The 72,089-nt window shown below is 40.8% G+C and overlaps 1 protein-coding gene across 1 annotated transcript; it reads left to right on the top strand.

The window, feature by feature from the left end:
* Window positions 1-28,320: 28,320 nt before the first annotated feature.
* Window positions 28,321-55,257, top strand: ubap1lb (ubiquitin associated protein 1-like b). Its single transcript, XM_060852862.1, has 6 exons — window positions 28,321-28,460; window positions 30,720-30,885; window positions 32,857-33,612; window positions 44,264-44,473; window positions 53,092-53,193; window positions 54,883-55,257. Exons 1-6 carry the CDS (start codon window positions 28,321-28,323, stop codon window positions 55,015-55,017), a joined length of 1,509 nt encoding a protein of 502 aa, XP_060708845.1. The 3' UTR covers window positions 55,018-55,257.
* Window positions 55,258-72,089: the final 16,832 nt, after the last annotated feature.

Raw genomic sequence — 72,089 nt, 5'->3', positions numbered from 1 at the left:
CAGGTGCTGGAAAATGGGACCAGATTGGGTTGAGATGTCTGGTCAGCATGGACGAGTTGGACCAAGAGTCTGTTTCCATGCTGTACATCTATGACTCTATGAGATGGTGAGGAAATTGCTGATTTGAGAGGCAGGATTAGACAAAAGTTAGAAAGACAGGAAAAGGAGGGAGAGAAATTTTGAAATGACAAATTTGACTTGAAATCTTTGGTGCCAAAGAGATTACAAATTCAGGTACAGCTGTCCAGGTGACAGGAAGATACTGATGCAGGAGCATAATATCGTATTCTGTTTTAGGTCTTGAAAGCTGCAACAAATCCTGTTAACCTCCAGGTGGCAGTAATTCCAAGGGAGTAACTTAAGAAATGTAGATATTTTCCAAAAATGGAGCAAAAGGTTTTGTTACATTTTACCCTCAAAGTGGAGGCAAATACTTGTAAAATTCTTTGTTTTAATTTTTGTAACCAGTGACGATTTATTTTAACATAGCATATGATGCAACGATACTAAGGACGACGCAGACATGGTGCAGCAGGTTAAGATGTTACTGCATTTAGCTACATAAGATTACAGTAGCATTGAACAATTTCATGTTAAAGTTGGCTAAGCTACACCATATTTCAGATTGAAGCAATCAGAATTTTAATGTAATTAAAAGTAACAGCAGAAAAATTTGGTGCAAAAGGAGACTATTAACCCGATTGTGTTTGTACTGGCTGAAAAAGTGCCTATTCTTGGTCCAAAGCCCTGTGGGTTACACTTCTCTAAGCACTTTTAAAATGTAATGGTTTCTGCCTTCACCACCCTTCAAAGCAGTGAGTTCCACCAACATCTGGGTGAGATGTATCCCCCTCAAATGCACTCTCACCTTTCACTAATCATTTTAAATTATTCCCCTTCCCCCACCACACTTCAAACCCCTGTTTTATTGACCTTTACACTAATGAAAATAGATTCTTAATATCTATTCTATCCTGGCCCCTTTTTATAACTGAATTAAATCACTTCTCAGTCATCTCTGTTCCAAACATACAACTACCTGATTTGTGAGGTCTGGTATCAGGAAAATACAACACTTCGATACATTGATTCAACTTTATAAATGAAAAGTCTGCATTTACCCCATATATAAATAATGTTTTGAAGGAATTTTTTTGAAACAATATTACAACCTAATAGAAAAAGAGAACTTAAGATTAATAATATACTTTGTTTTAAGGATTGTTTTTTCCCTTTTTAGGCTTTTTACTTTTCTCTTTTCTCTTGTGGTATTGTTAGTTTGCTCTTTATGCAACTTTGATTTAGAAGGAGATTCCTCCCAGTTTCTGAATTTTGTCCTGTCTTTCAGTCAAACCTCCTTCATTTTTCCATACTTGCTCCATTGTTATATCCAAAAGTGCTAGGTCCATTTCTCTAGCTGGATCTCTGATTTCTTCCAACTGCCAGCCCCGTCAGCTTAAATCTCTTGGAACTACTATTAAGTTATGCCTCAAGTTCCAATTCAGTGATTATGTACTTTTTCTAGACTGACTCTAGCATAATACTGAAGTATAGCTTTGGAGTAAATGTGAAACCTTGCCTGCCTGGGATTTAATTGAACTCACGACACTATTTAAAGATAACCAGTGAAGAATTCTGGCTACCATTTCTCCAAACACCACAACAAGCATTGTTCCTTCTGTGCTGCATGCAGCCACTCCAACATTTCATGCACAGTGACCAGTTGCCAATATGGATTACAGCATTGACTTTGGGTTCCAGAAGTGACTGCCAAGCAAGGATGTCGGACATCAGCACAGAAAGGGAAAAAATTAGGAGCAATGCTAAACATAATCAGATTATTTGACCAGTGATTTGTTCCTTGTGTAAAAAATGGTAGCTGTGCTTGCCACTTGTCACTGGACTTCAAGGTCATTCACTAGTTTTCGATTAGATTAGATTACTTACGGTGTGGAAACAGGCCCTTCGGCCCAACAAGTCCACACCGACCCTCCAAAGAGCAACCCACCCAGACCCATTCCCCTACACTTACCCCTTCACCTAACACTACAGGCAATTTAGCATGGCCACTTTACGTAACCTGCACATCTTTGGACTGTGGGAGGAAACCAGAGCACCCAGAGGAAACCCACACAGAAACGGGGAGAACGTGCAAACTCCACACAGACAGTTGCCTGAGGTGGGAATTGAACCCAGGTCTGTAGTACTGTGAGGCAGCAGTGCTAACCACTGTGCCACCATTTTTTTTTCAAATTAATTTCTACGAGTCACTGGCTAGAAAAGCATTTATTACCCTTTTCTAATTGCTCTATAGAAGGTGTTGCTGAGTCACCTTCTGAGTTGCAGCAGTCCTTGTGGTAAAAACAATGACTGCAGATGCTGGAAACCAGATTCTGAATTAGTGGTGCTGGAAGAGCACAGCAGTTGAGGCAGCATCCAAAGTGCAGCAAAATCGACGTTTCAGGCAAAAGTCCTTCATCAGGAATAAAGGCAGTGAGCCTGAAGCGTGGAGAGATAAGCCAGAGGAAGGTGGGGGTGGGGAGAAAGTAGCATAGAGTACAATGGGTGTGTGGGGGAGGGGATGAAGGTGATAGGTCAGGGAGGAGAGGGTAGAGTACACCTCTTCCAACCCTACCTCTTGCAAAAATGCCATCCCAGGAGGACCAGTTCCACCATAGAACACATCCTATGGCCTCCTTCTTTAGAGACCTCAATTTCCTTTCCCACGTGGTTAAAGATGCCCTCCAACGCATCTCATCCACATCCCGCACCTCCGCCCTCAGATCCCACCCCTCCAACCGTAACAAGGACAGAATGCACCTGGTGCTCACCTTCCTCCCTACAAACCTTTGCATAAACCAAATCATCCGCCGACATTTCCGCCACCTCCAAAAAGACCCCACTACCAGGGATATATTTCCCTCCCCACCCCTTTCCACCTTCCGCAAAGACCGTTCCCTACTACCTGGTCAGGTCAATGCCCCCCTACAACCCACCCTCCCATCCTGGCACTTTCCCCTGCCACCGCAGGAACTGTAAAACCTGTGCCCTCACCTCTATCCAAAGCCCTAAAGGAGCCTTCCACATCCATCAAAGTTTTACCTGCACATCCACTAATATCATTTATTGTATCCATTGCTCCCGATGCGGTCTCCTATCGGGAGACTGGGCGGCTCCTAGCAGAGCGCTTTAGGGAACATCTCCGGGACACCCGCACCAATCACACCAACCCGTGGCCCAACATTTCAACTCCCCCTCCCATTCTGCCGAGGACATGGAGGTCCTGGGACTCCTTCACCACCGCTCCCTCACCACCAGACGCCTGGAGGAAGAACGCCTCATCTTCCGCCTCAGAACACTTCAACCCCAGGGTATCAATGTGGACTTCAACAGTTTCCTCATTTCCCCTTCACCCACCTACCCCTAGTTCCAAACTTCTAGCTCAGCACTGTCCCCATGACTTGCCCGGACTTGCCCTATCTGCTTGTCTCCTTTTCCACCTATCCACTCCACCCTCTCCTCCCTGACCTATCACCTTCATCCCCTCCCCGACTCACCCATTGTACTCTATGCTACTTTCTCCCCACCCCCATCCTCCTCTAGCTTATCTCTCCACGCTTCAGGCTCACTGCCTTTATTCCTGATGAAGGGCTTTTGCCTGAAACGTCGATTTCGCTGCACTTTGGATACTGCCTCAACTGCTGTGCTCTTCCAGCACCACTAATCCAGCACTCCTTGTGGTGTTGACACCCAGACTGCTGGGAGGATGAGGGTTCCAAACTTCCCAACATCAAGCACCCGCAATTCCTAAACTCCAAAGTTTCCTCCTAAACCTCTCCAACTCTCCAACTCTCACTTTACATGAAAGACCCTGATTAAAACCTACATCTTTGATCAACCTTCTAATTAGTCTTAATAGCTCCTTTTCAGTTTCGGTTTTTTTTCTCATGCTCCTGTGAAGTAACTTGGGATGTTTCGCTACCATTTAAGGCATCTTATAAATGCTTGCTACATGAGAGGCTTACACTGCTGGTGTTATTATTGTCCAGCTGGCTTCAGAAATATTCTGTCCATAGTTCGAAGGAGTTGTAATCAGTAATTACTGATGCTGTCAGACAGCTATTCAGGTGACTAGTGACATTTCTCTCTAATAGATTGCACAGAACAATTTCTGCAGCAACAGCTTGCCACAGAGATAATTTGAAGAAAGCATTTTTCTTCCCAAACCTGATTTCTAACAGTAAGCAATATTAAGTAATAATTTTGGCAATAAAAGCACACTATAACATTGGTCACTTATGGGCTTAACAATATTTTCTATACAGTAAATTTTCCAGCAGGAAACTTTTTCCTTGAAACATCAAAATTAAGAATGATATGCCTGTCTTTGATATCTCATGCTTTGAACTTAGTAACCTTAGCATCAGGACAGAAGCTGTAAGATTTATATGATTCAAAAACAGGAATTGCTGAAAATTCTCAGCTGGTCTGGCAGCATCTGTGGAGAGAAATTAGAGTTAACGTTTCGGGTCCAGTGACCCTTCCTCAGCACTCTTCAGAAAACTCCTGCTCCGTTCTGAAGAAGGGTCACTGGACCTGAAACATTAAAGCTATTTCCCTCCACAGATGTTGCCAGACCTGCTGAGATTTTCCAGCAGTTTTTGTTTCTGATTTCCAGCATCCACAGTTTTGATTTTCTTGACGTATATGATTGTTTGAGCCTAAGGCATAAAACACTGCTGTATCAGTTCCAATGTATTTTGTGAACCTACATATTCTGTTTGGGTTTTTGATATGATCATTGGAGTTGGATAGTTTCCAGAGGACAAGTATAACTCTTGTATATCTGAATTTTTCTGTTCTGATTGCCCTGTTATTATGATGTTTTTCTTTCACTTAAAACTAACAACTAAGTATTTTTAAACGTCTGACAGAAGAATTTGGAAAAACGCCAAACTATTTTGCCCTAAGTATTTTATCGGAGGAATGTTTAGCTAATGCCCTGTCAGGCAACAGTTTTGAATATTAAGTGTCACCTGTTTTAGTCACATCAACACAGAGAAGAAAATTATTTTTAATTCTCAAATTGATATTTTTAAGGAACCCTGTAGTTATAAAAGATGCTCAATTTTAAATAAAAAGCTTGTATTGATTATCTGTGAGCATATGTCATAGCATTGTTCTGTAAGCACTTTTCCTTTACTCTTTCATGGGATATGCGTGTTGACAGGACCAACATTTGTTGCCCACCTCTAATTGCCCTTGAAATGAGTGGCTCCTTGGGTCATTTCAGAGGGCAGCAAAGAATCAGCCATACTCTGGGATCAAATGTAGACCAGATTGGGTAAAATGGCAGGTTTCCTTCTCTGAAAGGAACCAGCTGAGTTTTTAACTACAATTGATGAAAAACTGTAGTCACCATTACTGTGACAAGCTTTACAATTCCATATTTTTTATTTGAATTAGAATTTCAGCAGCTGCAGTGGTGGGACTCGAAACCATCACCCCAGACCATCGGGCTGATAATCTCTCTACTCTTGCATTCAATTGCTCTTGCAATATTCTATAAGCTTTCCTGATCATTTGCTATTCCTGCATCCTTCTGTGATTCCTGCAGGAGGACACACAGATTTCTTCACATCTCTGAAGCTCTGCAATCTCTCATCATCTAGTTAACTTTTATTCTTTTTGCCAAAATTGTCAATTTCATATTTTCCCACATTGTTCTCCATTTGCCAGATTTTTACCCACTTACATGGCCTATTAATATCCTTTTGGAGGCTCCATATGTCCTCTACATGACTCAGTTCCCTACCTAATGGGCAACTTTTAAAGACAAAGGGTGAGTGCGTGTATGGAATGAGTTTGGTACAATTACAACATTTAAAAGCCATCTGGATGGGTATATGAATAGGAAGAGTTTCAAGGGATATGGGCCAAGTGCTGGCAAATGGGACTAGATTAATTTAAGATATGGACCAGTTGGAACGAGGGTCAGTCTCTGTGAGTCTATGATATTATCACTGTGCTACCAGCTCTCCTCTGCTTGTCTCTTACCCTACTATCTCTCCTCCCCAACTAACAGTAATAAATACTATTAAGAAGTCATAAAATATTATTAAGAAATCATAAAGTACAAATTCTTAAAAATAATGGCAATCTCCCTCAAGCCTATCTAGACTGGAGTGAGTTTTTCTCATCCACTCAGCCATTTCCTTACTGTCTGCATCACTCATCCTTATTGAAGTTGGACATGTTTCTAATACCTAATTTGCCAGGCAGATACTTTGGTATTTTTGAAGGTGATTCCACTTCAACATAATCCATAATTACTGATCAGTAAGGCAAATATTGATAAACACCCTATAGACACAATCAACATATTGGCATTAAGACAACATTTGGTGAGGGGAAATACTTTCACGTTGCATTGGAAATATTGCAAAATGGGACCTTTCTTGTAGACTTTTTAAAAAATATATAATAATTGGGGCAACAGTTGCTCATTTACCTGAAATCTGTATCCCTGGCATAAACATTTACCTGTACGAATGAGTTGTTTGTGTGCATCAAGGTGAGTTTTGTTTTAGGAGGTTGGGAGTGGAGAGGAGAGACTTAATGCATTGAGTGGGACTTGTCACAAACACTAGATCTAAGCTTCAATATGGTAATTTCTTGTTGTCTCTTGTACATCTGTAGTAACATGGTCACGCCAGGCAAATCTGTTTACTGAGCATCTACGCACGTTGAAGTGACAAGTTCAATTGGGATAATCTTTCTGGAGATTAACCTGCGTTTAACCTGCACTCCCAGCAGTTTAATTACAATCATAAGCTCCATCAAGGAGGATGGTATTATTGGAAGCACCCATGTGTGTATCCGGCTGAAGTATAATCTGAAGTAAACCTGAAATACAATTAACAGACTGACGAAAGAAACTATGCACACATGCACTTTCTATTTTTAACATATTCCAGCCCATTTGCCAGAGGCAGAGTGCAGCACCACCAGGGTTACATCTGTACAGCCCATTGTTTTCTTCGTTATCAGACTGTTTGAATTGTAACAATGGGCAGCCCGGAGAATGAGATTTACAGCAGTTTGGGTAAGTGGATGGTAAGGAAATGTGAGCTGTCCTAGCGATGAAAATGTATCGGTCATTCTTCCTTGCTGTAATATTTGCGGTTGGACTTGCTCAGCGCCAATCTCTTATTTTTAAATGAAATAGTTACCATCTGGACCTCGGAGCCACAAGGTCTATCAGTCTCACACAGTATATCTCTAATGGATACCCCAACCACTGTGGGAGAATGTAAACACAGGAGTCTCCCACTGTGATGAGGAGTAATTCCCTCAGAAGATAGTCCTTGGAATTCTCTTCTTGGAGAGCAGGAGGCAGAGATAGTGATTATAGTCAAAGCTGAGTTGGACTGATTCTTTGATGGTTTAGGATGATAGGGGGCAATAAAAATCAGAAATGGCACTCAGTAGTCCAGCTATTACCTCAGCAAAGTTTTGTACAGGCCCAACATGCTCCCACTAATGGGAGGATATCTTGGGACAATATGCAACTTCCTTCACCACCTCTCCCAAACTGGACCCAACCAACCATGCTTCACCAGTCAATAAAAATCAGAAATGAAGTGCCATTTTGAACATTGTTGAAAGGATGTGTGATTGCATTGGAGAAAGTGTACAGGAGATTCACCAGGATGCTGCCTGGGATTTAGCCACGACAAGCTCAGGTTGTTTTCTTTGGAGCAGAGATTGCTAAGAGGTGACTTGGTTTCGAGACATTGACAGGATGGATAGAAAACAGTTGTTTCCCATAGTTGAAGAGTCAATAACAATTAAAGTGAAAGATATGATTGAGAGGGGATTTGAGGAAATGATTTTCACCCAGAGGGATGTGGACATATGGAATACACAGCCTTGGAGGGTAATTGAGGCAAGAAACCTCACACTTTAAAAAGCACTTGGATGGACACTTGAAATTTCATAACATTCAAGGCTATGGGCAAAGTGTGGGAAAGTTGGATTAGAGTTGAATGCTCACTGTAGACTCAATGACTCCTTCAGACAATTGAACCTGGTCTAGGACAGTACCCCTCAAACTAGGGTCTGGAGTATTTTGCTGTTTAGACAGTGATAATTAAACAGCAGCTGGAGTTTTGTGCTCTCCAAACTCATGGGTAGAAGAGTAATGTTGCCACCACACGTGCCATTCCTGATTAAAAACAACTCCCCAGATATTCATAAATATTAAAGGAAAATCACAGTCAACCAACTGAGGTAAGGCTCCCGGTTTGTGAAAGGGGGAGGTTTTTTTTAAACTTGGTATTCATCAAGTGTCCATTAAATATTCATTTAAATAAGGATTAATGATGCCAACTCTCCTTTCTGTACTCTCCACTAGCCCATCGCTATTCTTTTCTGTGTTTATAGGTATTGAACCATTATGTAAAACAAATTGTAAGATGGTGTGTGTTTTTGCAAAGCTTAGGATAATAAGTTACATTATAAAACTCACCAATGCTGAGTCAGTGAGGTTCGACTAGTAAGACTTTTCTTGGAGCACTACATTCAGTTTTGAGCACCAAATAGAGTCATAGAGATGTACAGCATAGAAACAGACCCTTCGATCCAACCTGTCGATGCCAACCAGATATCCTAAATTAATCTAGTCCCATTTGCCAGCATCTGGCCCATATCCCTCCAAACCCTTCCTATTCTAATACCTATCCAGATGCCTTTTAAATGTTGTATTTGTACCAGCCTCCACCACTTCCTCTGGCAGCTCATTCCATACACGCACCACCCTCTGCATGAAAGCGTTGCCCTTTAGTTCCTTTCAAATCTTTGCCCTCTCACCCTAAACCTCTTGGAGGAAATACTGTGTAGATTGGTCCGAATGACAACGCAGTTCCAAGGCTTAAATAATAAGGTCAGGTGTCTTGACTAGTAGGTACCTCAATGCTACCAGTTATTGGCATTTGAGGGAAATGTCAAATCTTCCTGATTTGGGAATAAACTGTTTGCTGCACCTGACTGCATCTGAAACATCTAAAGATATTACTTATGCGTTCAGGCTGTAAGTTCAGCATTGGTCGAGAATGTTTCCAGGTTGATGTTAACATTTTTTTAATTGTAGGTATTTTTATAATCGGAGATGTTATGGCACATGTCTGAAGCAGTTAGGACTTGAAACTAGACCTTTTAGCTTAGATGTACGGATATTATCACTGCCCCACAAGAATCTTTCCGATAAGATCGCAGCAGTACTTGATCCTGCAATCTTCTGATAGCTCCCCAATCTGCATGCAAGTCAGTTGTCTTATCGATTAGGTCATGTGATCACAGTCATTATTTTAATCAACATGATCATGTTGACCCACCAGGACAAGTGGGACTTGAACTCGGAGCTTGCAGTGAAGTGCCGAATTAACTTCAGAGTGGCATTGTGGAGCTGTATGGCTATGACAACTAGAGTGGGGATTTTCAAAGCACATTGGGAGTGGACAGAGAAACCACCAGGGGAGAAGCACCTACCTGCAGAGGTGGGTCACAGTTGAAGGTGTCTTTCCTGCACAGGCGTCCCCAGCAGTGGCTGAACACTGGCTGAAGGAAGAGTGCCTTGCTGCTTTGCAAACTGGTACTGCAGTGGCTCAGGCCACCCTCTGATGGGGTTCCTGACCCACAATGATGGTCTGATATTTGTAGTCATTTGTAATTTCAATAGCTTTAAAAGTGTGATTAAGGGCCATTCTCTCTTGCTTAACTGCTTTAACAGCTACAGCTTCCTCTGAGTTGGAGGGCCTCACATTAGTTTTCAGTATTAGGAACCCACCAACTATCTGTAATGGTAATGCAAATTATGCCTTTGAATGAATGACCAAATCTGCAGAAATGACGATTCCTAATATGTTCCAAACATTCCCAAACTGTCTGTGGCACTTGACTGCACCTGCAACACTTGAAAAGATTACTTGAGAAATCAAGGTGTAAGTTCAGAATTATTTAAAGCCGAGCTGCATTATCAGAATCACATCAATGCAATAGCTATTGGCTAAATTTGATTTGATTTGATTTATTGTCATGTGTACCTAATTACTGTGAAAAGCTTTGTTTGTGAGCAGTACAGGCAGATCATAGTAAGCAAGGACATGCAGATCATAAGGTGAAAACAAATACTTGGACAGAGTAAAGCATATAGGTTAACACACATGACATGAACGAAGCAAGATCAACATTAACAAGATCAGCATTATTTAAAGTTAGAGAGTCCATTCATCAGTCTAATAATGGCAAGGAAGGAGCTGTTCCTGAACCTGCTGGTGTGTGTATTCAAGTTTCTATATCTTCTACCTGATGAAAGGGGTTGTAGGAGAGCATTACCATGGTGGGATGAATAATTGATAATGTTAGCAGCCTTTCCACAGCAACGAGACATGAAAATGGAGTCCATGGATGGGAGGATGGCTTCCATGATGATCTGGGCTGTGCATACCACCTTTTGTAGTTTCTTACAGTCCTGGGCAGAGCATTTGCCATACCAGGCGGTTGTGCACCCAGACAGTATGCTTTCTATGGTGCATTTGTTAAAGTTGGTGAGAGCGCTTATGGACATACCAAATCTCCTGAGCCAGCTGAGGAAGAAGATGCATTATTGTGCCTTCTTGACAGTTGTATCTGTGTGGGAAGTCCAGGACAGATTGTCAGTTATCAACACTCCTAGGAACGTGACACTCTCAACTCTCTCAACCTCCACTCTGTTGATGTAGATGGGGCATATTTGCCTCCTTTCCTTCTGAAGTCAATGATCAGTTCTTTAGTTTTGCCAGCATTGAGAAAGAGGTTATAATCATTGAACCACATCTCTAAGCCCTCTGTCTCCTTTCTGTATCCTGACTCATCAGTGTTTGATGCTTAAGTGCATCTTCAGGTGTGATTTGGTGTTATAGAACATAGAACATAGAAAGATACAGCGCAGTACAGGCCCTTCGGCCCTCGATGTTGCGCCGACCGAATCCTACCTAACCTACACTAGCCCAATAACTTCCAAATGCCTATCCAATGCCCGCTTAAATGACCATAAAGAAGGAGAGTTCACCACTGCTACTGGCAGGGCATTCCATGAACTCACAACCCGCTGTGTAAAGAATCTACCCCTAACATCTGTCCTATACCTACCACCCCTTAATTTAAAGCTGTGTCCCCTAGTAACACCTGACTCCATTAGCGGTAAAAGGTTCTCAGTGTTGACCCTATCTAAACCCCTAATCATCTTATACATCTCTATCAAATCTCCCCTAAACCTTCTCTTCTCCAATGAGAACAGCCCCAAGTGCCTCAGCCTTTCCTCATAAGATTTTCCTACCATTCCAGGCAACATCCTGGTAAACCTCCTCTGCACTCGTTCCAATGCCTCCACATCCTTCCTATAGTATGGCGACCAAAACTGCACACAATACTCCAGATGAGGCCGCACCAGAGTCTTATACAGTTGCAACATGACCTCAGGACTCCGGAACTCAATTCCTCTACCAATAAAGCCCAGTACACCATATGCCTTCCTCACAGCACTATTTACCTGGGTGGCAACTTTCAGAGATCTGTGTACATGGACACCAAGATCCCTCTGCTCATCCACACTACCAAGTAGCCTACCATTAGCCCAGTAATCCATCTTCTTGTTACTCCTACCAAAGTGAATGACTTCACATTTAGCTACATTGAATTCCATTTGCCACATTTCTGCCCAGCTCTGCAACTTATCTATATCCCGCTGTAACCTACCACTTCCTTCCTCACTATCCACAACTCCACCGACTTTTGTGTCATCCGCAAACTTGCTTACCCAGCTTTCAAGCCCTTCCTCTAGATCATTTATAAAGATAACAAAAAGCAATGGTCCCAAAACAGATCCTTGTAGTACACCGCTAGTAACTGCACTCCAAGATGAACATAGTCCATCAACTACTACCCTCTGTCTCCTTCCAGCCAGCCAATTCCTAATCCAAACCTCTAATGTATCCTCAATGCCATACCTCCGTAGTTTTAGCATTAGCCTACCATGGGGAACCTTATCGAACGCCTTACTAAAATCCATATACACAACATCTACTGCTTTACCCTCGTCCACTTCCTTAGTCACCTTCTCAAAGAACTCAATAAGGTTTGTGAGGCACGACCTGCCCTTCACAAAACCATGCTGGCTATCCTTGATCACGTTATTCCTATCCAGATGTTCATAAATCTTATCCCTTACCATTCTCTCTAAGACTTTGCCCACCACTGAAGTCAGACTCACTGGCCTATAGTTACTAGGGCTATCCCTACTCCCTTTCTTGAACAAGGGGACCATATTCGCTATCCTCCAGTCCTCTGGTACTATTCCCGTTGACAATGACGACATAAAAATCCAGGCCAATGGCTCTGCTATCTCCTCCCTAGCTTCCCATAGGATCCTAGGGTAAATGCCATCAGGCCCAGGAGACTTATTTATTTTCATCCTTTCCAATATTCCCAGAACCTCTTCCCTGCATATTTCCAGGCCATCCATTCTAATCATTTGTGACTCCATATTCACATCAGCAACAGTGTCCTGTTCCTGAGTGAATACTGATGAAAAGTATTGATTTAGTGTCTCTCCAATCTCCTCCGCCTCCACACACAACTTCCCACTACTATCCTTGACTGGACCGATACCTACCCTAGTCATCCTTTTATTCCTGACATACCTATAGAAAGCCTTTGGGTTTTCCCTAATCCTACCAGCTAAAGACTTTTCATGTCCCCTTCTCGCTTCTCTTAGCTCTTATAGAAATACCAATTATTTATTTTTACATTATTTTCACATTTGGATCTCAACATTTCACCAGCTAACTCAAAAACAACCATTTCTTGAATCATTATCAGGAATATTTAGCAAGAAACAAAGGATAGTAATTAAAACCCAGTAAATTGTGTTACTCTGGAACACTGGAAATGTGCACTGAGAACAGTCCAAACTAGCTATACAAATATTATGTTTAAATATTTAAAGTCAAACTTTATCCAAAAATTGAAAATGGTGGTCCTGATTGAATAATTATTTAGATCAATGCTACCACAACTTCATTATTTAAATGGCAGACAATTGCTGTGCCAAAACTAATGTTTCAAAATGCAATGGGGCAAATTCATGCCAACATCACCCATTTGGTTCACTTTAGGAGAGGAAGTCTGCTAGTCTTTATCTATACTGGCCTACACATGACTCCAGCCACACAACAATGGAGTTGATGCATGGTTACTCTTTGGGCAATGATGGATGGGCAATAAGTGCTGACCTTGCCAGTCATGCCGACATCCCACAAACAAATCTGTTTTCAAAACTTCAACACATGGCATCCATTTAGATAAATAGCCAGCTGCAGAGTCTGAAATAAATGGAAACAAAATTGGAACAATTTGCTTCCCATTGAAAGTGAACAAAGGGCACTAAGAAAATTAGACTAATAATACAACATAATGTCATAGGTTTTATGTTGTTGCAGATGAATAAATGTTTTTATCAATTATTATCAAAACCCAGTTTCCCTGGCAATCACCACTGAAACATTAATCTGGCTCAAATCAACAACCCAGTTTAAAGTGGAGGACCGGAAGATTGCAGCATAGTGCGGATTTGAAACAAAAGTTTGTTACCTTAAAATAACAAATCTCAAGTACATAACTTGTTTATACATATATTAGGAGCAAGATGGCAGCTAATTAAAGAGTAGGCCCACTCCATGATAAAGGAGAAGGTTATCTGTGGAACCAGAGGAAGTGGGCGAGATCCTTAATGACTACTTTACATTGCGAGGGAGGTGAGGGATGGTTGAAGTAGAGAGGGTCGAGAGTTTAAGTTCTTAGGAGTGACAATAACCAACAATCTGCCCTGGACCTCCCATGTAGATGTAAAGGTCAAGAAGGCTTCTTCCTCAGGAGGCTTAGGACATTCAGCATGTCCATAAGGACCCTCACCGACTTTTACGGATGCACCATAAAAAGTATTCTATCTGGGTGCATAACAGCTTGGCATGGCAAGTGCTCTGACAAGGACCATAAGAAACTACAGAAAGTTGTGTGCACAGCCCAGACCATCATAGATGCCAAGCTCCCATCCATGGACTCCATTTACAGTTCTCGTTGCCACAGAAAGACTGTCAACATCGTCAAAGACCCCTCCCACCCTAGCAATACTCTCTTCCAACATCTTCCATCACGTAGAAGATACAGATGCTTGAACACAAATACCAACAAATTCAAGAACAGCTGTTATTAGACCGCTGAATGGATCCCACTAATTTCAAATCTAATATTGATCTTGCTTTGTGCACTCGCTGGGCAGCTGTAACCTTGTATACCTCACTCTTTCTAAACAGCCTATGATCTGTAAGTCCTTGTATGTTATGATCTGCCTGTAGTGCATGCAAAACACAACCTTTCACTGTACTTAGATCCATGTGACAACAATAAATCAAATCAAATCAAATCAAAATGCTGAGGAAAGGGTAAGGCTTGTGAATACTCTCTGGTAGGTCAACATAAAGAAGAAGGATGTGTTTGGTGTCTTGAAACATATTAAGGTAGACAGATCCACTGGGCAAGACAGCATCTATCCCAGGATGTTGTAGGAGGCAAGATAGAAAATAAATTGGGCTTTGACAGAAATCTTTGCATCCTCTGGCTCAGGTGAGGTTCCAGAGGATTGGAGAATGGTCAATGTTGTTCCTTTGTTTAAGAATGGAAATAGAGATAATCCAAGTAATTACAGGGTGGTGACCCTGATGTCAGTGGTAGGAAAGTTGTGGAGAAGCTCATGAGAGACATGATTTATTCGATTTAGAAGCGAATGGACTTGTTAGTTACAGACAGCATGGGGTTTATACAGGGATAGTCATGTCTGTCAAAACTTGAATGAGTGTTTTGAGGAAGTGACAAGAATGATTGATGAAAGAAGAGCAGTAGATGTTGTCTCCATGGATTCTGGACTGGAATTCAATAACTGACCTCATGGCAGGATGGTATAGAAGGTAGAGTTTCATGGGATCCACGGTTAGCTGACTTGATGGATACAAAACTGGCTTGCCCATCGAAGATAGAGAGTAGCAGTGGAAGGATACTTTTCGGAATGGAGATCAGTAACTAATGGTGTTACATAGAGATCAGTGCTAGGACCTTTGTTGTTTGTAACATATATAAATGATCTGGAAGGAAATGTAGGTGGTCTGATTAGTAAGTGTGGATGACACCAATATTAGTAGAGTTGCACATAGGAGGATTGTCAAAGGATGCAGCAGGATATAGATAGATTGCAGATTTGGTCAGAGAAATGGCAGCTGGAGTTTAATCGGACAAATGCAAGATGATGCATTTTGGAAGATCAAGTTCAGTTGTAGATTATACAATAAATGGCAGAACCTTTAGGGGCATTAACATACTGAAGATCTGGGCGTACAGGTCCACAGAACCCTGTAGGTGGCAACACAGGCAGATAAGCTGGTCAAGAAGGCATACTGCGAGTTTGCCTTCATTGGCTGTGGCATTGAATATAAAAGTTGGCAAGTTACATTACAGCTGTATAAAATGTTCATTAGGCCACGTTTGGAATATTGCATGCAGTTCTGATTGTCACACTACCAGAAGGATGCGGATGCTTTGGAGAAGGTGCAGAGAAATTTTACCAGGATGTTTCCTGATCTGGAGTGTTTAGTTATGAGGAGAGGTTGGATAAACTCTGATTGTTTTCACTGGAAAGATGGGGGCTGAGGGGCAACCTGATCAAGATCTACAAAATTAAGCAAGGCACCGATAGATAGAAGCTTTTTCCCAGGGTGGGTGAACTACAAGAGGTCCCAGGTTCAGTGTGAGAGGGGGAAAGTTTAGGGTAGAAGTGCAGGGAAGGTATGTCAGACAAAGTGGTGCATGCTGGGAATGCACTGCCAATGGAAGTGGTGTAAACAGACACATTCGCAACGTTTAACATTTATCTAGATAGACACATGAATGGGGGCGTAAAGAAGGATAGAAACAGTGTATCAGCAATAAGCAGCAGGTTTTAATAAGGATTAGGAATCAGCATGGGCTTATTGAGCCTTTGGGCCTGTTCCTTTGCTGCACTGTATTGTATTAATTGTTTAACCTGAGAGCAGAGCAACTTGTTAAATGACTGTGGTTACATTGTGTATAGTATAACAAATTTTGGATTCTTTCGTTCATTGAGAGGAGAGGGGACAGATTTATTGACAAAGGTGAAATATTGAATGCAGATGAACTTAGTCAGTTATGAGATCTCCTGCATAATGACTGGCTGCATTGTCCTCTATTTAGTGTTCTCAACTTCAGAAAGCAGGAATTACACATTATTAGCTGGCCTTGAGCACTGCTTATCATCTTGAAAATAGCCAATGGGCTTCCATTCAAGAAAACAGCCAGAGAATTTTAATGCCAAAGTGGAACAAGCTGTGCTGATCCAAGGCTATTTGATGGAACGATCCAAAACGAATTTCAAACAAAATGTCAACTACTGCAGAAAGAAAGAAATGTACTTAACAGGGAGATATCATGTTAACTGCTTGATGGTCTTTCTTGGCAAAGTGGTTAAAAAGAGAAAGACATTTCTCACCACCTGGCTTGACTGACACTTCATACGTTTTATTATGAAAATACATTTTAAGAGTTAAAATTCTTTTGGCTGCTGGCACCATTGAAAATTCCTACCAGATTCATGGAACTTGGAGACAAATGGGGGGAGTGATTACCCTAAAAGGACAGAATGACTTCATTCTGCACTGTAAATATCTGTGGGCCTGTAACCTGTTTTAGCAAATAGCTAATGTCTGCTACCACATTTTAGTAATCTTTGTACAGCTCGCATTTCTTTTTCATTTCTATTTTAAGGAATATAATCACTCATTTCTGGACTCTTTAAGAAAGGTAAATTTTGCATTTATAGGGTGGCTTTCATCCTGAGGTCATTCAAAACTGCTTTATGACCAATGAATGCCTTTTTAAATGTTGTTTATAAGTATGTGTAACAGTCAATCTACAGACAACAAGGTCCCACAAGTAGTATGCAAGATTAGCAAGCACCTCGTCACTTTGGTGTTGTCAGAAGGAAAAGTATTGACAGCTCTCCAAAAGAAAAACTCTCCTGATCATCTTCAAATAATACTTTTGGATTTTTTCCATCTGCCTGAATTGGCCGGTCAGGGTCCAAATTTCACAATAGACTTGGGTCTGGATTGCAATGTGCAGTTAGCTTGTGCACTCAGGTACTGGAAGTAGCACTCCAGATCAAGTCTTAGAGCAGAGCTTGAATTCTAAAGTTTTTGAGTGAGGTGAGAATGTCAGCCGTGACTCGAGCTAGCATTATACTTAACATCAGTATTTTTCCTTGGCTATATTTGGGAGCTGACTCACTTGTTAAATATGGCAAGTTGTTTGAATAATTAATGCTAGTTCAAAATAGTTTTATGCAATGAGGAGTGGTAGGTTGGCCCCTCTCTTCTTAAACCCCGTTTGGTCAGTTTTAGGTGAATCATTGTGTTCACAAGTTGCTTTTGCACCAGATGTAACCTTTGGAGTAGTCGAGGGATGCCATGAATGAGAGAGAGTGAGAACTTTCCAGGTTCTGTTGTTTCATGAGTCCATCATTCCATCTCTCAGCTGCTCGAAAGCAGTTTTTTTTTGTATATTTCCAAGTCTGACTCCATTATCTTTCCAAGCTGGCTAACTGTGAGGTGATCCATTCACCTCATGATATGTGAACTTAGCAGACAAATGTGAATTAAAATAGGAGATGTGAATTTTTTGATGGTAACCCAGTTGCTTTGCCTAGTTTTGATATCTTGAGATAAAATGTTATTACCAGTGCAGACTGTTTATATTCCACATGGGTCTCCATGGATTTGCCGCAAGATTTGGTCAGGTGACTACATTGCAACTATTTTAGGTCAGTATTTGTTCTTGTTTAAAAAAATTTTAGTCCATGAATGGTCTCAGGATATTAAAATCAGCTGATGAAAACTGAACATTGATAGTCAATCTTTACTACCAATATGACCTCATGCTTGATCTGATGAAATGTGTGCGGTTATTAACAAATTAGTATCCCTTTTATGGTTTGAATTCTAAAATAGTGACATATGGAACATGGTTACTTTTGTTAAATGGCTATTTAATTTTTTAAAAAGTCAGAGATTTCTTCAGGAACAATGACCTAACCCAGTATGTGTCAGAGAACAGGTGACTGTGAATTCCTGGTTTGTTAATGATGTAAGATGTTTATATTTTGTGGGAGTTACAACAGGCAGGCCATTAGCTTGCTTTCAGTTCAGAATAATTAGGGATTGGTTATAGTTTAGAAAAACCAGAGATGAAGGTTTTTAGGGCAATTCTGAGAAGACTTATTTCATTTCATTTCCTTCAAGGAATATACGACAGCGAAGGGAAAACACGATCACTTTAGCAGAAAGATTCAAATCAGGAGAGTTTGATTAGAGAAATGGAGGTTATTAGAACTGAGAAAGCTTAGACTGTGAGTTGTAGAAAAACTCACATTGACAAATTTGGAATGTGACAATGCTGTTGTTATAGACTAGGCCAGACCACTCACAATATTCTGAAGCAGGCAGCCCCAGACATAACTTTGCAATTTTTTTCATTAAGTATACAGTGAAAATTACCCAGAGTAAGATAGCTAAGTTGATGACTAGATTTTAAAACAGACAAATATTTATGCACAAAGTTATACAATGAAATATAAAGAACCCCTACAGAACTCAACCTATCCAACCAGACTTAATTATGCTGTTCCGAATATACACAACAGTCCCAATAAGCAACCTCACTTTAAACCTAGTATAAATGGAAGACATGCCTACAGGTTAAAGTTGAAAGGCAGAAAAGAGAGAGAGTTTCCACTCAGCTCCCTGTTCAAGACTGAACTAAAACTGCTCAGCTCAGCTAGCTAGAGAGCTGACCATTCCCCTCTCACTTTACAGGTCACTTCTAAAGACCACTTTGGCCTGAAGTCTCAAATGTTTACAGATAAACAAAAAGCATCTCAAAATCCTTTTCATCTCTGTACCAAACCAGACTTCTCAGAGCACACCTGGTTTGTTGTCCCTCTGAAAAAATTAAGGACAGAGTCTCCTTGACCCAAGGAACAGCTTTTATACAAAAAAAAGGACTAACTTTGTGACATTGTGGCTTTCAAGAAGATATTTTGTCATTTTTGTTTGAAGAGAGGTTGTAAGGCAGACGCATTGAGCTGCCTACTGAAGGCCACTTGAATAAACAGCTTGTTAGGCCTTGGGCTTTTTATAAATGTTAGAACAATGGAAACAGCCTGGGTGTGGCCAGCTCTGACAGATCAGGCTTTCTACTTTTTTTTTAGTTTTAGATTTAGCTTCAGGTAGAAGTTATTGGGGTCTCAAAAGAGTCGGAAGCTTGAGTAAATGTTTCCTAGCTGCTATTCTCTCCGAATTTTCTCTTGATGTTTTTTCCTCCTTGACTGGAGAACGGCACCTGAGAATCTGTGTCTGAATTTTTCTTTTTTGTCAAGGGGTGTGTTTATGGGATGATACTATATTGGTGGAAAAGCGCAGCAGGTCAGGCAGCATCCAAGGAGCAGGAGAATCGACGATTCGGGCATGAGCCCTTCTTCACTTCTGCCCTCCTGCACTTTTCCAGCAACACATTTTCAGCTCTGATCTCCAACATCTGTCTCACTTTCTCCTAGTTACTATATTGGAACAGGCAGGAGTGGGCACTGCTGATGCTGGAGATTAGAGTCAAGATTAGAGTGGTGCTGGAAAAGCACAGCAGGTCAGGCAGCATCCGGGGAGCAGGAAAGTTGACGTTTCAGGTAAAAGGCTGAAAACCCTTTATTCCTGATGAAGGGCTTTTGCCCAAAACATCATTTTCCTGCTCCTCGGATGCTGCCTGACCTGCTGTGCGTTTCCAGCACCACTCTAATCTTGACTATATTGGAACAGTTGATCAGTAATAGTTACTGTATCTATTGTTTTGTTAAGTTTTCCAATAGAGTTAGGTTATTCCAAATTCCACTTTCTTTGGTTTTATTTTAACTACAGTATTTAAATAAATTGTGTTTTGCTTAACATCAAGGAGACTGACCAGTCACATTACATCGTGAAGAAACACTTTACATTTACCTTTAAAATAAGACAAGTTTAGGGTCTAGGCTACCTTCTTAAAATACTTTGAGGGATTCTGCTCTGATTCATAACAGGAAAAGACTCTCAATTCCTGTTATGAAATTTCTCTGAATGAGTCCCTGTAGCAGAAAGTGTCAGGAAACAAGTGGAAACTTTGTTTTACAATCTTGCGAACACGGGGTTTTTTTAAAATTTATTTCTTCTTTGGTGTAATACATTTCTGTCCCATTGAAGAAAATGTTCAAGAAAATCTGTAGCCTCATGTTAATATGTCTCAATGATGGACTATCACATTTTACAGAAAGACAACTTAAGACCCAGGTTTCATTTCTGAGATCTGACATCTAGATTAGATTAGATTCCCTACAGTGTGGAAACAGGCCCTTTGGCCCAACAAGTCCACACCGACCCTCCGAAGAGTAACCCACCCAGACCCATTTCCCTCTGACTAATGTACCTAACACTATGGGCAATTTAGCATGGCCAATTCACCTGACCTGCACATCTATGGACTGTGGGAGGAAACCGGAGCACTCGGAGGAAACCCACACAGACACGGGGAGAATGTGCAAACTCCACACAGACAGTCCCCCGAGGCTGGAATCGAACCTGGTGCTGGGAGGCAGCAGTGCTAACCACTGAGCCACCGTGCCGCCCCTAGTAGTCAGCTGGGACTGTAAGTCGTGATAATGGCTTCATAAACTAAAATAAACCATGAGCATATCTGGTAGATCTGTCTACAGCACAGGATCATAATCTTAAATTTACCTGACCTATTTTATCGTAATAGGAGGAACCTCAACTTATTTGGATGAAGTACCTTTTACAATTTCTCAGAAGTTCCAGCGTGTTCCTTCAGAAGAACTCTCTCCACTATCAAACATCCTTGTGCCTGATCACACTGAGATAGTGATGAAAACACAGGTAAATCATAACATAATACTTTTGTAAATGAATACCACTGACCATTACATCGATAACATATCACTACGAAACACAACCTTTGTATTGCTGTTGTATAAACTGTGAGAACATGTGGAATATTACATTTTTCATCTTGCTAAGCTACAGCAGTCCCTTCCTGTATTCAGCATGCTCTTTTCAGAAATGGAAACAGACACTTCGGTCCAACCTGTCCATGCCAACCAGATATTCCAACCCAATCTAGTCCCACTTGCCAGCACCTGGTCCATATCCCTCCAAATCCTTCCTATTCATATACTCATCCAGATGCCTTTTAAACGTCACAGTTGTACCAGTCTCCACCAAGTCCTCTGGCAGCTGATTCCATTCACACACCACCAGCGAAGAAGGTTACCTCAGATTACAAGGGTATCTTGATCAGATGGGCCAATGGGCTGTGGAGTAGCAGATGGAGTCTAATTTAGATTAATGCGAGGTGTTGCATTTTGGGAAAGCAAACCTTAGCAGGACTTATACACTTAATGGTAAGGTCCTAAGGAATGTTGCTGACCAAAAGGACCTTGGAGTGCAGGTTCATAGTTCTTTGAAAGTAGAATTGTAGATAGATACAATAGTGAAGAAGGTGTTTAGTATGCTTTCCTTTATTGGTCAGCGTATTGAGTATAGGAGTTGGGAGGTCATAGCTCTGTGACTCTAAGTCCGAAGCCAGTCTTCTCTGCACTCAAATCAAGTTGGCTAATAAGTTCGAAAGATTTATTTTCCTCATTAGCAGGATATGGGCTTCTCGCATTTCTAACCTTAATTTCTCAGAGGACAGTTAAGAGTCAACCACATTGCTGTGGGTCTGGAGTCACATCTAGGAGAGACTGGGTAAAGATGGTAGATTTGCATTTGTAAAGAACATGAGTGAACCAGATGGGTTTTTTTTCTAACAATCACCATGGTCATTATTGGACTTTTAATTCCGGATTTGTATTGAATTCAAATTCCGCCATCTGGCAGGGTAGCATTCAAACCCAGCTTCTCAGAAGATTACCTGGATCTCTGGATTAGATAGTCAAGCAGCAATACCACGAGGCCATCGCCTCCCCAAGAGTTGTTTGGAATGTTATTTCATAGTCTGGAGGAGTTACTTGCATGGGCAACATTTATTGTCTATTCCTAATTGCCCTTGAGAAGGTGGCAATGAAGTGCTTTTTGAATCTCACCAGTGTCTGTAATGTAGATATGCCCTCAGTCCTGATTGAACTTTTCCACAGTGGTTTGAAATAATTGAATGACTTTCTCAGCCATTTCAGAGGCTAGTTAAAAGTCAACCACATTGACATCAGTTTGGAAAGGCACTGTACTAGAATGGTAGATTCCTTTCCTCAAGAACTTTAGTGAATTAGATGAGTTTTTAAAATTGCATTGTCGCCATTACAGAAACAAGTTTTTTATTCTGCATTTACTTAATTAGTCATGAAATGTTTTAGATTACTCACAGTGTGGAAACAGGCCCTTCGGCCCAACAAGTCCACACCGACCCACAACCCACATTTACCCCTTACCTAACACTACGGACAATTTAGCATGGCCAATTCACCTGACCTGCACATCTTTGGACTGTGGGTGGAAACCGGAGCACCCGGAGGAAACCCACACAGACACAGGGAGAACGTGCAAACTCCACACAGTCAGTTGCCTGAGGGGGGAATTGAACCCAGGTCCCTGGCACTGTGAGGCAGCAGTGCTAACCACTGTGCCACCCACGGCATTCAGAATCTTAGTCGTCAATATTTGCTTGAGCATATCCCCAACGAAGAAATGAGCACTTGGAATTCTAACTAGCCACCATAGAAACCTTGGCAACATAGTCACCCTCAAATTCATCTGCACTCCCCTTCCTGTGCTTTATTCTCCCACCTTCAATGACGGGTGAGATTTCAGATAATAATTTTAGCAATAAAATGGGAAAATGCTAGAGACACACTGCAGGACACCAAGTTAATGTTGATTGTATATCCTGCACCACCTGAAACATTATCTAAAAACTGAAAGAACGGTGGATGCTGTAAATCATAAACAAAAACAGAAATTACTGGAAAAGTTCTCCTCAGTTCTGAGGAAGGATCACTTTGACCCAAAAGGTTAACTCTGATTTCTCTCAACAGATGCTGCCAGACCTGCTGAGCTTTTCCAGCAATTTCTGTTTCTGAAAAGTTATCAATTTTGTTTCTGACACGTTTGTAATTGTAAGGTAATTGTTGATCCTAAGACACACTTAATGCTATTATTTAAAGAAAGTGGTGAGATAAAAAATTTTCCCCATTTCTGTTCGAACCCACTCAGAAAAATGAATTGCTTTTTAACCTCCACTAACCGGGATCACCACAAAGTGTATGCTTTATTTAAATCATTAAAAGCCCTGATTTACTGTCTGACGTTAACAAAAAACATTGGCCAGGTTCCTATACTTAACCAAAACTATTATTCATTAGAAATATATAAATTCTAATCAAAAGTATCCAGCTATGAACTATCAACATATGGTTTTACTAATTGAAATTCTCACCTCCTCTCTAACCCCTAGACATAAATGCAGACAGACACAAACATACCAAACCAAACAGTTGTTTTATGGGGGGGGGGGGGTGAATAAATCTGTGAGTCACAGTTTCACAGAGTTAGCTGAGATGACCCTTCTGACTGTCAAGATTGTCTGTTCTCCAATTTCTTTTCTCCAGGTTCCTTTACTGACTTTGCAGGAGGCCAAGGGTGACAGGGACAGTAGCTGTGAAGCCTCTTAATCACTAGTTACTGGAAATGACTTACACCAACTGGCGGAGGATAATAACTTGCTGGGATTAACCAATTGTGATTTACTTAAAATGGCCTAATGGGATTATTGCTGAACTCTTCACCCAGAGATCCAGATAATGTTTTGGGGTCAGAGTTCAAATCCCACCATGGCAGATGGTGGAATGTGAACTCAATAAATATCTGGAACTTTAAAAAAAATGTGTCTAATGATGAGTTATGTGTGTCTCCAGACCCACAGCAATGTGGTTGACTCCTAACTGCCCGTTGGGCAATTAGGGATGAGCTATAATTGTTACCAGGCCAGCAATGCCCTCATCCTGTGATTGAATAAAGGGTAAAAAATGAAAAGAAACATATAAAGCTAACTTATAGTTAATAGGAGCAGTCGGTTCCTTTTTTTTAAACAATGATTCAAAACACACCCAATCTTGTCTTTGTGCCCCAATGATGCACATAAACCTTATAGGCTCCTTGAAGAGGAGAATAAAAGCTGTACTTCCTGCAGTTTGCACATTACACTCTACAATGTTGTGCACTGGTTATTCAGATACTGGGGGGACTGCCCCAGTTAATTTGAAATGGGCACAAACTTGTGAAAACTCTAATTGACACCAGGATAATGTTGTTAGGCTGATTTTTTTTTGCAGCTGCGTGGAGGAAAACTTTCACCAGAGGAGCAGTTTTGAACAATGTTTGGTTTTCAGAAATTGTACAGTAGTCGGATCAATGACAGTTATGAGGAAATAACTGTGTGCTGTACAGAACGCTGTTATTTTCCATGTGAAACACAGAAATAGGTAAATTTGTACAAGAGACAATAAATCACAACTTGCAAATCTATCAGAGACCTATGAAGAGAAAGCTAACTTAATGGTTCAGGAGTATCTAAATGGGGGTGATATATTTAGTGATTACGAAGCTGCATTCGAGTCTTCTAAGAAAGTATTAATGTACGGATTTCATCATAATTTGGTTGTAGCAGCTACCCTACAAACTCTTTCTTCCGAGACTAGTGTCAGATGCAGGGCCAGCAGTGTCGAATGGTTGATTATCAGCAATTTATGGACAAATTAAGCCTAGGACCTCTGACTTAGAAGTAGGGACACTATCCCTAGCATTCCCTCAAATTTCAATTTTCTTTTATGCAGACCTCCAAGGTCCTTGCATAGCAGTGACTTCCGGCCAATGCTGCAATCCTCGTTGGTAACTGATCGCCCTGAATGTAATACCGGAGCAGCTATGTTGCTCCAACAATTTTCTACCTCCGGGAAAATCGCAGCCGGTTAGCTCTCAAAAGCCCAAAGAGATCGGAACCTAGGAAAACTCCAAACCAACAACGAGAAACTGAGGCGGTCAGATTCTGCCTGTCATTGCTTCGACAGGGAGTGAATTTTTTTCTGTGATGGGTCTATGGTTCTAATTTTGGAACAGATAGTATATTGCAGTTGTTGCAAAATCAGCTGCAATGATTGTTAAAGGTTCTTGATTATCTACATCAATTATGGGAGTGAACAGGAAACTGTTGAAGTCCTATGCGAGATATTCGAGGTGGCGTCTCCCAGTGACCCTCGGTATAATATTGGAACTGGAAATGGATTTTTAAGCGTGACTTGTGTCTGCAAACTCAAAACTGAAAGGATGTTTATAATGAGTAGGGGAATAATGTGGGAGAACAACATTACGCTTAGCAATAATTCATCTTAGTTGGCTTAAATACAAAATTTGCTAAATTTAACAAACTGCAGAAGTAGAGCTGTGTGGTGAAGAAAATTCATACCAAAATATATTTTTAAAAATCTGTGGAATAAAGTGGCAGAAGAGGAAGTATTGCATTTTACAGTTTGTTGATGTTTAACCCACACAGTTACTTTTACCAGGAATGCACCAATGGATTAGACGAATCAACCATGCTTTCCACATTGCATAGTCAACACTCAAAACAGTTGGAAACCTATTTGCATTGAACTAACACACGCCAATGCGTGCTTCTATGACTTAGACCATGTTTCTCAAAATGTTTCTGAAAATTATATCTCGGCAAGTACCAATCCAAGTTTTGTTTGAAAATCCGATTCCACGTATAATTAACTGAGACTGAATGATATTGAGTAAACAAGCTCAGGTTAAAAGGGAGTGCTAGCACCCACAGTCAGTATTTATACTACCAATTCACATGTAGTTGTTTTAATTTAAAAAATCACACAACACCAGGTTATAGTCCAACAGGTTTATTTGGAAGCACCAGCTTTCGGAGCGCTGCTCCTTCATCAAGAAAGCTAGTGCTTCCAAGTCGACATGTTGGACTATAACCTGGTGTTGTGTGATTTTTAACTTTGTCCAACACCAGCACCTCCAAATCAGTTGTGTTAATGTTAGTCACACCTTACCTAGTAAGCAAAAGATGCTAATATCATTAGATGTGCTTTTAATTTCAGATTTACTTAAATAGGCTACTCTGTTGATAAGCGTAAGGACTAACATATGCAAAGAAACAAAGTAAACTACTTTATTTCAGTGATGGCCCAAAAAAGTCCTGATGTTGTAATGAGTGCATAATGTGCAATGTTAATGAACAGAGAAATTGTTTTCCTTTACGTCCTACATGAAATCAAATGTATCAACAAGACTAACGACTCAATAAGAGACAAAAATAAAAATTGCAGTGCAATCTCAGTGGGTCTGGCAGCATTTGTGGAGAGAAAGCAGAGTTAATGTTTCAGGTCTAGAGACTTTTCCTCAGAACCCTGTTGTTCAGTGCTCTAAAATCAGTACAGAAGGTGTGCTGGGGAGGCAGTGGTCTAATGGTATTATTGGTAGACTTCAAGTCCCATCTGGGGTATCTGACTCTTCCTTGTGTGACTATTAATCCAGAGACCCAAGTAACGTTCTAGGGACCCAGATTCGAATCCTGCCATGGCAGATGGTGGACCGTGAACTCAATCAAAATCTGGAATTAAGAGTCTCAGAATAGCCATGAATCAATTATCAGGAAAAACCTATTTGATTCACTAATGCCCTTTAGGGAAGCAAACTGCCATCCTTATTAGCTGGTTTAGCCTACATGTGATTCCAGATCCACAGCAATGTGATTATCTCTTAACAGCTGTCTGGGTAATTAATGCTGGCCTGGTCAGCAACACCCTCAACCCATGAATGAGTGAAAAGTATTATAAAAGTATAATGTAGTCCTGCTCATGATCTTAGAGGAAACTCTGTTTTATATAAGCAGAATAACACATAAGATTGTTTTAAAGCTAGAAATTATAATTGCTTTGTATTATTCAAGTGAATAGAATTCTTTCAATGGATTGTGATGCTGATAAGAATGTGTCTTCGATCGTTCTTAATAAGTTTTTTGAGATGTCGTGGTAAGGGTAAGCTGTCAGAGAATGGGAGGTGAAACACAAAATCAGAATTGAACAGATAGATATTAATATATTGTGGACTAATTTCCCAAAGAATGGGAAATTGACAGCATTTCAGTTGTTTTCCAGTAACCTTTCTGCATTTATAATGAAACACGAGTTTCAGCAAACTATCCAAATAGGGAAGACATCACAGCCTGAAACTGTCCTCACCTGATCATCACTCATTCTGACTTTCCGCTAGAAGTCAGTGATCAGAATTTGGAACATGACTGATTTTGCTATCAGCAAGTTGCAAGCACAGCTCCAAAACACTGTTCAAGAAACGTAGGTTCAAATTTAAAAGCATTAAATAACTTGACTGATTAATTTTACTCTGTATTACCAATATGTGTATTTTATCCCTTGGTAGTACAGAACCCGAGCATTTTTTATTAAAACTGCTGTTGAAAGTTTTCATCTTACATTCATCAGACAGATGCAAGAACACCAAAGTTCAAAGGGAGCAACAATTTTACTGCATGAATAAAAGGTGCAAAGTAGTTGGCAAGTCAACTCCAGTTAGTCAAGAATGCACCAGGGAACAATTGCTCTCCACGTTGCAATTTAATTTGAAAATATGTAACGTCTAGACATGTTCCTTTTACCAGCTGTGGACAAGTCCCTGTGCACTGACATATGTTGCTTCAAGCAAACCTAAGTAAGCCATGTCTAAAAGTTCTAAATTAGTTATTACTGTAGCACGTACATCTCTTTCTTCAATAATTTCTATGTAATGCTGAGGGAACGATCATTCACTTCAATCTGATGTCTGCAATGGTAAAGTCAATGAAAAAATCAGTTGCGGTTGTAACTTCTGTTCACTACTGTACCAGTACGAGTCCTGAAAAGATGGGAGTGACAGTGGTGTATCAATTGCCATGAATCGTCGAGCGTAAGTTTGGAGGCATTTTACATTTGTGTTGTATCCAAGTTAATTCTTTGACTGTTGATATTTTCTGAAGGATGTATTCGAAATGAACCTGGATCCATCTAGCAGCACTGAGATGATGAGTTGCCAACATTTGCTGTTTGAAGTGATCTTTCCGTATAATAACAGCCTTAACGATTATTTGGCCTTGCTTACATTCCAGTTTATTGTGTACATAGTTAAGAGGTAAATCAACTCCGGATTTGGAAATGATTTCACTTCAGAATTCTTACTTTCATGTTTTTAGCAATTGATAGTGAGTTATTTTTTAAATTCATTTTGTTGTTATGGGAAAGGATACTTTGAAACTTTCTGTCTCATAAAGTAGATGCCACTGGACCCATTTGCTATCTCAGTTTGAATTCTTTAAGGAGAGTTTTTTTGAAGCTTACCTTTTAACAGATTTCCCTGACATTTTCCTTGCTTTTGCCCATTTTCCTCCCTTTTTTATACAACTTTAATAACAGGAGTATATGCTCCAATATCTTCCAGGTCTTTTGTTACTATGAAGTCTGAAAGTCTTTTCAATGATAATCAATATGAAGTGGTTTGGAATTTGTAGTTAATGATGAAGGGCCAGTGCTGTACATCTCGCTAACAAGTGCTTATAAAGCTTCAGACATTTGGGGAGAATTTGATCTAACTTGGCATCTGATTGAGTGTTGTATTATCTACAGGCAATCAAAGATGTCTCTGAGCAGGGAACAAACAGCAAGAGTCCTCAACATCTCAGACTGAAGGATCTTCATTGAGACACAGAATGTCCAAATGGTGAAAGCATAACGTAAATTAGTTTTTTTTAGTAATTAAATTTAAAATCATGCATAGAAAGTGAAATAAAGCTCAGAAAGATGTATGGGACTAAGAGAAAGATGCAGTCAGAAAAGGTAAAAGAAAATATTTTCGTTTAATTGTCACATCTTAAGCAGAAACTAACTTCAGAAAGAACAGAGGTCCACAATTTTGAACTTAAATTTTCAGGTTAAGAGTGCTTGTTTCATAGTAATAATCAGTAATCTTATCATTAAAGGATCGCCAACTTCTGAATTAATCAGGCCTAATGTTTGTGTGTTAAGTCAGTAACTAATAGTACTCCAACTTCAGGTCATTGTGTTATGAAGATGTGGGTGTACCTTTAAGAGAGTTGAAAGCAGCAGAACTACGGGACACAGCACCAGGTGTTCTCAATGAGACAACGATGTAACACTGGCTCAAACAACTCAATTTGTTCGTTGCCTGGAGGCAAAACCAAATTCGAATTCAGCCAATCAGTTTAAATTATACCCCGAAAAAGTTTCCAATTAGGTTTGAATTGAATATATTGACAATGTTAAAAGCCAGTGACACAATCCGATGCTCTGGGGTAGAAGACCGGGGGGGGGTGGATTGGGGGGGAGAGAGAATTGAACAGTTAAGAGATTAGATTAGATTAGATTACTTACAGTGTGGAAACAGGCCCTTCGGCCCAACAAGTCCACACCGACCCGCCGAAGCGCAACCCACCCATACCCATACATTTACCCCATTACCTAACACTACGGGCAATTTAGCATGGCCAATTCACCTGACCCGCACATCTTTGGACTGTGGGAGGAAACCGGAGCACCCGGAGGAAACCCACGCAGACACAGGGAGAAGGTGCAAACTCCACACAGTCAGTCGCCTGAGGCAAGAATTGAACCCAGGTCTCTGGCGCTGTGAGGCAGCAGTGCTAACCACTGTGCCACCGTGCTGCCCTTCAACCACAAGTTGGAGGAGAACTGCAAAGTCCTAACATGTAACAGACTGCTTGAAAAAAAACTCTTTTAAAAGTACCTTTTCAGTCAGTAACTGGTGATGCAGAAATTGCTAACAAGGAGAAAAGAACACACAGGAAGACCCAAAGACAAGAACCTAAAGCTGCCTGGTTTTGAGATAAGACGTTGTTTTGTAAATCTTAATTGGGAGTTTTATCGGACTAGTACTTTAGAAGGGAAGGTAACAGATAGGTTAGAATGAGGAATAGTAAATAGTTGTTAGTTTTACTCTGTTGTACTTAAGGAAATAAAGTTGTTAATTTTTACTTTACATAGTTCTTGGCCACTTGAATCTTTACAGATTACTGCATGGGATAAATCTCTTCTGTGTTGCTGGTTTTAAATTAAGCATGGAGAGTTTGCCCCATGTTGTAACAGTTTGGGAGCTCAAGTCTGTGATTTGAACTGGTTTAGACAGATTTGAATACATTTGGGGGTACAAAACTCCCAGCAGATTTAAACACTTGCAGGTTAGTGTCCTATATCTTTAAATCAAATGTAGGTGAGGCAATTTGTTTAATTTTGATGACTTGTGGTTGATTAAATTAAAAGTGAGAGAAACGGCTCTTTAAATTGCAGAAGAGGTTCTGGGATTTGAAGATGACTCTCAAATTTTTCAAGAATTTTGGAGTGCTATTTCTGTTTTAAGGAATACAACTCAAGAATATGACATGGTGATCAATGGTGATTTTTCCTTAAAGAATGAAGACTGTAATGCAAACCTGAAAACCACAGGACAATGCCACAGCAGACATTACATTTACACTAAGACCAGAGGGAAAAAAGGACTACACCAAAAGGTGCTGGCTAACACAGTGAGCACTTGTTTCGTGAGCTGCTCATATCAATAATCTGTGCAAATGGTGAGTCAGTACTGGATTGGTCTGGAGAAGCTGCAAGGCCTTGAGTGCAATTCTGGATGCCATTCCTGCTCAAAAAGAAAAATCTCACAGATTGGTAAAACTTGAATCACAGCCAAAAAGAAAATTTCCTTTTTTGAATAAAGCAGCTGCACTGCAAAATCCCACGTGTGGTAGCATTATAGTCTTGCTGTCATATAACCCCTTTAGCAATTATAAATGAGAGGCATCTTATTAAAACATGGAAGATTCTTAGAAGGCTCAACAGGATGATAGCTGAGATATGGGCAGCATGGTGGTACAGTGGTTAGCACTGCTGCCTCACAGCGCCAGAGACCCGGGTTCAATTCCCGCCTCAGGCGACTGACTGTGTGGAGTTTGCACATTCTCCCCTTGTCTGCGTGGGTTTCCTCTGGGTGCTCTGGTTTCCTCCCACAGTCCAAAGATGTGCGGGTCAGGTGAATTGGCCATGCTAAATTGCCCATAGTGTTAGGTAAGGGGTAAATGTAGGGGTATGGGTGAGTTGCGCTTCAGTGGGTCGGTGTGGACTTGTTGGGCCGAAGAGCCTGCTTCCACACTGTAAGTAATCTAATATTGTTTCCCTTTGTAGGGGACTGTAGGACCAAAGGACATAACTTCAGAATAATCCAGTTATGAAAGAGATAAGGAGGATTTTCTTCCCTCAGTGGGTAGTCAATCTGTGGGATCTGAGACAAACATATTCTTAATCAGTAAAGTAATCAGGGATTATGGGGAAAGGCAGACAAGTGGGGCTCAAGATGATCAAATCAGCCATGATCTCATTAAATGCAGAGCAGACTCGATGGGTCAAATGGCCTACTTCTGTTATAGAGTCATAGAGATGTACAGCATGGAAACAGACCCTTCGGTCCAACCCTTCCATGCTGACCAGGTATCCCAACCCAATCTAGTCCCACCTGTCAGCACCAGGCCCATATCCCTCCAAACCCTTCCTATTCATATATCCATCCAAACGCCTCTTAAATGTTGCAATTGTACCAGCCTCCACCACATCCTCTGGCAGCTCATTCCATACATATACCACCCTCTGCGTGAAAAAGTTGCCCTTTAGGTCTCTTTTGTATCTTTCCCCTCTCACCCTAAACCGATGCCCTCTAGTTCTGGACTCCCTGACCCCAAGGAAAAGATTTTGTCTGTTTATCCTATCCATGCACCTCATAATTTTGTAAACCTCTGTAAGGTCACCCCTCAGCCTCCGACGCTCCAGGGAAAACAGCTCCAGCCTGTTCAGCCTCTCCCTATAGCTCAAATCCTCCAACCCTGGCAACATCCTTGTAAATATTTTCTGAACCCTTTCAAGTTTCACAACATCTTTCCGATAGGAAGGAGACCAGAATTGCTTTATACTCTAGGTTTGAGACTTGGGTTCTTCCTTTCCTGCTGAATCAAAAGATTGCTTCCTTAGACTGTACTGTCTGTATTCTTCACGTGCTACATCACAGTCTCTGCATTATCCAAGACTGACTCTGAGGAACTCCAACAAACTCTTTTGTTTACACACTACGTTACAGAACACTGATCTCCGCTGTAGAGCTGGTTAGTAAAAATAATGACATTTCCTCTCAGTGTTGACAGCATGTGCCTGCTGAATCAGAGTCCCATCATCCTAAGGCATCATCAAATTATTAACATAGGCATTCTCATTTAAAGATACTCCCATGGTATGTTTGTTATGTAAGAACATGAATTAAATTCTGAACTATTGCTATTAATTTCCAGAGTTCTGCCCTATTTCCATTGTTACTTTAGCAGCTGATTCACAGTGGTCCCAGAGAAGAAGGACAAACCAGATGATCAGAAGAATCTTTGTGGAAATTCAACCCTAATGTCTTTAGCACAGCTACTACATTGTTTTTGACTAATTTAATTTGCTATCTCTTGCAGTACGATTTTACTCTGGAAAAGAAGGTTCTAGAATGGCTGCGAGACTGTTCCCTACGAGAGCCTCCAAGGCTTACACCAACATGTCCACCATTTTGGCTCGCATTTTCCGATCTTGAGGAAGAGGATAAAGGTGACATGAATAATAATTCCCAGCATGCTAAAGTTCAAAATGACCACATGATTTTGCAGACCAAGAGGTTCAGAAGTTTCAGTGTGACAGACATTAAATATGTTCGCTCTAAACCTGTATACAAGTCAGACTCCGAAAGTGACGATGGATACTCGGAGGATGATGAGCTCTCATCCTCTGATGAAAACGAAAAGCAGAGGTTTCCTTCAGTGCCACATCTCAGGAACAAATTTAATCTTCATTCCAGATTGCTAGATGGGAGACCAGCCTCATCCCCTTTCTGTTTGGATAGCCCTTCCAGAAGCCGACAGTGTGAGAGATGTCTTAGTGCCAGCTTAACCCGACTCCCTCATATCTCTAGCCATAGGTCGTCTCCTCGTTGCAACAATGCCGATGATGAGGAAGATGTTCAGAGGCTTGGATCAAGCTGGTCACAGGGACATACACCAAGAAAACTTTGTAGAAAATCTCTCTGTCAGCACCAAAACAATAGAAATGGGAAGAATATGAACTCAGAGCAAATTATGATTGGAAGTCCACCATTATCATCTGCACGATGTCACCTGGAAAGGTCGTTGATGTTCAGAGCAAGAATTCCACTCAGAAAACACAAATCACCGCTTTCGGTAAGAATCAGTGACATCTTTTTGCAACCGCAACGTGGCATTATCCTGCTTGAGGTCATTCTTCTATGGAAGGTTAGATACAATATAGTTATATTAGTTACTTCGTTAGTAGTCTTCAGAGTAGGAAATCTGCAGTCCTTACCTGGTATGACCTACATGTGACTCCAGGCTCATACCAACATGTTTAATTTTTTATTGGTATCAAAAGTCATTCAGTTCAAGGGTAATTAGGGATGGATCCCCAGAAAAGAATAAGAAAATATTTCTCAGTCACAAAATCTGGTATGTTTGAGAATGCCCAATGATTGTGAAGAGAGGAATGCAATTTCTCTTCTGATGATAAGTGGGGGGCATTGGAAATCTTATTGCTAACCCGTTGATGAAATTGCACTTCAGGGATCATTTGGTTCTGAACCAATTATTGCCAAGACACTATCAGTGCATCTTTAGCAATTGATATCTGCTTACTTATGATCACCCCTTGGAGCAAGTGAACAAAAAAGACATATGTGAATAAAAAATATATTTAAAGTTGATTATCTTAATTAATGTATCCGTAAATTCATCAGGATATATCTGGTAATTAACCCTGGGTGAGGATCAACAATCAAATTGAATATTCTACTCCAGTGTCGAAGGGAATTTGTCTCAAAGCTCAATGGCAGGAAGCACCTGAGAAATGTGAAGTTGTTCACTAGTTTCACCCCTCTGCCCAACAACAGCAAGTATCTTTGATTGGTGTCTCTATTGATGTAAGATTTAGGATAGAAATAGGGGGAAGAATGAATTGGAAGCAGTGTCCTACATTTCTCTGGTTGATGCTATAATACTGAGCTAACTGGATTAATTTTTAAACCAATACACTGTGATCTCTCTAAACAAAAATCTTCTCTTGGTAAAACTTGTTTGCTTCTTCCCAGTGCAACTGGAAGCATCATTCCCTATCTGTTTGATCTATGGGACAATGTCACTCCTAAGGAAATAATGATAAACAGGCAGCACAGTGGCCCAGTGCCAGGGACCCATATTCGATTCCAGCCTCACGTGACTGTCTAGAGTTTGCACATTCTCCCCGTGTCTGCGTGTGTTTCCTCTGGGTGGTCCGGGTTCCTCCCGCAGACCAAGTGAATTGGCCATGCTAAATTGCCCATAGTGTTAGGTGCATTAGTCAGAGGGAAATGGGTCTGGGTGGGTTACTCTTCGGAGGGTTGGTGCGGACTTATTGGGCTGAAAGGCCTGTTTCCACACTGTAGGTGAATCTAATCTTTGCAAAACACTGGTTTGGTTTAAACTGAAATACGGTGCCCAATTCTGGACAATGCATTTTAGGAAGGATATGACAGCTTTGAAAGAGGATGCAGAAAGTATTTACAGGAATGGTTGCAGGAAAGAGGACTTCAGTTATATCAATAGATCAGAGAATCTCTAGCTGTTCATCTGAGAGTGAAGAAGATTAGATTGAAGGTGTTCATAATTCGGAAAATTTAGGCAGATTACAGAGAAACCATTCCCATTGGAGGAAGGGTCAAAAATTACAAGATATCAATTGAAGGTGATCAGGAAACACAAGGGAAAACATGTTTCCATAGTGATCTGGAATGCAGTCTGAAAAGGTGGTGGATGTCAATTCAATCATGGCTTTCAAAAAGAAGCTAAAGGGGAGAAAAATTGCATATCTGCTGGGAATGGCTCAGAGAGTGCGATGAGCTAAATTTCTCTTGCAAATGAGCCATCCATCAATGGCTTGATGGGTCAAATGTCATCCTCCTGAGCTGGAACCATTCCATTATTTGAACTTACAAATGACATTTTGCTGAAAAGGACACTAAAATGTTGAGCCCGGATACTTAGATAATAATTCAAATCAACTTCTCAAACTCAGCTAACAGGATCACATTTTCATCCTTGCTACACAGTTGGTAAAAGTCAGGTCAGTTAATAAAAAGATCCAGATTGTTCTGTTTACATCTCAACATGTTCATCACACACTTTCTTACCATCTTCGAGTTCTGATTATGATTACGATTGTTTCATGTTGTGTTAAGAACTGTGACATCTCAATGCTTTATTCTTCTGCATCACATACACAATCCCGAGAAAGCCTCTTGAGATTCTTTTGTAGTTTATAAGCTGCTAATATCCATTTTCAATCACATCACCTTTACAACACAATTGCTTGTACATTCATGTCTTTCCAGTTGGGATGACAGCCAAATAAATAATTATACATTCAAAAGAGTTGGCCAGGGTACAGTCAAGTATAAATTGTATCTGCTCCACAGGCTACTAAATTCCCACAAGAATTTTTAACAAAATGTTAACATTATTATTGCAAAATGGAGTTATCAACCCATCATACTTCAAAATTGGAGACGACAACCTCAGCTTTGAAAGAACCAGACCAGAGTAAATACTTGGAGAAAGTGAGGACTGCAGATGCTGAAGATCAGAGTTGAGAGTGTGGTGCCGGAAAAGCACAGCAGGTCAGGCAGCATCTGAGGAGGAAAATCAACATTTCGGGCATTAGGAATGAGGCTTGTTGGCCAAGAGGGCTGGGAGGTAAATGGGAGTGGGGTGGGGTTGGAGGGGAAGGTAGCTGAGAATGCAATAGGTTGATGAAGGTGGGGGCGTGATGATGATAGGTCGGAAAGGAGGGTGGAGCGGATAGGTAGGAAGGAAGATGGACAGATAGGGAAGGTCTAGAGGGTGGTGCCGAGTTGGAAGATTGGAACTGGGATAAGGTGGGGGGAAGGAAAATGAGTAAACTGGTGAAATCAACATTGATCCCATGTGGTTGGAGGGTCCCAAGGTGGAAGATGTGGTGTTCTTCCTCCAGGTGTCAGATGGGAAGGGTTTGGCGATGGAGGAGGCCGAGGACCTGCATGTGCTTACGGGAATGGGAGGGGGAGTTAAAGTGTTCGGCCACGGGGAGGTGGGGTTGTTTCATGTGTGTATCCTGGAGATGTTCTCTGAAGCATTCCGCAAGTAGGCTTCCCTGCAGCAACTGGAAGTAAACAAGGAGTTAATTATTCTGGGATGCTTTGACCTGCCTCCTGATGGCTGGTCCAGAGCAGCTTTGGAAACTGCTTGGTCAGGCAGACCCAGTGGAGAAAATGCTTGAACAATAAGAAAAACTTCAGATAGTCAGTTGGTATTTCAGGATATTGAGCACTGCTGGAAAAAAAATTCTCAAAGTAATGAAAAGACTCTGCCATGTATTAGATGCCTCATGTAGTATATACAGGACCATGGGAATTTGCTTAGCTGACAAAAATGTGTTCTCACATATTGCTCCTGTTTCAGCTAAACAAAATAGTCAACATCAATCTCTTTTTCATCCCTTAGAGCAAGGTCTGCCCAATCAGAGTCTATCCTTGGTTTAAATTTAAGCAAAACCTTGCCATTAATTGTCAATCATCATCTAACTGGCATATTCTCCAATGTCAATGCTTCCAGAGCCAGCTTGCCAACCAATCAGCATTCTCTTCTTATATGGTATTAAATGTTACTCTCCTTTTCCTTGGGATTCTTGCAAATGTCCTGAAGAGGGCAAAATGGAAAGCTTTAATAAAATGTCTCCTTTTGCAGCAATACTCAAGGGAAACTTTGTTAATTACTACTACTTCTCGTATTGCTCCATTGTGTTCTGGAGGGGCTGAGCTTCTAAGTTCACAATTTGCCCACAAGTACAGCATTACTTTCTTGCAGCTCTTCACGACAGACTCTGCTGACTCGGTATTGGAAAGGATCTTTATGAACAGGTTTCCATGTTCCCAGTTGCCTCTCTAAACTGCTGACCTTGAAGCAGCAGTTTGAAACTGCAGGGTGTGAATGTCAAAGATGGAGAGTGAGCCTTAGTGGATGTTTAGTTTGATTGAAAAGTATGAAGTTGAAATTGGTCTATCTTCACTGGGAAACAGAGAAGAAAGGGAACAATCGATTTGTGACTGACTTCTATAAATCCCCAGCTGCTTATAAATCATTATACAGTAATCTGACCCCGCAGGGTTAATGTTGAGGCCAAATTAGAACATAGACCATAGAATATTACAGCACAGTACAGGCCGTTCGGCCCTCGATGTTGCGCTGACCTGTGAATCCAATCTGAAGTACATCTAACCTACACTATTCCACTCTCGTTCATATGCCTACCCAATGACCAGTTAAATGCCCTTAAAGTTGGCGAATCTACTAATATTGCAGGCAATGCGTTCCACACCTCTACTACTCTCTGAGTAAAGAAACTACCTCAGACATCTGTCCTATATCTATCACCCCTCAATTTAAAGCTATGTCCCCTCATGCTAGCCATCACCATCCAAGGAAATAGGCTCTCACTGTCCAAACCTATCTAACCCTCTGATTATCTTACATGTTTCAATTAAGTCACCTCTCAACCTTCTCTCTAATGAAACCAGCCTCAAGTCCCTCAGCCTTTCTTCGTAAGACCTTTCCTCCATACCAGGCAACATCCTAGTAAATCTCCTCTGAACGCTTTCCAAAGCTTCCACATCCTTCTTATAATGTGGTGACCAGAACTGTACACAATACTCCAAGTATGGCCGCACCAGAGTTTTGTATAGCTGCAGCATTACCTCATGGTTCTGAAACTTAATCCCTCTACCAATAAAAACTAACACATCATATGCTTCTTAACAACCCTATCAACCTGTGTGGCAATTAGATCTATGTACTGAGATCTCTCTGCTCATCTACATTACCAAGAATTTTATCATTAGCCCAGTACTCTGCATTCCTATTACTTCTTCCAAAGTGAATCACCTCACACTTTCCTGCATTAAACTCTATTTGCCACCTCTCAGCGCAGCTCTGCAGCTTATCCATGTCCCTCTGTAACTTTCAACTTCCTTCGTCACTATCCACAACTCCACTGACCTTAGTGTCATCTGCAAATTTACTAACCCATTCTTCTACGCCCTCATCCAGATCATTTCTCAAAATGACAAACAACAGTGGCCCCAAAACAGATCCTTGCAGTATAACACTAGTAACTGAACTGTCCGGGATAAATATTTCCCATCAACCATCACCCTCTGTCTTCTTTCAGCTAGCCAATTTCTGATCCAAACCGCTAAACCACCCTCAATCCCATGCCTCTGTGTTTTGTGCAATAGCCAACCATGGGGAACCTGATCAAATGCCTTACTGAAATCCATATACACCACATCAACTGCTTTACCCTCATCCACCTGTTTGGTGACCTTGTCAAAGAACTCAGCAAGGTTTGTAAGGCACGACCTACCCTTCACAAAACTGTGTTGACTATCCCTAATCAACTTATTCCTTTCTAGCCGATTATAAATCATATCTCTTGTAATGCTTTCCAACACTTTACCCACAACTAAAGTAAGGCTCACAGGTCTATAATTTCTAGGGTTGTCTCTACTTCCCTTTTTGAACAATGGAACAACACTTGCTATCCTCCAGTCTTCTGGCACTATTCCTACAGACAATGATGTCATAAAGATTAAAGCCAAAGGCTCAGCAATCTCCTCCATGGCTTCCCAGAGAATCTGAGGATAAATCCCATCCAGCCTGGGGACTTACCTATTTTTACACTTTCCAGAATTGGCAACACCTCCTCCTTGTGAACCTTCATCCCATCTAGTCTAGTAGCCTATATTTCAGTATTCTCCTCAAACATATTGTCTTTTTCTAGTGTGAATACTGACAAAAAGTATTCATTTAGCGCTTCCCCTGTCACCTCTGACTCCATGCACAATTTCCCACTACTATCCTTGATTGTCCCTAACTTTACTCTAGTCATTCGTTTATTTAACATAAGCCTTCTTCCTCCTGACAAGAGATTTAACTTCCTTAGTAAACCACGGTTCCCGCACTCAACAATTTCCTCCCTGCCTGACAGGTATACACTTACCAAGGACCCACTTGAATAAGCTCCACATTTCAAATGTGCCCACCCCCTGCAGTTTTCTTCCCCATCTTATGCATCCTAAATCTTGCCTAATTGCATCGTAATTGCCTTTCCCCCAGTTATAACCCTTGCCCTGCGGTATATACCTATCCCTTTCCATCACTAAAGTAAACATAACCAAATTGTGGTCACTATCATCAAAGTGCTTACCTACCTCCAAATCTAACACCTGGCTGGGTTCATTACCCAATACCAAATCGAATCTGGCCCGCCCCTTGTTGGCCTGTCTAGACCGTGTCAGGAAACCCTCCTATACACATTGGACAAAAACTGACCCATCTAAAGTACTTGAACTATAGTATTCTTGGTCAATATTTGGAAATTTAAAATCCCCTATAACAACTACCCTGTCACTCTCACTCCTATCGAGGATCATCTTTGCTATCCTATCCTCTACATTTCTGGAACTATTTGGAGGCCTATAAAAAAACTCCCAACAGGGTGCCCTCTCCTTTCCTGTTTCCAATCTCAGCCCATACTACCTCAGTAGATGAGTCCTCAAATGTCCTTTCTGCCACCATAATACTGTCCTTGACTAACAATGCCACACCACCCCCTCTTTTAACATTTTCTCTGTTCTTACTGAAACATCTAAATCCCGGAAACTGCAATAACCATTCCTGTTCCTGTTCTACCCATATCTCTGAAATGGCCACAACATCGAAATCCCAGGTACCATCCCATGCTGCAAGTTCACCCACTTTATTCTGGATGCTCCTGGCGCTGAAGTAGCCACACTTCAAACCAACTTCTTGCCTGCCGGTGAGTTCTTGTGATCTTAAAACCTTAGTTCTGACTTCACTACTCTCAACCTCCTGTACACCCTCAAACTACAACTTCAGTTCCCATTCACCTGCTGAATTAGTTTAAACCCACCTAAATTTCCCCCTCCGGATATTGTATCTCTCTGGTTCAGGTGAAGGCCATTCTGTTTTTAGAAGTCCCACTACCCCAGAAAGAGATCCAATTATCCAGGAATCCAAAATCCTCCCTCCTGCACCATCCCTATAACCACGTGTTCAACTCCTCTCTCCCTCTCTCTCTATTCCTCACCTCGCTAGCAAGTGGCACAGGCAACAAACCAGAGATAACAACGTTGTTTGTTCTAGCACTATACTTCTACTCTCGCTCCCTGGATTTCTGCCTTAAATCCCCATCTCTCTTCCTACCTATGTCGTTGGTGCCTATGTGGACCACAACTTGGGCTGTTCCCCCTCCCCCTGAAGGATCCCAAAAACACGGTCAGAGGCATCACAAACCATGGCACCTGAGAGGCAACACACTATGAGTCTCACTCATTCCCACAGAACCTCCTATCTGTCCCCCTAACTATGGAGTCCCCAATACTAATGCTCTGCTCCTTTTCCCCCTTACCTTCTGAGCAATAGGGACAGACACTGTGCCAGGGACCAGAGATTACTGAGTGATAGTGTGTGTGTGATGTCAACAATTCATGATAATCATCATACAATTCAAAATATTGGTTTGCATTAATGCATAATTAAATAAAAATACATAAACACTGATAATCATTTCCTTTCAAAGCTTGTGATGTTAAATGAACTATTAAACCAGAATTCAAATAGCTCTTGCTACTTGTTATTTTTAACATGACTTATTAAGACCTAGTGGCCCCAATTGTTATGGGTAATGCCTAATTATGTTAGTACAACACAATTGAGATCCACAGCAGAAGCTGGGCTGAATAGATCATAATTGTTATGTACCTTTTGTTACTGAAATGATCTTTTACTAAAATGGAAGCGCACAATGTTGCAATCTTTGTTTTAACAATAAAATGAAAAGAAAGTTTATTAACAAGAGAAATGAAGATAAACAAAGGGAAAAGCCCTCTATTCTTTTATAACATTGATTCAAAGATTTTTAAACACTTAGTCGAGTAAACCTGAGCACATGTTATAGATGGAACATAAGCAATGGCTGTGTACTGGAATCAGTACACCTTGGTACTGCTTGCAAATATTATGCACAGAAACAGACCCTTCAGTCCAACTTGTCCATGCTGATCAGATATCCTAATTTAATCCAGTCCTATTTGCCGGCATTTTCCCATATCCCTCTAAACCCTTCCTATTCATATACACATCCAGATGCCTTTTAAATGTTGTAATTGTGCCAGTCTCCATCACTTTCTCCGGCAGCTCATTCCATACACGCACCTCCCTCTGTGTGAAAAAGTTGTCCCTGAGTTCCCTTTTAAATCTTCCCCGTCTCAGCCTAACGTATGCCCAGTTTTGGACTCCCCTGCCCCAGGGTAAAGACCTTGTCTACTTATCCTATCTATACCTCTCATGATTTTACAAACTTCTCTTAGCCGCCAACGCTCCAAGGAAAATTGTCCCAGCCTATTCAGCATCTTCCAATGGTCTAAACCCTCCAGTCCCAGCAACATCCTTGTTAATCTTTTCTGAACCCTTTCAAGTTATTGCAATTCTTAGATTATCAAGTATTATACCTACAGCAGGACCCTAATTTCCAAGGAAGGGAGACTCTCTCTTTTCATACTTGATGGGTTTGAAGTAATTAAAATTGACCTCATCTGCTAGAACTGGATGTAATTCTTTCTTAATGATCATTATTGTGATTATTATTAATCCCCTTGATTTAGCTTCCTTCTAGTGCTGTACTATCCCTGACACTGCTTCAATCCTTTTTTGTAAACTTAAAAATCTTGACTTCAGTTATTTTCCTTCAACTGTATCCTAATGCTCTTGCCACGATTAATAATAACTCCTTAGAGACATTAAATAATGGCGATGTATAGCACGGAAACAGACCCCTCGGTCTAACGCGTTCATGCTGACCAGTTATCCTAACCTACTCCATGACATGTGGGTGCCGGTGTTGGACTGGGGTGGGCAAAGTTAAATATCCCACAATGCCAGGTTATAATCCAACAGGTTTATTTGGAAGCACTAACTTTTAGAGCGCTGCTTATTCATCAGGTGGTTGATTCGGCAGTATTTCGAAAGCTAGTGCTTACAAATAAACCTGTTGGACTATAACCTGGTGTAGTGGGATTTTAAACTTTAACCTAATCTAGTCCCATTTTGCCAACACTTGGCCCATATCCCTCTAAACCCTTCCTATTCAGTAACCATCCAGATGCCTTTTAAATGTTGTAACTGTACCTTCTTATTCAAAGATAGTTTTATTATTTCAAAGTCATTTTATTCCATCAACAAACCACTTAGCACTTCCAACTTGATGCATGCTTTGCTCTTGAATGACTTGCAGTCACAGACTGAAAATGAAAGTCAGTGTGGAAAGTTCTTCCCCAAACCCCTCTGGGTAGTTCCCCTAAGGTACTCTGGGTAATTTCATCTCACTTGCTATTCTAAGTTTTAAATGCTAATTGTTCATTCTAAACATACAGACAATGCAGACATGTGGTAAGCAATATTGAAATGCATAAACATAAATCTCACACTTTCATCACAATGATGAAAAACAGTGGTGGGTCTTTTTGTGGGGTCACATCCCTTAATAATTGGCCCAATTATTTTTTAATCCATTAATGCATTAGTCACAGCTGCTTGGCATGGATCTAATCTCCAGGCAGCAGCAAGTAGTCAGAAGGCTAACTTCCATTTTTGCGAGAGAATATGCAACATGATTAGGACTATAGAATGATCAGAAGGACCAAATTATGAAAAGTTGCCAAGCCATCTTTGACAATGTTCAGACGAAAGGACATTGATCTGAAACATTCCCTCTGTTTCCCTCTCCAAAGCTGTTGGATATTTTCAGCCATCTCTATTTTTAGTTGAAAATCCTGCTTTCACAGGAGATGGCATTCAATTACAACACACATCTGTGAAACTGATTAAAAGCATTCACACTTTGACTCAGTGGTTAGCCTCACAGCACCAGGGACCTGGGTCCAATTCCACCCTTGGGTGATTGTCTGTGTTGAATTTGCACATTCTCCCTGTGTCTGTATAAGTTTTACACCCACAGTCCAAGGATGCGCAGGCTGCCTGGATTAGTCATGGGAAATGCAGGGTTATAGAGAGGGATGTGGGTCTGGATGGGATGCTCTTTGGAGGTTCAGTCTGAACTTGATGGATCAAATGGCCTGCTTCCACATCACAGTATAGGGATTCAGCATCTTCCTTGTCCAATGATAATCATGCAACTGATAATGCAGAAGAGAGAGTGAGACAAGTTTCAACTGAGCACCCTTTTGATTTAATTACAGCCCATTTTAAAACAAATCAAATATTAACAACACGCTGCGCTGTTTTAAACAATTGTGCCAATGCAAAAGCAAGAGAAATGGCTTACAAATTGACTATTAAGTAATCTCCAAGTGTTTAGTCTCAGTTGGAATTTTCTCTGCAGACAATGCAACAAGAAAGAGGAATTGTGTTTCAAAACTGTAAAACACTGCGAGTTCAGCCAAGATCCTGGGACAATTTGCAATTCCTGTCGTCGATTCACCTCTTCTTTGCATTTCTAAGTCTTTGCTAACATTAGGGAGTGATGCCACGGCTCTAGGATGTGATATTAGATAGGGCCACTCAAAATAGAGAAACGTGAAACCAAGGCAGATTTAAATAAAGAATAAGCCCTCTCCTGGATGAAAACAAACAAAACTCTTTTGTCGATCTAAAGGTTCTCTGTGTGAAATGCACTGATAGATATTTTGAATGTTTATTTGTTCTTTTGCAGACCCTCAGTAAGCATTCCTGCCTTCCGGCGCCTCCGTCAACTCCAAGACCTTTATATTCCCACAAAATTCTCCCAGACTCTACTGCTGACCTACTACTGGCACTGAGTCAAAAAGAGCAGGACCTCATCCAGCCACTGATGAGACAGGGCTATCCGATAAGCAGAGTGATTTGGGCGATCCAGAATGTGGGACAACAAAGCAGAAAGCAGGTGAGTTTAGCTCTCCTTGTTAAAGCACGGAACATCATACCAAACTTATATCTTTATAAAACTTTTGTTTTCATTTTTACTTCCAAAGTGTCAAATAGTGTTACAAGCAGAAATCTCGAACTGTCCAAGGTTTGTGGGAAGAAAATGAGAGTATGATATTCAGATCAAGGATCAGACATCGAATCCTAACAGTGTGGAAGCAGGTCATTCGGCCCATCAAGTCCACACCAATCCTGCAAAGAATATCCCACCCAGACACACCCTCCTATCCTATCTCTGTAACCCTGCATTTCCCAAGGCTAATCCACCTAGCCTGCACATCCCTGGACAATTTAGCACTGCCAATCCACCTAACTTGCATGTCTTTGGGAAGGAAACCCACGTAGACACGGGGAGAATTATCAAACTCCACACTGGCCATCACCCGAGGTGGGAATCGAAACCCGGTCCCTGGTGCTGTGAGGCAGCAGTGCTAATGAGTGAGCTATCATGTCACTTAGTTGAATAGCAGAGCAGGCTCAAAGGGCCAAATGGCCTACTCCTACTCCTAGCTTCTATGTTCATTATTACAAGTTGGGAGGGTGGTCACTCTCACAGGTGAACAAAATGGTCAAGCTGACATCAGACCTTGAATTCCAGCTTCGAGTTGTGTTGGATTTTGCAACACCCTCAGGGAGGGGACACTTGAATGTTTTTGGTAATGAGGGAGGGAGGGGGTACCGAATTCAGTCCTTTGTTTCAACACAGCATGCCTGACGAGAGGCAAGAACTGAGTGAGTTGGATTTCCCCAGCCCACAGTATTTTGCAACTGCAGGGCAGCACTGGGTAACATCGCTGAGGCACCTTGGCATTGGGGGATCATTGGGGTGAATTTTTCAGTTCGGGTTGGAACTGCAATGTCTGGATCAAATGCAGGTCCTGAACATGCAGCATTTTGGGAGCGCTGATTGGCCACTTTACAGTCGGAAGGATCCTCATCATCCAATTAAGGGTGGCCTGCAAGCTTTCAAAATTGGATAGCCAGTGCAACCTGCAGGTAAGAGACAGCAAGAACACACCCAACTTGATGCACCCCTCTCAGTCCCATTAAGGTAGATATATTCTAATCAACCTGTTCAGACGTGTCATCGCACATCTCTGGAGCAGGTGGGACTTGAACCCAGGTTTCCTGGCTCAGGGGCAGTGATACAAACAGTGTGGCACAAGAGCTCCGAGCACCTTTATTGCATTAAAAAATAAAAATGAGTTGTGGAAGTGAAGCTCCTCAATGGGACAGTCTGCTGTCAAAGATGTAACCAGGTAGGACTGGCCTCAGTGCCCTCTGTCTCTGATAGGGGACTGCTTCCCAGTAGCTCCTGAGACCATGAGTGAGGGTGTGGCTACAGACCGACTAGAAAATTCCAGCTGGTTTCTACTCATTGGCTTTAATTGTCCTTTCAATAGACTGAGCAAGCTGGGTGCCTCTGGAGAATGCTGACGAGTCTGGGCTGAGGCAGGGAACCAGCATTCCATCTAGAGTGGGGCTACTCCCTTTCCACCAGCAGTTCAGAGTAAAGGTTGTCGGCAGAAATGGGTACTGCAGATGCTGGAGATCAGAGTCAAGATTAAAATGGTGCTGGAAAAGCACAGCAGGTCAGGCAGCATCCAAGGACCAGGAAAATTGATGGTTTGGGCAAAAGCCCTTCACCAATAAAGTAAAGGTCATGCCTAGGTCCATTCTCACAGAGGGAAAGGAAATGTGGGGGCTGAAGTACCCGTCTTAGATCCTGTCCTTTTGCTTGGTTGGGGAAAGCAGAATGGGGACATAAGTGGCTGATCCATCCCTTCCTCTGGGAGAGAGAGAAGCAAGACACTTAGAGAAAACCATGAGTTGGTCTATCCGCCTCTCTTAAACCATAGCAGAAGCAAACCAGCTGGTGACCAGAACCATCTGAACCTGTTAATCAAGGAAGGAAGTCACTTGTCCAAAATCTCCAGTGGCAATAGGAACAATCTCAAAAAACTCAACAAAAAGCCGGGGAGTCAATGTGTCCTTAATCATCTCTCCAGAAATGTGCAGATTAAACAAAAAAACCCCAAAGAACTGCAGATCATGGAAATCAGAAACAAAAACAGAAACTGCTGGAAAAACCCAGCGTTTCAGGGCCACTGACCCTTCTCCAGAGTTCTGTTAAATCTGCTTTCTCTCAATATGTGCTGAGTTTCTCCAGAAATTTCTGTTTTTTGTGTGTAGATTAAAAAAAACTATGAGGGTCATGGACAGGGTGGCCAGGAAGCAATTATTCTACTTAGGTGCAGGAACAATAATGAGGGGCCATTATTTTAAGATGAAAGACAGGGAGTTTAGAGGGAAGTTGAGGAAAAATATTTTCACCCAGAAAGTGGTGAGGATCTGGAACGCACTACCTTGTAGGGTAGTTGAGGCGGGAAATATCACCACCTTTAAAAAGTGCTTGGGTGGGCACTTGAAGTATCATAACATTCAAGGGTATAGTCCAAGTCCTGGAAAGTCGGGCAGTTTAGATAGGTAATGGTTTATTGTTGTTTATACAGATTTGAGGGGCCAAAGGATCTCTTCTGCATGACTCTATAAATATCTGCAGTCAGAAATTGCTAATTTATAAATGGCAACATTGTTTTAAAACAAATTCCAGGATACATATAAAAACGTTCTGAACTAATAAATTCATGCCGGTTTCCTTGCAGATAAATATTGTCAAAGGAATTCTGATGTATTCTTGGGTTGCAATTTGGCCATTTGAAATTAACTGCATAACTAAATTAAACAAAGCATTAATCTTTTTCTGCACTGCTCGTTAGAAATAAAGTTCTGTGCTTAATGGGCTAGAATTTACCATTCCTGATGAAGGGCTTATGTTCGAAACGTCGAATTCTCTATTCCTGAGATGCTGCCTGGCCTGCTGTGCTTTGACCAGCAACACATTTTCAGCTAGAATTTACCATAGCTGAAAATGTGTTGCTGGTTAAAGCGCAGCAGGTCAGGCAGCATCCAAGGAACAGGAAATTCGACGTTTCGGGCAAAAGCCCTTCATCAAGCCTGATGAAGGGCTTTTGCCCGAAACGTCGAATTTCCTGTTCCTTGGATGCTGCCTGACCTGCTGCGCTTTAACCAGCAACACACTTTCAGCTCTGATCTCCAGCATCTGCAGACCTCACTTTTTACTCGTAGAATTTACCATAGCCAATGAATGAATCCTGCCATCAACATGGCAATTTACTTTCTACACTCGTTAGTACAGGAGATTGCTGTAAACATGAGACACAGTCAGCATGGTGCTGTCTCAAGGGTATATGGCATCCATGTGAAGAAGACCATGAGTTGTGTACCTTCTTCACTAATTACATAGAATACCATGAATGAACCATGGAGTATTGGAATCAAGAAATCATGTCAATGGAATGGTTAGCTCAATCGCAAATCAAGCACACAAAGCAAAATAAAGAGAGATAACCAAAGTTTGGATTAAGTAAGTGAAAGAAAGAGGCAGAAAGAAAACATTAAGAAAAACATTTTTTAAAACCTCCAAAGCAATTAAAATCTGAAAGAATGAGACCCCACACTTGTAAATATGTATTTTCAGTGGCAAGTGATTGAGTGAAGTAAATAAGACTTATCACACTGTTAAAGGGGTTCTCAAACTGAACAAACACTAAATTTCTGCAGCAAGTTTGTCTTTTTCCATGATATCAGGAATGGAACTTCATGCTATCTGAAGCACTTGACTGGGGTTTCAGACAGTGACATGCTGGTTTGCACAGTTTACAGAGGAATTGCACATCTCAGTCAGTGTCTTATGGATTTTCACATCTGCATTTGCCTAAAGTTGTGGTCTGATTTGTGCCTAAAAGATGCTAAGTACTAGTAACCTTTACTGTTATATCCCACAGAATTTACTGGAAAAAATATCTTGGCAATAGTCATTACAACTGATGCCATTTTATTCCAGCTCAGCTAATTCCACAGTAAAAACATAATGAGAGAGGTTTAAGCTGGAAACATTTTTTGGCTTTGTTGATTTTTGTTTGGAACCTTTAATATTCAGCCTTAGAAATTCTTGACATTCTGAATGTGGATGTTTAGAGAGCGAGGAAAGAATACTCAGCTATTAGGAATAGTTTTCTCTTGGAGAGCTGTATCATTTGTAGCTGCCTCCAGTTTTCAGATTTGCTCTTTGTGTTTGACCTTGATTTCACTGACAAAGCATTTCAAATTGCTCATGACAAAGAGTAAGGGACGTATTATTAATTTTGACAGAAGAAATAATCCAATAGCCTAAAAATGAATTTAAAGTTCATGATTCCTTTTGTATTTAATTTTACTTTCCTGATAAGCTGTCAGGGTCACACACTGTGTGAATCCACAAAGTAAGGCAGATCATCTGCATTTGCAAGCCCTGCCCTCTTAATTAAGCTGAAGATTTATAAACCAGAGCTTCCCAAAGCGGAAATCACTTCCCAAGTGGGATCACAAGCTTAAACGTTGGGATCAGGAGCTCGAGGGCAGCAATGGCTGCTGTGCAGTTCTGACCAAGTTATAACATTATGACAACTAACCTCTCAAGCTGTCTGCTCAAACCGAGGGGTGTTACAGTCCAGTTGATATTATTACTGGAGAAGTCAAACCCTGGACTGGAATCAGCTTGATAGATCCTATCTTATGTTTTTTTTATTATTTTAACAAGGTGGTCTTTCCCTGAAGCACACACAAATCACACTATTTATTTGTAGTACAATTCAAAACACACATTAAAAACATAATCCCATTTTCCCCATCAGTTTATAGTACTCAAGTACCTGAAAGAATTTGTTTCTCCATCATGTTAATAGTTTTAACTTAAATGTCTCTTTCAGTCCTTTTTGTGATAGTTTGGTAGCCTATTCCTTGATTACGATAATAGTCATAGAGTCATGCAGCATGGAAATAGACCCTTCAGTCCAACGCTGACCATGTTTCCAAACAAAACTATTCCCACCTCCCAACAATTGGCCCACATCCCTCGAAACCTTTCCTATAAATGCACTTATCCAAATGTCTTTTAAAGGTTGTAAATATACCTGCATACACCACTTCCTCTGGCAGTTTGTTCCACAGATGAACCACCCTCTGTGAAAAAAATTTGCCCCAAATGTCCTTTTTAAATCTTTATCCGACCTGAGCTTAGACATTCTCAACTTTAAGTAAACGTTCAGGATTCAAGTCTGGAGCATTCTACCACTGCCCTTATATAAAGGTAATCAAGTTCATAACATTTCTGAACTAACTTTTATCTTTATGAAAATTTGCTTCATACATCAATTTCAACCTGGACATCTACAAACTGACGAACGTAAGTTTTCCAAGCTGTGAGTTTTTTTTCCCTATGCAAAAAACAATTCATGGTCCTTCGAAACAGAAAGCAAGCTAATGGTTACTCGGTCCACTTGTAAACCTCTCACAATAGAAACAAAAATCCCTATTATCACCCCAAGGGCACCCCCTGTTTCATTATGGTTTCATAAAAATCATGGCTGCAGAAATATTGACAAGTTTATCATTAAACTCCATATATACATATATCAAAACTCACATGCCATTAGTTAAAATACAAATGTAAAATAAATGGTATTAAAATATATTTTAAAATACATTACAATGGTGAAATGTGGAATGATGGTGGAATTTGAATTCAGTAAACAGGGAACCTTGGAATTAAGAGTCTCATTGTTGGATTGATGGAAAAACCCATCTGGTTCACCAATGTTCTTTTGAGAAGGAAATTTGCCATCCTTACCTGGTCTGGCCTACATGTGACTCCAGATCAAATCCTGGCAGATGGTGCAATTTAATTCAATTTTTTAAAAATCTGCTGAATTCACAAAGCTTCTACAAATTTATGCACTTAAATGACACCTTTGTATTGTGTAACTTTCATTAGAAACCTAGTTTTGGCCTCTCAACCTGCACATCTCACTTTGATGAGCACTAAGCATGTTAGAAATTAAATTCTCTATTGTGCAAGGTGTTTGCCATTCAGGCCATTACAGACCTGTACCAAAAGCTCTTGCAATTTGTTGGCTATGGCTCAGGTGATAGCATACTTGCTTCTTGTCATAATGCCTAGGATTCAAGATGCATTTAAGGACCTTCATACAGAAATCACAGCCAGTCTGGGGAGGCAGTGGCCCTCATGGTATTATTGCTGACCTGTTAATCTAGAGACCCAAGATTTCATGTACCTGGATTCAAATCCCGGCAGATGGTGCAATTTAATTCAATTTTTTAAAAATCTGGAATTAAGAATCCAATGCCCTTTAGGGAGGGAAACTGCCAGCCTTACCTGGTCTGGCTTACACGTGACTCCAAATCCAAAGCAATGTGGTTGATTCTTAACTGCTCTTTGGGCAATTAGGATGGACAATGAATGCTGCTCTAGCCAGTGATGTCCAGACCTCTTGTGAATGAATTTTTAAAAACTACATTGCTGATGGCGTGCTGCATTGTAAGAGAAGCTGTCTTTAGGATGAATTATGAGAGCAAAGTCAATGGACATAAAATATCTCATGGAAGGGAAGGGGAGTTCCTCCAGTTTTCTGCTCAATCAGTATCAAAAACACACATTAGCTGCTCTTCCATCACATTGTTGCTTGTAGGAGCTTGCTGTCCACAACTGGTTGCTGCATTTCATATATTATAACAGTGACCACACATCTAATGTACTTCATTGGTTATACAGATGCTATAAATACAAATCTTTATTTCTTTTTTGGAATGAATTGAAGACTGGCCATTTCACTCAGGGTTAGCTATGTCTATTGAATTATGAAACTGTCAGAATATATTATGTATTTTAACTTTAACTTAATCAAAATCATTGCAGTAACTAAATGTAAGGTTTTATTATACGTTGTCATTTATGGAACCTGGGTGTCATTGGCGAGGCCAGCTTTTATTGTTCATCCCTAATTGTCCTGAAGGAGGTGATAGTGAGCTGCCTGCTTGATAACTGCAGTCATTGAGGCATAGGGACACCACAGTGCTGTTAGGAAGGTGTTCCAAAATTTTGACTCATTAACAATAAAGGAATGGTGATATTGTTTCTTATCAGGATGGTTGTCAGTTGGAGTGAAATTGGTTGGTGGTGTTGTCCCCATCATCTATTGTCCTAGTACATCTAGATAGTGTAGGTTTTGGGTTTGGAAGTCTGTCGCAGGCACCTTGGCAAATTACTGTAGTGCATCTTGGAGGTAGTACACAATCAAACGTAAGTGTCAGATAAACAGAATTTACTGCATCAAACTAGCTCCTATTAGAAGCTGCACATATTAATGCAAAGTATTCTGTTCTTTGCTGACAGAAGGGACACGTTAACATTGCAGATCTTTCAATCAACAAAATTGAAAGCAGTCATTGCTTTGTTCATACCTCAGGGCAATGCCCTGACCAAACAGAATCAACCTGCCTTGTTAAAAGTTTAAACAAAGCTGCAGTCAACTATCAGTCATCATCTAACTTGTGCATTCTTATAGCAACATTACTACCAATCAGAGTCCACTTGCCAGCCAATCAATACAACTTCACACAGTATGAATGTTATTTTCCAGTCACATTCATATTTCTTGCAAATTGTCCTGATGAATGGAAGACAAAGAATGTTGACAAAATGTGCTCTTTCAGCAAAACTGAACAATTTAGTTTTGTCATCAGAGTGAACATTAAATTATTTTTCTTATTTCCTTCTGATTCTTTACTTATAATCAATGTTCCCTCTAAGCTGCATGTGCAGCTGCTCCGACATTCTGTGCACGGTGATCAGTGTGCCAATGTGGTTCACAGTATTGACTTCACTCAGAAGTATCTGCAGAAGAAAGAAAATAGAGGGAACATTGTTTGTAATCAAATAATGACATGCAGTAAAATACCTGAAATAGTTTAAGAAATAAATAACAAGATCAATTGGACAGATAAGAGTGATGCACTTTTTCATAGAATTCCTAGAGTGTGCAAGTAGGCCATTTGGCCCACTGAGGAGGTGAAAGTGAAGACTGCAGATGCTGGAGATCAGAGTCAAAAAGTGTGGTGCTGAAAATGCACAGCTGGCCATGCTGCATCTAAAGAGCAGGAGAGTCAGCGTTTCGAGCATAAGCTCTTCATCAGGAATGGCTCATCATGTCCATACTGACCCTGCAAAGAGCATCTCACCCAGGCCTACCCACTACCTTATCTCTGTAACTGCACATTTCCCAAGCTAAATCTACCAAGCCTGCTATCCCTGGACACTACGTGTAATTTAACATGGCCAATCCACCCTAACCTACACTTCCTTGGACTGTGGGAGGAAAGCAGAGCACCCGGAGGAAACCCACACAGACACGGGGAGAATGTGCAAACTCCACACAGTCACCCAAAGCTGGAATCAATCCTTGGCTCTGTTGGGCAGTAATGCTAGCCACTGAGACACTGTTCCAACATGCTTGCACTGATTTTATTATTTAAACAGTCACCAATGTTCATGAGTTTTCTATAGTGTGATGTTTGCAGTCTAACAGTACAAAGTAATGTTGAGGGTGTTTTTTTGTGTTATTTTCAATCTTTAATCGTGTAATGATTTTATACCAGATCCTCAAGTATCTGAGTGCCTGGGACCGTCTCTGTAAAGAGGGCTATAAGGAAAGACTTGTCGAAGAAGCCATGGAGTTCTTTCAGAATTCAGAGGAAAAGGTATGAAACTCATCAAAGTTCCTTTACTTTCACTTTTTTTTCCTTATGCTGTCCTTCAAATATCATATTGAAGATGCAACCTGTCTAATATTTTACCAATAATGTAAATCTAAAATTTTCTAGAGGCAATAACATTTGTATTACATTTATAATTTCTTACATATATACATTTTGTTAGAACCTAATGAGATTGCCACTGGTTTTATAATTGAAAGATTGCTTTCAAAGTGCAGTCACAATTGTAATGAGTGCAATGTTGTGACCAATTTTCACACAGCAAGATCTGAAAAAGCAAACTAATAAATGGACAGATCAATGTGTTTCTGTGGATGTTCTTCAAGGAGGAATGTTGGCCAAAACATCAGAAGAACTCCCTTCCTTTCTGCAAATAGTGCCTGGAGAAATATTTACATCCACCTGAAATAGGATATGGTTCACAATGAGCACTAAAATCTCAGTTCAGATTATGTACTCAACTCATGGTTATGTGAGTTGGTATGCTGGAGTACAATTTGATTCCACTATCTGACCCAGAACTAAGATGGCTACCAGTGGTTCAATGATGCAGCATTCCTTTGCTATCACAGTGAAGTGATAGCCAGGTTTCCTAGCCAAGTTCATAATGAGATCTGAACCTTAAACCTCTGACTCCAGAATAAGAAGGATACAAACCAAACCAAATATTAACTATTTATTTCAAACAATTTACACTTCAACTAAAATAATAGATAGATATATGGACAATTATCTGTTGGTATTAATACTGACAGCTTTGGAGACTGCAATGTTATTTAAAATGACTAATCCAATGGGGTTTAATAATCTTTAATCAAAGTAATTTAGTGTGTTCAGTCTATAAATCCTGTTTAGCAGTTGCTTTGAGTTGAACTAGTATTATATTAATGATTTTGTGCAGTTAATCACCCTCCTTTCATGAACAGAATCGCAATATAATTAAGAATTGAATAAGTTACTTATTGCAATTCACCAGCTGATAGCCCTAAATATCTTAATCTGTTTTGATTTTGCAAGGCAGTGGAACAGACAAATTCAAGTGTGTCTTAATCTCTGTCTCTTATGGACTCTTCCACACTGTCGTGCACTTGTTATGTTGCATTTTTCTTGCTGTTCTGATTTATCTCAATTAAGCGCAAGGTCTTTCACCTTTAAATTAGTCTCTTTGAGTGTTAGCTTACAAATACAGTTGTGGAAAATAATTTTCTTATTTAAATGCTTCAGACAAAGGATAATTATAAATGCTCACCACCTGATAGTTAAAGTGTTCCTGTCTTTCTCTGCAAATGAAATCTGTGGTACCAAAATGTAAGCAAGCTGGAAATATTTAGTTTGTGGTCATTCTGCAAAATGTGTAAAACTAGCTCGATTTGTTTCTAATTCAAAAGGTCTGATGAAAGTTTTACAACAAGGTCCTTCATAATGCCGGAGTGTGCAGAATTGTGAGATCTAAGATATTCGAAAGCTCCTGACTCGCCCGAAAATAAAGCCTGACGATTCCCTGGGGTCCCTTCTGTTCTCAGTTTAGATTGTGCGATAGCACCACAGTTACTCTTTTGTCTGGATTTCATTACCATGTCCTACAAAGATGTCCAAAGCAGATAATAAGTTCCTTTTGTTTGCTGCCAAACTTGACTAACTCCTTCTTCCTTTCTTGCACCCTTTTGCACGCAGGCAGCAGAATTTTTGACATTAATGACACAGTTCGATGAGATGGGTTTTCAGCACGATGATATTAAGGAAGTTCTCCTCATCCACAACAACCATCGAGAAAAAGCATTGGAGGAACTTATGACCCGTGCCCGATAGTTGGAAAAAGTTCCGATTCTACCTGCTGTGGTTTTTGTATTGCACAGTTAAGCAGTCTCATCCCTGACCGTCCTAGATGTGGCATTTGTTTATTTTTATCCTTTTGTGAAGTATTTGAAAATGTATCTGTCCTAATGCAAAATAGTGAGAGATTGCACAGCTCTGATGTGCAGTGGAATCTGGGTGTCCTAGTGCATGAATAGCGAAAGGCCTATTTGCAGGTAGGGAAGGCTAATAAAATATTATTTTTTATTGCAGTGGTAATTGAATTCAGAAGTGGGGAGATTATGCTTCAGTTATATAGGGCTCTGGTAACTCCGCAACTGGAGTACTATGTACAGTTTTGGTCACTTTAATTAAAAAAGCATACAAATACATTGGAAGCAGTTCAGAGAAGGTTTACCAGACTAATACCTGGAATGGGTGTGACATCTTATGCAGAAAGGTTAGACAGACCAGGCTTTCATCTGCTGGAGTTTAGAGGTGACTTGATAGCAATGCTTAAGATCCTGAGGGGCCTTAACAGGGTTGACGTGGGAAGGTTTATGTCCTGTTATGGAGAATCTAGATCCACGGCTCACTGATGAAAAGTAAGGGGTTGCTTGTTTCAAGCAGAAATTAGGCAAACTGTTTTCTCACAGAGTTATGAATCTTTGGAACTTACTTTGTGAAGAGGCAGTGGAAACTGAACCTTTGAATATTTTTAAGGCAGAAATAGAATTCAAAATAAATTTACTAGGATGTTGCTGGGTATAGAAAATTTGAGTTATAAAGTAAGGCTGGATAGGCTGGGACTTTTTTAACTGGGGCATAGGAGGTTGAGACAGGAGACCTTTATAAAAGTTTATAAAATCATAAGGTGTATAGATAGGCTTCCAGGTAGGTGTCTTTTCTATAGGATAGGTTATTTCAAGACTAGGGGCACATTTTTAAGGTAAGATGAGATGGAGATTTAAAAAGGACGTGAGGGGCAAGTTTTTTACACACAGGATGGTTCGTGTTTGGAATAAATTTCCTGAGGAAGTGGTGGATGTGGGCACAATTACAATATTTAAAAGACATTTGGATAAGTACATGAATAGGAATGGTTGGGAGGGACACGGGCCTGGAGCAGGCAGGTGTGACTAGTTAATTTGGGATTACGTTCAGCACAGACTGGTTGGACCGAAGGGTTTGTCGATTCAATGACTCGAGATAAACTTTTGGTAAGCAAGGGGTTTGAAAGAATAGCGGGTTAGGTAGGAATGTGGATTTGAAGTTACAATCAAGTCAGCTTATTGAATGGTGGAACAGGTTCAGGGGCTAAATGCTCTGGGTTTGAATGTTCATATGACACCTCTGCATTCCTGAAGAACAGCTTATGCTCGAAACGTCGACACTGCTGCTCCTCGGATGCCGCCTGACTGGCTGTGCTTTTCCAGCGCCACCCTTTTCGACTCTGCTTGCTCTTGTTTTCTGCTCTTTTTCCAAGGCTAAGCTCATGGGGCCGTTCCCTCACTCAGTCAGTTGTAATCAGAGAATCTCCTTCAATATCTTTCCTTTCCCTACCTCAGGATTCTGTATGGTAAATGTGCAAGTGAAATTTATTCTTAAAGTATTGGAATTTATCTGGTATCTACAATGCAGCAATGTTCCTCAACCTGTTTACTTTCTTACTTAGTGTGGAGAATAACCTAGTGCAACTAATTGTTCTTTTGAATGGTTATTAGAAAGTGTGTTTAGTTAGTGGAAGTGAAAACCCAGCCAGGACTGGAAGACAGGTTTGATAGCACAGACATAGTGAGTTGTGAGAAAGGTGACGATAAGTGAGAGCTGGGTGTCATCAATATACTTGTAAGAAAAGGGAATCATCTGGATGAGAAATCCGAGAAGCTCAAAAATTGATCCTGCAGAATCCCGAGATAGGGAAAGAAAGAAATTGCAGAGGATTCTCTGATTACAACTGACTGAACGAGGGAACTGCCCCATGAGCTTAGCTTTGGAAAAAGGGCAGAAAACAAGAGCATCCAGGGTTGAAAAGGGTGGCGCTGGAAAAGCACAGCAGCATCCGAGGAGCAGGAGAGTCGATGTTTCCATCGTAAGCTGTTCTTCAGGAATGTGAGATTCAGAATCCAATGGATTTAGGTAGCATGGGAAAGGGATAGATTTCTAAGGTAACACACACAGACCTCATCTGGTTTCCGTCAGACTGTCAGTTCTCCAGGAAAGTTCAAAACTTTTTCTGCTTAAAGATTGGACTGGCTAATTTATAGGATATACTTAAGAACCCAGCATTTCTTTTAAGAAAACAGAAAGAGAACTTTTTTAAAAATCAGACAAAAATTAACAAGAGTGTAACATTTCAATTATGGGGGTTTGCAGAAAGGGCTGACATCTGGAATTGTAATATATTTAGCCCTAATGACATCCAAAGACTCCTAAATCTTTAGCTTTGTTCAGTAGTGAAGCAGCTGTCAACATCAAAGAGAGGATTCATTTTAAAAAGTACACAAATTTCTAAAGCTTAGTTTGCGATTGTGTAGAGCAGCAGTATTTAATAATGTTTGTACAGAATTATTCTTAGAATATAGCTGGTTTGGAATTCTCTTGAAGTAAACATTTTGCTGGCATTGAGATATCTGCATTGAAACAAGTGAAATTTGATGAGACATTAGATTAAAAACTGGACATATTAAAACAGCAGCTGGTTCATAGCAAGAGGCTGAATTGCACTCGGCACCTACCCATTAAAAACAAGTGACTAATGAGGAAATAATGACAAGTGCAAAGCCTGAATCCTGATAATGTGGAACATTATTACGTTAGAGATTCTAAGGCTGATCCCTAACATCCAGTAGGTTACTATAAAGCTGCCTCATTTTAACTTAATTCTTTTGATTCTGAACTTTTGTTAGATGGACAGTTATGTTGAGCTTTTGAAAGAGAAGTAACTGTTCAGCTCATAACTCTTCACTGCGTGAAAGCCCTGAAGAATCTGATATGAAGCTGTCAGTTTCATTTTAGTTAAAGACACCTAAAGGGACGGGTTAAATGGACAACACTGACTTGACCACCCATCATTCAACACATTCCATCGTTCCCTCCATTGATCTCAATTAAAGAAAACTTGGATGTGGGTATATTGGGTGCCACATTTAGATTTATCACCCATTTATACCATTGCCAAAGTGAAACGTTTTCCCTTCTTTCAAGTGATATCCCTGAACAAATCAGTAACGTATCTGTCTTTTCTATTGAAACGTTCTACTAGAATAAAAGAATTAGGAGCAGCTTAAAGACCAAACGGCACTGTGAGCCTGCCCTGTCATTCAATGCAATCTTCTACCTCAGCTTCACCTTCCCACATCATCCCCATCTCTGTTAATATCCAAAACAATCTATCGATCACTGTCTTAAATATACGCAACAAGTGAGCATCCTTTTCTGGTAGAGAATTCAAACCCTTTGAGTGAAGCAATGTCTCCTTAAACCTGCAAAACAAAATATTATTCTGAGAGTGAAGTCACCTCATTCTACACTCATCAACTAAGGGAATGTCCTCCCAGCCTCAGCTCTATCAAGTCCTTTGGGAATTTTACATTTCAATCAGGGAATACAGGCCTAACCTACACAATATTTTCTTAAGGACAATCCCCTGCTCTCTGAAATTAAACTAGTGAATATTTGTGGCAAAGAAATTATGCCCTTTGTTAGTCAAAGGAATTTCAGACATACGCAGCAATATTCATGAGACTAGTGTCCTATGAGAGGCTTATTTCATCCTTCAAGATTATTAGATCGTTCAGTTTGTACATTCCAGGCATCATATTTCTGATGTGTTTATCATGTACTGCTATGAATTAGCTTGTCTTTCCTTGTAATCTGCTTGTATAAACATTTATAGCAACCCTTGCTCTTAAGTTTATCATGTAGATTTATTTTAATACTTCCTCAGTTTGTCAAGTGGTTTTGTTCAACCTAAAGTGTGTTCTCTAGGAAATCTGCTCCATCACTTTGTGCTTTTTGAGTAATGAAAACAAATGTGTGGATAGAAATAAAGGCAGTTCTTAAAAATTGTGATTGATTATCCCTTCTTATTTTCAGATTGATGAACAGATTCCTCCTTCCAATTGTAAACTTAACTGTCTGAATGATAATATTTTCTTATTTGGACAAGGTCATTCCATGGACAATACAATGGTCTTCAGTAGCTCCGGGCAGAGTGGAAAACTGGCCATTGCCCACATTTCTGATGTTGTGCAGTGACTTTTATTGGGAAGTGTAAACATGTGACTGTGACAACTGTCTAAATGCATACAACCCAGAACTCAAGAGAGCTCAAAAAACAAACTCCAAAATCCTTCAGAGAAAGAGGGACACAAAATTATGCAAGTGGAGAAGATTTATATAAATTAAGGGCAGGAGTTGGTTAATCTAATTGTAACCTCAAATCCACATTCCTGCCTACCCTTGATAATCTTTACCTCTGCCTTAAACACACTCAAGGATTCTGTTTTCACCATACTTTCAGGAGATGAATTTCAAAGACTCTCAATTCTGATAGAAAAGAATTTACCTAATCTCAGTTTTAAATAGGAGACCCCTGATTTTTAATCATGCCCCCTTCATCTAGACATCCTCTCCACATGTACCCTGTTAGGACTACTCAGTGTAGAATTGATGTGGCCTGTTTAGGTACATTTCAAACTGGGACTGTAAACATAAGAGAAATCTTTCTTTGAAATGTGGATCTCGGGTAAACCAAAGGGTATGCCATTGCCACAATTGTTCTGTTAGACTGACAGCTATCTTCCATAATATCACTGAAGAACTCAGAGAAAGGAATGAAAGGTATTAATGCATTGTTTATTCTGGGCTTGTGTGGACTTTAGGATTTTCATTGTTTTATAAATGAATATTTGGATAGGATAACTAGTACATTTAGATTTTACATAATTTATAGAATAATATAGTGGATAGGCAAACTGCAGTATTAATAATTAAGGTGCTGTATCTCTACGCATAGTTTGTCTATTTTATTTAGTTACAACATTATTCAGGCTGTGTTTAATCTAAACACCAAAAACCTCTTTGCTGAGGTGGAGTTTATAAATTGTTGACAGATCTAAATTTTCTTGAATGGGCAACAGAAAATCTTATTTTAGAAAACTAAAAACACTGCTTTGTGTGGAAAGGCAGGCTTCAAATAGAATCTAAAATGCTTTGAAATCAAAGCCCATCTGTTTCCATATATCCATGGGGGGAAAGTTCAGAACCCTGCTCTCCAATAATAGTGACTGCAGCTTCTCACATGCAGAGCTTTCCACAGGATGAAAATACTCTGGGAACTTTATTACAAATTCCCTCGGCATTGTGTTGTGAACGCCAACTATTCCCCCAGATAATTAGATGCAGATACATGTCAGGATGCAGAGCTTTGGGGGAAAATATTTTAACCCTTAATGCACTTAATGAGTATCAACTCCACACTCGCACAGTGTGTAGTCTGTGAGATGCTGAATCAGTAACCACTTCACACAGTGTGTAATTCCTATTGTGCCAAATGGCCATTGACTCTATAATTATACAGATGTGACCTTTACTTACTGAATAAACTGTAATTCCTTACAATTACAGAGTTTAGCCTTCACATTGTTGAATAATCAGGAGGTCCATCTGGAAACTAGTGAGGAACCCCTATCCTGCTGGTTAAACAGGAGCATTATGCTTTTATAGTGACTAGCCCATTTGTACTTTTGTATATTCTTGTAATTATCTCCACAAGAGATATTAGTACGTACTAAAGAGTGGAAAATTTTTGCTACTTTAGTATCCAGCGTAACCAACATGCACTCCCAGATCAAAACCAACATGGATTTGTTAGTCAGTTTGGGATGATCTCAATAATATTTAGAAATACCAATTAATAGGTTTATAGTAAAAGGGAGTAAGTTTAAGGGAGATAAGAGAGGCACCTTTTTTTAACCCAGAGGGTGGTAAGTGTCTGGAATGGTTACAAAGTGATGTTTAACAGGCATCTTCACAGATATAAGACTAGGCAGGGGATAGAGACATACAGACCATGTAGAGGCAAAAGGTTTTTCTTTGGAAATATTAGATTAGATTAGATTACCTACAGTGTGGAAACAGGCCCTTCGGCCCAACAAGTCCATACCGACCCGCCGAAGCGCAACCCACCCATACCCCTAACCTAACACTACGGGCAATTTAGCATGGCCAATTCACCTGACCCGCATATCTTTAGACAGTGGGAGGAAACCAGAGCACCTGGAGGAAACCCACGCAGACACGGGGAGAACGTGCAAACTCCACACAGTAGCCTGAGGTGGGAATTGTGCCACCGTGCCGCCCACTAAGGTATCATGTGTCGATACAGACTTGGTGGGTTAAAGGGCCTGTTCCTCCACGCTACTGTTCTTTGTCCTATATTGACCCAACAATACACACCTACTCTCACTTGAGATGGTGTTCCTTTTGCATTTAAAATTACATATATTAACAGTCAACGGATCCTTTCAAATACTGTTGCACATTTATTGAAAAAGTATTGAAATCTACAGTTGGAGATGATGGGCCAGTGTCTGAAACCATTACCCATTCCACCTGATGTAGACAGTGTGAATGTAAATATAATAAAAGACAAGCACAGAGCACGCTGGAGAAACTTAGCTAGTGAGGCAGCAGCTGTGGAGAGAGAAACTGAGTTCAGTATGACTCTGCTTCAGAACTAAAAGCTTATGGAAAATGTTTTTTTAATTAAATGGTGGAGCAGGTTCAAGGGACTGAATTATTCTGCTTCCAGCATTTACAATTTGATGTACTATTGACAGAAGCAGAGGAGGGGAAATGGGAGGCAGAGTCCCAGTGACAGAGACAAAGAGGTTGTTAATGGTGGCAAAAGTGAAAAATGGGTGTGTGTTAAGGTGTTGTTAGGCTGAAAGTGCCTAGCAGGTTCTTAAACTAATGAATTTTCGTCATATCAAAGTGCACATGTTTTCTTGTATTAATTTTGTTCAGACCTTAAGGAACTCATTAAGGGTTTTTCAGTCTAACAGCAGAGATATGAATGGGCAGGAGAAAAAGTAAATAATAGAGTACAGATATTATGCAGTCAGTAGCTGAAGTTATGGAATTTAATATTGGGACCTAAAAGCTGTAAAGTGCCTAAGAGAAAATTGATGTGATGTTCCTCGAGCTCACAGTTTATTTTGTTGAAACATTGCAGCAGGCCCCAGGACAGGAATTTTACTTGAGATTGAAGTGGGTTATTGAAATGGCAAGCAACTGGAAGGTCCAGTATTCTCTGCGTTTGTATTGGATTTCCAAAATCCATTGTATTTTGCTTTTAGTTAAATGCCACAAGTGGTCAGCACGCAGCATCCTCAACACCCCATGGGAAAAGGAGAGGGTGGTTCCTGTCAGCTTGTTCCCTGAGCAGACTGTCAAACTCATTTGGCCGAATACCTGATCACTGGAACTTTCCAACAAACATCAGGACATCGTTTAGCTGGTGGTGAGAAGCACACTGCCTGTGAGATCCTTCTACCCCAGGACTCTCTGCACCAATGGACCCTGCCCTCGAAGCAGCTATGAGGTGGGGTGGGGACCCGGGTGGGGGTGGTAAAGACTGTCACACATCTTCTGGAATGTGCCTTTGCAAAGGAAGTCTGGAGAAAGAGGGAGTGTTTTTTGGATGTAGGTTTGCTCGCTGAGCTGGAAGCTTCGTTTTCAGATGTTTCATCACCAAATTAGGTAACACCATCAGTGAGCCTCTGAGGCACTGGTGGCATGACCCACTTTCTAATTATGTGTTTCGGTTTCCTTGGATTGGTGATGCCATTTCATGTGGCGATGTCATTTCCTGTTTTTTCTCAGGGGTGATAAATGGGATTCAAGTCAATGTGCTAGTTGATAGAATTCACGTTGGAGTGCCATGCTTCTAGGAATTCTACTGCGTTCCAACCAGAACTCCATCAATAAACACATTGACTTGGATCCCATTTACCAACCTCTGAGAAAAAGAACCGGAAATGACATCACCACATGAAATGAGGTCACCACAGGAAATGACATCACCAACTCAAGGAAACCTAAACACATAAGTAGAAAGCAGACCATTCCACCAGTGCTTCATCCAGAGGCTCACTGATGATGTTACTTAGTATGGTGATGAAACATCTGAAAATGAACCTTCCAGAACCTCAACCTGAGCTACAAATCTTCACAACACTTGTTAAGAAGTGTTTTTTGTCAAGGTTCCTCCTTACCACATCCAGGGTGCAAGACTCTGTGCTCTCTGGGCTCACTGAACTGCGCCTAGAGAACCATCAATATGGTGAAAGATACTCTTTGGTCTGCCTGAAACTTGTTGGTCTTCCAGAGTAAGGAGTTGACTTTGATTGAGTGTTGCAGACTGGCACATTCCAAGGTCCAGGACTACATGCTGAGGTAGACACTAAAGCTTGGGGCAGCTACCACCAAGACACAGTTGAAAAAGACCATTCTCTCAGGTCCTTCTGCCAAAGTACAAAGGGGGTCTGTTAGTAATCAGACCCTCCCAGGGCTTCAAGTATGTATAAATATAGTCTGAGATAAGTAAGAAATGCCTTGGGCTTGTTTGTTCTCCATATGAAAAGACTGTGCAGAATCAAACTGCTGGTTTGCCTATGTGTGTCTATAAAGATTTTTTTTATGAATAAAGAATATATTTGAAATTTTAAAAATTCCTTTTAGTGAAACATATTTTCCAAGTGAATCTAATGCGTTTTGCGATTTGGACACTTTTTATATGCTGTATGTTCCCTATGTATCATCAAGAAACGGGATTGTGCTGGAACTGGGCTATGCACCTAATCAGGCAACAGAACATTCAGAGAGTTTTTGTAGAGTAGAACATCTGGCTTCCCAGTACACATCTGGGAACTGTTACTTCAAAGATCTTTACCTCTGGTATCACCCTTTGAAGAATGAAAATCAAAAGGCTTGATATCACACCAGCCTGAGGAATTGGTGGTGGTTATCAGCTTAAAGACCATTTTACCTATATATAAGCTGTCAGTAACAATAATGGAAAGTAAAAGCACATTGTAAAAGATATCTGATCTGACAGCATGGCTCAAGTAGTTGTCAGTGCTAATTTGGGGAACAGGAATATTATGTTCCAGAAGTTGTATCCCCATTGCTGTTCACAACTGTTACCAGTCTCATAGATAAAAGGGTGAAACCTGTGTAACGAGGACTCTCCAATAAAGGAGGTAAAAAACAGAAGACAAAATACTTGAACAACAGAATTTCAAAAAGCCACAGGTCCAAAAAGGAACCTGTAAAAAGTTACACCAGCTTTTATTTCTAACCCCATAATTCAAAATATCAGGCTAAAGAAAAACCAAAGTATGTTGGATAGCTATTAGAGCCATTATTGGCAATTATGGTAATGGATATGCTGCATTCTTGAATTGGTCCTGAAGATATTTAACAAAGTGTTCTTTTACATAACTGCTTCCATCTTAATTTGCACAGTTATGTTTTCAATTAGAAATAAATGCAACCATGGAAACTAGAATTTTACTTCATACACGTGCACACTCACACACACATACACATATATATATAGTCACATCGTCAGCGCAGTTTAATTTATGGTTTGCCGTAACTCAACCTCTGCAGCACTGGTGCCGGTAAAAGTCACAGATTATATCAGGCTCGCTGTGCCTCAGAGGAATTTCATTATTGGCTCCAACAACAAATATTCAGTGAACACTCTCGATTAGCACAGGCAGGATTCATGTCTATTAACGTCACTGTACTCTGAAATTGTACGTTTGGGTTATGGAAACATGTTGTGCAGGAGATATAGATAAAAAAGAATGCTTTTCTTCTGCAACATGCAAAGTGGTAAATATTGTTCTTTATTAAGTCTTGTTCAAGCCATCACAGTAAAGTTCAATGTTTGAAATAAAGTCTGATTGAACATTTTTATCATTCAACGTGTTTCAAATGGGACAGTTCTCATGGGACAACTTAATATTGGAATCTTTTCCAACTGTGCATCGATATGCTACCTCAGTGTATGAATCATCAGTTCCCCTTCCCTAGACTGGTGGGCATAGATGACAACCTACTTCATAAAAACTGAGACAACCCCTAAGGATGTGGCAACACTCCTTCACATCTCGCTATAATGGCTTTTTAAAAATTCATTCACACAATGAGGGCATTACTGGCTGGGCTAGCATTTATCGCCCATCCCTAATTTCCCAGTGGACAGTTAAGAGTCAGCCATATTGCCATGGGTCTGGAGTCACATGTAGGCCAGACAAGGTAAGGATATCAGATTCCTTCCCTGAAGGACATTAGTGAACCAGATGGGTTTTTGTGATGGTCGGCAATGGATTCATGGTCATCATTAGACCCTTAATTCCTGATATTTGTACCCGCACACGTCTACTCCCCGACTCCACAGTTCAAAATGGAGCTGATCTTCCCTTGAATAATTCTTGCATTGTCCTATTCATTCCCCTTCAGTTAATACTGCTAGTCTCCATCCCCTGCTACCCCAAACAATCACACCTAGTTTTGCCCTCATCAACCTCACTTCCACCTTTTCACACTGTCCCCTTTTCCCTTTGTTTCATTGCCATTTATGTTTTATTTTCCTCTCCTATTCCTTGCATTTGGATTTCTGGAAAGATTTCCTCTCAGTGCAGATGAGAGGTGGGTACTGAGGGCAGGAAATGAGTCTACAGTTAGAAGTAGCTATACACCCTCAGCCTATACAGGACAGGACACTGATGTGTAATAGTTGTAGGGCAGCTTAACCCATTTCAGAATCAAGAGTGACATAAGGTGGGCAGGCACCACATTTAGGTATGTGCACAGTGCCTCATCTACACGTTGAGGAAAGTTGTTTTTTTCCCTTTGGATTGAAACACTTTACTGGATAGCTTGGAATCAAATGCCACACAGCCAATATTTGTCTGACATCAACCTACCATACTTTCATAGGAGTATGTGACATAGTTTGTAAGAGGAGATTTAAGTGGCCCTGTGAGACAGGAAATCCACACTGTTTATATTTCTGGTCACATATTGCTTTGACTGTCTCATAGCTGCCTAACCCACATATGTATGTAGTGGGAGAGGTCAGATTTTGCTGTAACAGTGGCAAAGATGCCTCAATGGCAGCAGAGTTGTAATAGTCTTCACATCTCAGGTATACTCTGCATTGTCGGCAACAGGTTTATGAACAGGGGAATAGCTTTGACGGTACATTAATACTGGTCATAACCTTTGTGGCTGAACCTTTCTAAAATCCTTAGATACAGGAACAAGACTCGAGGTACAACATCATGGTTACAGCATTTCCAACATTGACCTAATTGGATAAGGCAGAATTCAGCACTTTCAGCACCGTGAGAGTGGCATGGTGGCTCAGTGGTGCTGCCTCACAGTGCCAGGGAGCCGGGTTCGATTCCAGCCTTGTGTGCAGAGTTTGTACATTCTCCCCGTGTCTACGTGGGTTGCCAAAGATGTGCAGGCTAGGTCAAACTGGTCATGGTAAATTGCCCATAGTGTTCAGGGATGTGTAGGTTAGGTGCATTAGGGGTAGATATAGGGTAGGGGAATAGGTCTGGGTGGGTTACTCTTTTGAGGGGCAATGTGGACTTGTTGAGCCAAAGGGCCTGTTTCCACATTATAGGGATTCTTTTTATGTGCTGAACTTACATTCCTATGCGTTATGATTAGATTCTGGATGGGGTTCCCTAATGTGTTACCTCTATCCCTTCTTTACTCACCCATTACATTCCCTCTGTCAATCAAAACAAGGTGCATCTAAAAATAATTCTTTCCCTGATGGATGTAAGTCTCTTAGATACAAATGCACTTAATTTTAAAAAGGAGTTAATCGAACCAGGTGTTCTTGAATTTAAAAAAAGGAATGAGTTTATTCGTTACTAAACACATGAAGAAATAATATCACGTGTATGCAGGCAAATTAGAAATAAAGGGTGAGTTCAAAAAGATAAAAGTTTAGAAAAGATATAGGATCAGTCTCTGAACTGTTCCTGAAAAACAAGTAAGACAATGTTGTTACTGCTATTAGTTGACATTGGCAGTTGGCAGAAAATCTCTTGTTCTGATTCCTTTCAACAGTCATGGAATTCCAGTATCCCAGGTGAAAGAGTCTTTCTATTCATTTTACCTGCAAAATCAGGGTGTTTAAAATGACTGTTCTCAAATCTGTGCCCTGACAGCACTCTAGTCGACAGATGGTGATGTTTAGCCAATGACATACACAGATTCATGTTGCAGTCAGTTTTTGTATGTTGCTAGAGGGTAAAATAGATCTGTCTGCAAAAAGTGGCTTTCTGTTGACAGGAGAGGATCTCCTTCTTGTTGAGTCTCTCCTTGTTCAGAAGTTCTCTGACACTTCAAGGGCATGCCACTTCATGGGATTCAAAGAGGACTTTGCCAGACAGTAACTGAATTTACATCTGTAGTTTTTATTTCTTTCTCTAGCAGTTCTGTTTTTGAATGGTAATGAATTTTGGAATTAGAAGTCAAAAAAAGTCAGGGCAAACTTCAAAATTCGCATTCACTATCATAAAAGGTGGCCAATCCAGTTTTCCAGAAGAGGATGGCTATCTGCCCAGCAGTGACTCAAACTAGAAAGAAACTGGCCAAGAAGGCGTGAATTGATGGATAAAACTAGAAATAAATTAAAAGCCATACTGCAGCTTCAGTCATGGAGGGAAATTTAGATGATCAGATCTTCTTCATCACATTCACAAACTTGGTGCTAAAAAGAGGGGAGACAACAGCACGGTGGTAGAGTCACTGGACTGTTAACCCAAAGATCTAGGTAATGTTCTGGGGGCCCAAGTTCAAATCCCACCACGGCAATTGGTGGAATATGAATTCAATAAAAATCTGTAATTAAGAATCTATTATTGACCATGTGTTGATTGCCAGGAAAAGCTCATCTGGTTCACTAATGGCCTTTAGGGAAGGAATCCGCCATCCTTACCTGGTCTAGCCTCCACGTGACTCCAGATCCACACTGATGTAGTGGACTCAATGAAATGATTTCATCTGACAAAGAAGCAGTGCTCTGAAAGCTTGCAATTACAAGTAAACCTGTTGGATTACAACCTGGTGTCATGTGACTTCTTTGTCCACCCCACTCCATCACTGGCACTTCTCCATCATCTTCAAGACAAACTATCTGTTAAAATGTATAGGAATTTCAACTCTGGACCGGTTGCTTCTGATTTTCTGGTGACCAAGCTGTGCAAGGATATAAGGAAACATAGACTTGTGGCTGCAGGGTCTGACCAAACTATTCCACTAGTGATAATTTAATGGTCACCACCAATCAATTTAAAAATGTGAGCCACATACTGTAAAACAAATCATCAAATTAACCATTCTTGCTGAAATGGGACCTATAAATTAGAGATAAATGCAAACTTGGCCTTTATAATAATGAGGAGAAAGTGAGGACTGCAGATGCTGGAGATCAGAGTTGAAAATGTGTTGTTGGAAAAGCGCAGCAGGTCAGGCAGCATCCAAGGAGCAGGAAAATCGACGTTTCGGGCACGAGCCCTTCTTCAGGAATCCTTCCATATCTGCCACAAATTCACCTGCACCACCACACACATCATTTACTGTATCCGCTGCACCCGACGTGGCCTCCTCTATATTGGGGAGACAGGACGCCTACTTGCGGAACCCTTCATTCCTGAAGAAGGGCTCATGCCCGAAACGTCGATTCTCCTTCTCCTTGGATGCTGCCTGACCTGCTGCACATTTCCAGCAACACATTTTCAGCTTTATAATATTCAAAACAAATACAAATTGAAATTAATAGAAGCATGATTTGGTGAGGAATACAGACATTTCATTCTCCAAGAGGTTAGAAATTAACTGCCCACTCAACAAAGACTGAATCATCACGGAAAATTTCAATAGTCTCATCACTCAAAAAGCTAACAATCGGAACAGATCGTCTATAATTAGAATGTTACTAATGAAAGATGGCAGTGGGAGAGACAACATCACCAGCACCTTCAACCTCAATCTGCTTAGCATTGCTAGTCAGATTCTTAAATGATCACGGGAAACAAGCAGTCATACTGAAAAATCCAGGGCTTAGATCCAGCTTATTTGGCAAGCCTGACAGAAATCTATATATGGAGATAGCTCCCTGGAGCTGGTGGAGAAAAGGAAGGATGAAGGACTTGAACAGGGTCAAACAAGATCGCTCATAAATTCAACTGCAGCACCTCTGGTCAGTTCACTTCAGTATGAATGGATGGCATAACATTTAGCATCAATGAGGAAACTGATTCTTCTTGCTTTTACTTCACTCATGGGTAGTGTTGCACATTCTGACCATAAACGTATCTGGCATAAATAATCTGCTAACTTCTAAACTGAGGGAAAATTAAACACTGACAAATGTAGCTCACTGAGAGACTGCCCTTCAGAGGAACCTGCCTACTGGGATACAGGGATGTAATTTGACATTAATCCACATGGGCTGGAACAATGGGCAGAATTTTCAGTCCCTGAACAATGTGGGTAATGGTAAATAATTTGGGAAATTTGCCAAAACTGGAGAAATTTGATTCTTGACATTGAGGGAAGGAAGTCCAATTTTTACCAAAAGTTTGAGTGGCAGGATGGCATCCATTTTTTTTAGAAAAATCCCTACAGCATGGAAACAGGCCCTCCAGCCCAACAAGTCCACACAGACCCTCCAAATAGTAACCAACCCAGACCCATTCCCCTACTACTCTACACTTACCCTGACTAATGTACCTAACCTACACATCTCTAAACACCATGCGCAATTTTAGCTTGGCCAATCCACCTAACCTGCACAGCTTTGGACAGTGGGAGGAAACCGGAGCAACTGGAGGACACCCACATAGACACGGGGAGAATGTGCAAACTTCACACCATCACCTGAGATTGTAATCGAACTTGGTCCCTAGTGCTGTGAGACAGCAGTGCTAACACTGAGCCACTGTGCTGCCCTTACTAGTGAGTGGCGAGAGTGTCATTTACAACATATTAGCACTTTATTATTACCTGTGCTTGTTTCATTGATAGGAATTTGCTATTCTCCCACACAAAGTGGAGAGAATCTGGATGCCAACTGAGAGCGGGTACCTGGTAGCTCCAGTTCACAAGTTAGTCCTGCGGGCCTCCACCTTGACCAGCCAACTCCAACATCTGAGGGCACACTCCATGGGCAACGATTACCTGTAGCCCTCTTCTTCCCATGACACCCAACGGACTGTTTGCTTTTCCTCTGAGGAAGGGAAATCCACTTCTTTACAATGTGAGGACCTCTAAAACCTGAAAGGGTTCAAAAAAGATTTACAAGGATGCTGCAGGAGTTGGAGTGTTTGAGCTAAAGGGAGAGGCTGAATAATCTGAAGCTATTTTCCCTGGAGCATCAGAGGCTGAGGGGGTGACCTTAGAGAGATTTATAAAATCATGAAGGGCATGGATGGAGTTAATAGCCATCTGAATGGATACATGAATAGAAGGGTTTAGGTGGATATAGGCCAAATGCTGGCAAATGGGACTTGATTAATTTAGGATCTCTGGTCAGCATGGATGAGTTGGACCACAGGGTCTGTTTCTGTGCTGTTTTATTCTATGACTCTATGGCTGCATAAAAGACAACACCATTAAACAGTCCAAGATAAGATGTCTGTTTTTAGCACAAAGCTGTATGTGAACGTCATGCATTGACCTACTGTGTTGAGTAAAAATCCTGGCCACAGGCAATCTCGACCACATCATTCAAAATGGTGATTCAGTCAGATTGAATAGGATGGGATTGTTTTTCTTGGAGCCCGAGGGGTGAACTTATAGAGGTTTATAAAATCACGAGGGGATTTGGTAGGGTAAATAGACCAAGTCTTTTTCCCAGATGAGAGAGTCTAAAACTGGAGAGTATAGGTTTAAGGTGAGAGAGTAAAGATTTAAAAGAGATTAAGGGGCCACCTTTTCACGCAGAGGGTGGTACATGTGTGGAATGAACTGCCAGAGGAAGTGGTAGAGGCTGGTACAATTACATCATTTAAATGATATCTGAATAGGTTAATGAATAGGAAGGGTTTAGAGAGATACGGGCCAAGTGCTGGCAAATGGGACTAGATTTACCTAGGATATCTGGTTAGCATGGATGAGTTGGACAGAAGGGTCTGTTTCTGTGCTGTACATCTCTATGGCACTATGGCTCTGCACTTGGCTGTGAGGCACAAATCGTGCCATGTGAACTGTAAACAGTCACCTCAGTTACAGAAGTTGCACTCACCTTCCGTGGTTCCACAGGCAACACAAGATGCAGGAGCTGCTCATTTCACACTGTGCACGGTAAAACATTCTACCTCATTATCCTCAACACGATGCTGCCTTTCTTGGGGATTGTGGAGGGTGGCAGTGGGGTGAGGGGCTCGTTATTATTCTGACACGCATCATCTCATACTGTACATGCACCAAATGGCTTGAACAGCACACACCTGATAAAAGCCAACAATATGCAAGGTCCATGCAGAGCTATCCCATTAACCCCTTGTCCAGGGCCTCCACATCCATGTTTGGAGGAAGATGTTCAAATATTATTTGTGTGACTGTGCCTGTCGAATGATCTCATTACTGAAGAGCTGTTTAGCGTTTGATGTTGTCCACATAGACTGATTGGTACCATCCCCAATGGATCTGGTTGGGGTCACCCCAGTGACTGCCACACTAAGGCAATTTGTTCGAACGGATGAGGAACATAAGCGTCTGTAAGCCAGGACCAGCATCATCCTCCAGCAAATGTTGAGCTAAACCCTGAGACGACATTTCCAGTCGTAGCTGTCTTCATGATGTGGTGAAGATATAAGACAGCCACAGTTGCTGACCTTCCATGGAGGGAGGTGCAGATGAGAGAGGGGCAATTGCGCTGTACACTATTTAGAGGTGGTACAATGTCCAGTCTGTCAGCAATGCAACAGCTTCGACAAGTGAAGCCAAGACCCATAATCTGTCTCTTCCAAATCAGGTTT

This window comes from Hemiscyllium ocellatum, chromosome 39 (assembly GCF_020745735.1).
Source record: "Hemiscyllium ocellatum isolate sHemOce1 chromosome 39, sHemOce1.pat.X.cur, whole genome shotgun sequence".
NCBI lineage: Eukaryota > Metazoa > Chordata > Chondrichthyes > Orectolobiformes > Hemiscylliidae > Hemiscyllium > Hemiscyllium ocellatum.
The sequence above is the reverse complement of the archived record's forward strand: the minus strand, read 5'-3'. Positions and strand labels throughout refer to the sequence as shown.

Excerpts from the sequence above, each read along its gene's own strand:
- ubap1lb (XM_060852862.1), top strand. The coding sequence starts at position 28,321 with ATGAACCTGGATCCATCTAGCAGCACTGAGATGATGAGTTGCCAACAT. Across the intron at positions 33,613-44,263 it reads AACACAAATCACCGCTTTCG|ACCCTCAGTAAGCATTCCTG; the intron begins GTAAGAATCAGT and ends GTTCTTTTGCAG. Across the intron at positions 53,194-54,882 it reads TTCAGAATTCAGAGGAAAAG|GCAGCAGAATTTTTGACATT; the intron begins GTATGAAACTCA and ends TTTTGCACGCAG.